Source organism: Urocitellus parryii, chromosome X, assembly GCF_045843805.1.
Source record: "Urocitellus parryii isolate mUroPar1 chromosome X, mUroPar1.hap1, whole genome shotgun sequence".
NCBI classification, from domain to species: Eukaryota; Metazoa; Chordata; class Mammalia; order Rodentia; family Sciuridae; genus Urocitellus; species Urocitellus parryii.
Genome location: NC_135547.1, coordinates 129,938,870 through 130,010,958, shown reverse-complemented (window position 1 = coordinate 130,010,958; position 72,089 = coordinate 129,938,870). Strand labels below are relative to the sequence as shown.

Sequence of the window (72,089 nt, the reverse complement as noted above, 5' to 3'; positions counted from 1 at the left end):
ATTCTGAAGGATCAATGTTGGAGGCTAGCCTCAGCACCTTTGGAAGACCCTAAAAATGCAGCAAGTCTCTGTCTCAAAATAAAAATTAACTGGAATGTAGCTAAGTGGTAGAGCACAACCAGAATAAATTCCCATTCTCTCTCTCTCTCTGTCTCTCTCTCACACACACACACACACATTTTCAGCAGTGTGAGTACATTCTTGTCTTTGAGAATGACATGAAATATTGATTTACCAGGTTTTACATTCAAAGGATTTTTCTCCAGTAACTTCCTACATGTATATGAGTGAAACAGTAATAACAGAAAAGTTTACCAATTGTTCTCATGAATATGATTTCTCTGCAGTATCTGTTCTTTCACGTGTGTGAAGCAGAGAGGATGTGGGAAAAGCTTTTCCACATTGTTGTTATTCATAGCGCTTTTCTCTGGTATGTATTCTTTCATGTTTGTGAAGCGTAGAGGATGCAGCAAAGGCTTTGCCACACTGCTTACATTCATAAGGCTTCTCTCCAGTGTGCATTCTTCCATGAATCTGAAGGTAACTGGATCTAGAAAAGGCTTTGCCACACTGCTTACATTCATAAGGCTTCTGTCCAGTATGAGTTTTTTCATGTGAGTGAAGGTGACTGGATGTAGCAAAGGCTTTGCCACAGTGCTTACATTCATATGGCTTCTCTCCAGAGTGTTTTCTTCCATGAATCTGAAGGTAACTGGACGTAGCAAAGGCTTTGCCACACTGCTTACAATCATAGGGCTTCGCTCCAGTATGAGTTTTCTCATGTAAGTGAAGGCTAGAGGACTGAGTGAAGGCTTTCCCACACTGCTTACATTCATAGGGCTTCTCTCCAGTATGAGTTCGTTCATGTATCTGAAGGCCAGAGGCAGTAGTGAAGACTTTTCCACATTGTTGACATTCAGAGCATTTCTCTCTAGTATGTCTTCTTCCATGAATTTGAAGGTTACTAGATGTAGAAAAGGCTTTTCCACACTGCTCACATTTATATGGCTTCTCCCCAGTATGAGTTTTTTCATGTGACTGAAGGTAACTGAATGTAGCAAAGGCTTTGCCACAGTGCTTACATTCATAGGGCTTTTCTCCAGTATGCATTCTTCCATGAATCTGAAGAGAACTGGACGTAGCAAAGGCTTTGCCACACTGCTTACATGCATAGGGCTTCTCTCCAGTATGAGTTTTTTCATGTGTGTGAAGGTTAGTGGACTGAGTGAAGGCTTTGCCACACTGCTTACATGCATAGGGCTTCTCTCCACTGTGCATTCTTCCATGAATCTGAAGGTAACTGGATCTAGAAAAGGCTTTGCCACACTGCTTACATTCATAAGGCTTCTGTCCAGTATGAGTTTTTTCATGTGAGTGAAGGTGACTGGATGTAGCAAAGGCTTTGCCACAGTGCTTACATTCATATGGCTTCTCTCCAGAGTGTTTTCTTCCATGAATCTGACGGTAACTGGACGTAGCAAAGGCTTTGCCACACTGCTTACAATCATAGGGCTTCGCTCCAGTATGAGTTTTCTCATGTAAGTGAAGGCTAGAGGACTGAGTGAAGGCTTTCCCACACTGCTTACATTCATAGGGCTTCTCTCCAGTATGAGTTCGTTCATGTATCTGAAGGCCAGAGGCAGTAGTGAAGACTTTTCCACATTGTTGACATTCAGAGCATTTCTCTCTAGTATGTCTTCTTCCATGAATTTGAAGGTTACTAGATGTAGAAAAGGCTTTTCCACACTGCTCACATTTATATGGCTTCTCCCCAGTATGAGTTTTTTCATGTGACTGAAGGTAACTGAATGTAGCAAAGGCTTTGCCACAGTGCTTACATTCATAGGGCTTCTCTCCAATATGTGTTCTTCCATGTCTGTGAAGGTATCTGGACGTAGCAAAGGCTTTGCCACACTGCTTACATGCATAGGGCTTCTCTCCAGTATGAGTTTTTTCATGTGTGTGAAGGTTAGTGGACTGAGTGAAGGCTTTGCCACACTGCTTACATGCATAGGGCTTCTCTCCAGTATGAATTTTTTCATGTGAGTGAAGGCCAGAGGACTGAGTGAAGGCTTTGCCACACTGCTTACATTTATAGGGCTTCTCTCCAGTGTGCATTCTCTGATGGATTCTAAGTAAACTGGGATAAGCAAAGTCTTTCCCACATACCTTACATTTGAAACCTTCATTCCCCATGTGTGTGATCCTGTGCCTTTGAAGACTTGTGTATGAAATACAGGTCTGACCACCTCGTTTACATTCATACACTTTCTCTCCAGCATGAGTTCTTTCATGTCTTCTTAATAAAGAGGAGAAACAAAAGGCTTTCCCACATACCTCACATTGAAAACGTTTACGTTCACTGTGTGTTCTCATGTGTCTTGGAACACCCATGGGAGAAGACGCGGCTTCACTGCATTGTTGATATTCATAGGGTTGCCACCCAGTATGAGTATCTTTATGCCTTTGAATGTCACTGGAATGATGGATGACTTTCCCACGTACTGTACATTTAAAAGGTCCATCTCCAATTTGTATTAACATTTGTGTGTGAACATTTTTGGGAGAAACCAGAGATGTCTTATATTGTTTAAATTCACATGGCTTCTCTTCACGTTCCTCATGCTTGCAGTATTTGTGTCCAGAGTATGATGTGATCTGCCTATGAAGGAATGAAGGTCATATGAAGTCTTTTGCACACATAATGAAGTCACATGGATTTACTCTATTAAAATTTTTCTTTGTTCAATTAAGAATTGGAATCGATTTGAAGGTTTTCCCACATTATTTTGTGCCTTTGAGTTTACCATATGACTTCTTTAAGGAAGAAGAAGTGACCAGCACATAATCAATGCTTGATTCATTCACAATTTTCTATGTATTGATAGATCTTTACATTACTACCAACATCAGGTAAAGGATAGGTTTTCTGACTTGTTCAACTTGCTTAAAAATAAGGAGATTGAAAGCAAACTATCCTTTTCAACACAGCTTCTCTATGGCTATTATCCAAATAGTGATATTCACATATGCGATTTCATATACTTTTTGCATGTCAAATACTTTGAAAAGACGGAATATCTGTTACAGCTAAGTATATACTTCAGGTGAAAAGCACTATAAGAATAAATACTTCTCAAATTATGCATACTTCTTTCGTTGGTTTCCTTTAAATATTACATGACAGTTCTCAGACCCCCTCATGGACTCTTCTTGTGAGGACAGTACCTTACATTGCTCCCAGAGTTTTCAATCTGAACTTCAGTGGTCTTGTCTTCCCATCTGTTTCCTAATATGAGAGAACAGAACAATCTTTATGAATATTTAGGAGCTAACAATGCTTTGCCAAATGATACATGCTCTTAATGCTGCAATAATTCAAAAACTGATTCCCTTTTCACCTTCTACATAAATGACCAAAATAAACATGAGTTCTCTATTTGATTAATTTTAAAAAAAGATCATTATTACCTATAGAAGCCAGGTTTCTGAGGACTTCCAGCATCACATCTCTGTAAAGGTTCTTCTGGGAAGGATCCAGCAAAGCCCACTCCTCCTGGGTGAAGTTCACAGCCACATCCTTAAAGGTCACTGAGATCTAAAATATGCCACCAAATGTATAGTGGAGGCCAGGAGAGATTGACAGCATGAGAAACCTGTACTCAACATGCATGGTGTTCACATGATTCCAGGAGGAACCCTAAGGTAAATGATGAACTTTGGCTTATCATAACATGTTGCTTCATCCATTCTCTTCATCAAAGGTTCAACACTGGTTTAGTAGCTAACAAACACTCTACACCAATGCAATATTTTCAGAACAGTGGAGACTATCGGCTGGAGAGAAGGGGTATTCCATACTATGAGTAATGACACATTTAATTGTCATCCTGATTGGATTAAAAGATACTGATAATTAATGAGATTTTGTGTGTGTCCATGAGGGTGTGTCTACAAATGATTGGCATGTGGGATAGTGAGCCAAACTGGCAAACCTTTTTAAGGTAGGCAGCACCATCCAATAGGACTGTGTCTTAGGTGGAACAAAAGTTCAAAGAAGAAGGAAGCAGCAGCAGAGCAAGCTCCTTTCTTCTCCAATAGGTTCTTGTTTGCTACTGCAATGGCCTGAGGGTATCAGACACTCCCTTGTTCACTCTCCCAATGTGAACTCTGCCAGTGATTCTCCAGGGAGTTTCCAGAACTTTTGGTCTGGACTAGGGCAGCATCATTGATCCCTCTTGTTCTGACACTTCAGCCTCTTGGACTCTGCAGCAACTACTCCAAAAACTTTCCAGCTGCAGATGGCCACTGTGGACATCCAGCTTTGGGTCAAGTAGGCCAATCTAATAAGTCCGCTTTTATAATCAAACTTCCTCTTGATGCTGTTCCTCTATAGAAAACTGACTAATAAACTATATAAGCCAAAAATTGCTCTGAAAAATAAAGTCTAACTAATAAAGAGTAAATAAACTACCAAGCCATGAAATTTTACACATATATACATAAGAAATAACAGTATATGCTAATGCCATTTTTATAATAATGCAAGAATAAAGGAAAGAGTCATACGTACAAATTTCAAAACTATGAACAAAGGCAGAGAAACTGATTTTCAATACTATTTCCATCTGGAAATAAATTGGATGATAAACCTTCAAAAGTCATTCCAGGGTCTGGGGATGTGGCTCAGTGGTAGAGCACTCTACTTGCACGTGCAAGACCTTGGGTTCAATCCTCAGCACCACATATAAATGAATAACTAAAATAAAGATATTGTGTCCAACTACAAATAATTTTTTTTTAAAAAAAAAAGACATTCCAACTGCTGGTGTGGTAGTGTGCACCTGTAACTTCAGCCACTAGGGAGGTTAAGGCAGAGAAATGGCAAGTTGGAGGCCAGTCTCAGCAACTTAGCAAGATACTCAGAAATTTAGTGAGACTGGTCTTCATCAAGAATAAAAAGGAGGGACTGGGACTGTAACTGAGTGGCAGAGCACGTGGTAGCATGTGTGAGGCACTGGGTATAATCCTCATCACCACAGAAAAATAAACAAAATAAAGGTATTCTGTCCATCCATAACTATACATATATATATATAAATACATAAGAAGAAGGGCTGAGTATGTGCTCAGTGGTGAATGGGGCTGGGGATGTGGCTCAAGTAGTAGCGAACTTGTCTCTCATGCACAGGGCGCTGGGTTCGAGCCTCAGGACCACATAAAAGAAAAATAAAGATGTTATAAAAACCGAAAACTAAAAAATCAATTTAAAAAAATTACATTGAAGATGGTTGTGATGGTGCACACCTGTATCTAGAGGTTCACGAGTCTGAGGCACTAGGCGATGTAGCAAGACTCTGTACCAAAACAAAGAATCTAAACGGGTTGGTTAAGCACCTCTGGGCTCCATTCCTGATACCAAAAAAACCATGAACCTGCCAAGGCCAGACAAGGACAGTGAAAAACTGTCACCCTTTGTCCAATTCATCACCTTGTGAAGCACAGATACTAGTTTTCATGAAACCACATTCATAAATTTATCCACTACTATTTTTGTAGAATTGGACTCAAAATCATGAGCAATAATGTAACACAGAGTTTCTCTGTATCTTATGTGGGATTTTGGAATCTAGGACTGCAGTTCAATTTGAAACCACTGAAAAGACAAGACTGAATCTTAGAAATGTTCTATATAAAGTCAGGGGTAGCAAATGGTAAATTAGGTAATTAGGTGTGTTCATTTTTTTTCTACCCCCCAAAATAAAACCCAGAGACATTTTACTACTGATCCACATCCCCAGTCATTTTTATATTTTACTTTGAGATGCAGTCTCAGCAGGTTGCAGAAGTCCCAGCTAAGTTGCTAAGGCTGTCCTCAAATTTGCAACACTCCTGTCTTAGTCCCTGGAGCAGGAAGGATCACAGTTGTGCCCCAGTGTACCTGGCTGTAAGTTGGGTATTTTGACAATGAAAATATAACTAGACTTTAAAATCCAATTCTTTCTTGCCTCTTAATAATAGTCCACCCCATATGGCTCTGAATAAATTAACCTGGGCCTCAGATAAGTGAGCACATCATTTCAAAGTGATACACAGAAAGCTTTGGTGCTGAGGGAGCACACATGTGTCAGGCTCAAGGGGCAGGGAAGGTCCCTGAAAGCAGGGACATGCTCCCTCCAGGTCTTGCTCACTGAAAGCCTCCAGGATAACTCTCCCATGAACCTGGACCATGATTCCAGTCTATGAGGCTTTTCAGGTTTGCCCAGCTCTGCACTGGGGTGGGTGGTCCTTATGCTCTGGGAGAGGTTTTGCTCCTTCACACTGTGAGAGACTGAAAAGGCAGGAGTCACTGTTGACCTGGCCCCTCAGCACCAGCATCCACAGGCTGACTGTCCAACTTTCTCCAAAGAATGGGAACATGGCTTGGGGAAAACAAGGTTCCAAAAAGTCAGTGGTCTAGATGAGGCTTGTTCCAGGACATTCCTTAGCCCCAAGACCTCAGCTGATCCCCCAAGAGGCTGTACCTCACAACTTAGGCTGTCCTCTAAGAGGAGCTGACCCAGGGCCTGAAATTCCTTTTACCATGCAGGGCACAGGACAGCTGTGGGCACATGGTGGCAGCCCCAGGAATGGATAGTGGCTGAGAACATAGGACTCTCTGAGGTGTCCAAAGAAAACCTGGCTGAGAAAATCAGATTTGGTGTCTACACCGTAGGAAGATATAAAACAACAACAACATGAAAAACAACAACAAAAAACAGAATTTAGGCAGGTGTGAACTGAAGTTCTCTATGAACTTGCTCGATATCAAAGAACCTTTAGAGCACCGGACTTTGGGGAACTAGACCACCATGAGGTATAAGACAGGGTTCTGCATCATTGGCAACAATTATCTTGGCCTCTCTAAAGCTCTTTCAAAGCCAATTACCTTAATTTCTGTATTAGTCAAAAAATTCTCCAAACAAATGAACTTCACAGAATATATTACTAACCTTACCGGACATATAACCACCATCTTCCAAACCTAACAATGTAATAACGGACCTACAGAAGAAATTTCCCCTTTTTTACTGTAGCCACCCATCTGATGATCCTACCACTGCACTTGGTTAATTTATTCATGCATAACTTCCTTTTCAAAAGTTCTTGTCAGGCATGAATAGTGGGGCACAACTATAATCCCAGCAGCTTGAGAGATTGGGTCAGGAGGACTGCTAAATTCAAAGCCAGCCTCAGCAACTTAGTGAAGCCCTAAAAAATGTAGTGAGATCATGACTCAAAATAAAATATAAAAAGGGTTGCTGATACGTTTCAGTGATTAAGTTCCTCTGGGTTCAATCCCTGTTATTAGAAAAGATGTAATTTCTTCCAGAATGGGACACATACATCAATCAGGATAAGGTGAATCCATGTTCCTGAGAATGGTCATTAATATTTGGGTTAAAATAAACTATTTTCCTCAGGTATGGTGGCCAGTGCCTTTAATTTCAACAGCTTGAGAAGCTGAGACAGGAGGATCAGAAGTTCCAGGCGAGCCTAGACAACATAGCCAGATCTTGTCTGAAAATAAATTTTAAAAGGGCTGGAGATGAATGACAAGAGAATAAATCAGACATTATTATCCTATTTGACTACATGACCCATGCGAATGGACATTAGGTACAACCAGAAAAAGGAGAAGTTACACTCTATTTATGTATGATGTGTCAAAATGCATTTTACTCTCATGTAGAAGTAATAAAAGTCAAGAAAAAAAATAACTTCTACCAAAAACAAACAAGCAAACATACAAAAAAGAGCTGAGGATGTAGCTAAAGTTTCAATATCCCTAGTATGAATAATCCACTGCCTTATTTCATTTAAAGCAGCTATTTTACCAGAACACAAGATGTGTCAAGTTACTATTCTTTCCCCTAAAGGATGATATTCAGAAACAGAACAAAAAAAGTCATGGGTTGGGGATGTGGCTCAAGAAGTAGCATGCTCACCTGGCATGCGTGAGGCCAGGACTCAATCCTCAGCACCACATACAAACAAAGATGTTGTGTCTGCCAAAATAAATAAATAAATATTAAAATTCCCTCTCTCTTTAAAAAAAAAAAAAAAAAAAAGGTTATGCTTGTCAGGGATAGTGGCACATTCCTGTAATCCCAGGGACTCAGGAGGCTGAGGCAGGATGATTATAAACTGGAGGACTGTGTCCAAAACAAGTGGTATATGATCTCTTTTTAAAAAGGGGGGGGGGTTCCTGAGGATTTAACTGATAGACCTTCTCTAGTTTTGATCCCCAATATAAAAAGAAAATATTCCTTGCAATTCTTCACTAAAGGAAAAGTGAAAGTGAATAGACTGTGTTCATTTGAAACACAGGAAGAAAATATATTTGAGAGTGATGGGAAGTGGAGAGGAAGATGGCATTTTAGAACGCAGCAGGCAACTGCAAATGAAGGACCTACAGCAGCCTTCAGAGACTCTGAACAGGGAAAAGGAAAGTGGATTTGCGATCCTGCTTCCTTACACATTTGGAAGAGTGGGTGCAGGCCAGCAGCAGGGAGGGGAGGGGAGGGGAGGGGAAGCTGGAGACCTGAGCAGCCCATTCAACAATGGAAACCACAGCATGGAGCCCAGGGCCACCTTCCAGGGAGAATTGGGCCACATGCTCTGAGCTGACCTCAGGGACCAGCCCACCTCTCAGGCCCAGGGAGCAGAAGCCCAGGGGCAAACACCATGGAGGAATAGGCCGCACCCTCTGCACCAATTTCAGGCACCCAACACCCAGCTCACCCTGTGGGATCAGGGGATAGAGGTTTTGGGTCAGTCGCCAGGGATGTGACTTCAAGTTTCTACCATCCAGCCCAACCCCCAGGACCAGGGTAGAGACCCAGGGCAACCTCCAGAGGTGACTCCGCCAGGCTCTGCAGCTCACTGGTTTGCGGGGCCCCAAGGCAGGTGCTGACCATGTACCTTCAGCCCTCTTCACATACTCACCATTTTTATCTTCCTTGGGGACCTGGTGTTCTCTTGAAGAACCCCTGAGCACCAGGGATCTCCGGGACACTGGCTGCTCAGAATCACCTAGGCCTTCAGGGCAGAGCACATGGGGCCAGGAAGGAAGAGCAGAGCTGGTGAGGAAGAAAAGCCCCCGAGATTTCCAAAGCCCGCCCTTCCCCTCTGTTCATGAATCTGATTGGACAGTTCCACCCCAGAAACACTAATGCGCCGCCTCCAAGAACACCTCTGCCTTATAACTGACAGCTAATGTTATCCAATCACTTCCTAAAATTCCCTAGAGTGACAGATCCTTGGTCCCAGTCCTTTCCAGGTGGAGTGTCTTTGCTGGGTTGGAAAAATAACCCAGTTAGAAGCCTTTGCTTGGAACTTGGTAAGGATGGGATTGAGCTATGGCTCTGGAAGACTGCTTTCCCAGCATGGGTGATGCCCTGGGTGTGAACTCCACCACAGAAAGAAAGAACAATTTAAAAAAAAGTTACTTAAGGAGGCTGAGGAAGGAGGAGCCCAAGGTTCAGGTCAGGATCTACACTGTTAACCGTGTTTACTGTGACGGGTCCTTGCTTCCCCAAATGCTGAAGTATAACACAGAGAAGCACGTGGAGAGTGGAAAGTGGAAGGCTTAATTAAGGGAGAGCAGAAAAGATTCGCCCCCACCCCCCAGGAAGAAGGGGACTGGAAAGGAGAAATCCTCTCTTTTATATCTAAGGTCGTCTTTTGTCCTCCCACATTCCTGTCCTTTATTTCTCTTTATTGTGCATGTGATGGGGGCTGCTGGTGGAAGGACCAAGGGTGGGAAACTGGTGGACTGATGGGGCAGAGAGCATAAACCTGGGCAGAACAGCCTAGGGTGGTTTGATTAGCATCTCCCTGTTTTACTGGGAGCTACTTCATTCACCCTTATTTAGCACCTGCCCAGGGTCATGGTGAAGTGCCACCCCCTTTGTCCACAGAAAAGCCCTCTTCCCCATGGTTGATTTTAGGACTGTCACCAAAAGAGTCCATTGTAGATGAACTTCCTATTTTCATGTCACCCTGTTTACTTGGCCACTGACCGAGAAGATACCAGCACTCCAGGTGCTGGACACCCCCTTACTAGTTATCACAAATGCATCTAGTATAGTACTTTGAAGAAATGTGCAAAGGAGGTCTCTGGCCTTGAGCTGGGCTTCACAGAGATGTCTACATTTCTAAGATAAGTTACACTTGGGCTCCATGGTAACAGCTGGCAGGGGAGGAAAGAAAGGGGAGAAGAAGCTCTCTTCTTCTAAGGTGTTGTCCTTGAAGAGTTAACTTGCCCAGAACAGTGAAAGAAAAAGCTGCTTTTATGTGAAATTCTGAGCCCCTCCCCTTACATGCTGGGTATAAAACTCTGAAACTAACTGAACTTGGGGTTCAGGGGATTGATTGATTACAGCAAGGGCTGCACCCTCTGAACCTGGCTGCAGGCAAGTAAAAGTGTTTCCTGCTATGTTTGGTGCCTTGCCTCATTTGTCCCTACAACAATGGGACATTAATATTTCAATTTCTCAGGTGTTGTTCTGGTATTCCCAGGCTCAGATTAGACTCCATTTTCTTTATGGTTCCTATTGGACCACATTAACCTAGCGACATAGACTCTTTTCTTTAAACCTGGCTTCACAAACAGGGAAATCCTATGTGAAAATAAAATAAAAGGGTTGGAGTTCAAGCTCAGAGGTCGAGCCCCACAGGGAATATACCACAGAACCTCAAAGAAAAAGATACCTATATACATATAGAGAATAACTTGGTGTGACCTCAGACAACTTAGCACGACAGTCACAAAATTTTTGAAACAATATTTAAAGATGTCACATATATCACACTTGTGTGATATCTACAAATAAAAAAGAAGTTTGACAATTATTTCTGTAATTCTCCTCACCTTCTGCCCCCTGATCTTTTTTTTTTTTTTTTTTTTTAGAGAGAGAATTTTAATATTTATTTATTTTAGCTTTCGGTGGACACAACATCTTTGTTTGTATGTGGTGCTGAGGATCGAACCCGGGTCACACGCATGCCAGGCGAGCATGCTACCACTTGAGCCACATCCCCAGGCCCAACCCCCCCAGCCCCCCCCTGATCTTTTGAGCAGATAGCCTGAGCTAAGAAAGCAAGCAATTGGTGTTGGTGATTTGGCCCAGTGTTCTGTCCCCAGCAGAACAGGAGAAAATAAGGAAGGGGAGTCAATCCTCTAAGACAGCAATGTGCACTGGAAATAAAATGGCTGCTTTGTGCTTCATGTCCAAGTTCTACATTCCACTGTTAGGGCAGTTCTAGGAAGTGACCTGACTCTGATTCCACACATCAGGTCATCTGTTTACCCCAAAACCAAACAGAAAATGTCATGATGAAAAGCAGGAAAGGAACTTTGATCAGTGAAGCTACACCAGGAAGACCAGGGCACCATGTCCTTAGCCCTCTCTTCAGGGCTGTCTAGGACTCTCAGGTTTTACAGAAAAGGTAATCAGTCATAGGCATGTGTGTAGAGAGCAAACTGTATGTAGGTTAGGTGTCATCTGTGGCTTCAGGCATCTGTGGGTCTCATAAAATGTCTGTGGGCTCATGGTCACATGCCCCCTTGACACACTTCACCCCATTGCATTTTATGCTCAAATTCAGAACCCCCAAAAAACCACAAGAGGCCAAGATCCATGTAAGCAGCAATGTAAGAGGGGTCCGGCGGAGCGTCGGAGGGAGAGACCACACACAAGAGACTTACTCCATGCAATTGGCAAAAGGGGATTTATTGGGGATCCATTCCAGCGCGCTGGGACTCTGTGCCCACTTAAGAAGGGAGCGCAGCTCAGAGCCCCGAGAAGAGGTTCAAACAGAGCTTAAGTACACTTTTTGGGGAGGGCGGGATGCTTTGCATACATCAGAACAAATCATCATGAGGCGCGGGGAAATTGAACAACAACTCTGAGATGTGATTGGCACAATCATTGGCGGGCGAGGGTGATTGGTCATTCGTAAGCGGGTTACACATTCGAACTGATTGGTTTGGGCCCTGTGAGGAACTGCACAGGGCCCTAGGCTAAATGGCCAGTAGGGCATTGTCTTAACTATCTCAGGAATCTGGGTGTAACAGAGGAACTTAACAATACCTAATCTTTTACATTCAAGCTTTCCAGCTTAGAAACTTTACCCTTTCAGCAAAGAGGTATTTATTGCAAGCTAGCTCAGTCTTCCTTGTGCACACAGCAACTGTTGAAGCTGAGAGGCCCCAAACCCAGGGTTTGCAGCAGTTTTATGCACTCTTTGGGGAAGGCAGGGCCTTCACATGCATTATAGCATCTCTTAGCAAATCATCACACACCACAGGGAAATTATAAAACAACTGGAAAACATGATTAGCACATTCACTGGTGGGAACAATTGGGTAGGGGTGATTGGCTGGAACAAGAGGGGGATTCCTTGAACTAATTGGTTTAAGCCAAGAAGGGTGTTCCTGCTGAGCTCTAGGGTTTCTCAACATGTTATCAACCTCCATAAACTACTGGAAGGGTCATCCAGCATCCCAGGTATTTTCCCTGTCTCATGCTAATAGGTGGCTGCTAGGAGGTTGCTATGGGTCCCCACCTAGCCTGACTAAGTCAGGGACAGGTAGCACAGCAGATCTCTCCTGTTGTTTGCCGATAAACAACTCAGCAGGGTGGGAGGGTCAGTATATGCCTAGGAGTGCTCTGTGGGTCTTTGTAAGGACAAGGGTCACACCACCCCCCTCCGTGTACAGAGGTAGAGGCTGACCTGAATTGATCTCTCAGGTAGGATTCCCTCCCTTGTGTTCTTTCCATGTCAGTGGTTCAGAGGCACCAACATTTTCAAGAAAAGCCACAAGCCCACCTGCTCCTGCCTGGTAAGCACCAAATCCCTAGCTGCTGACCCAGGGCTCTCAGCTTCCTGGGTTTCAACTGATAGTTAAACCAGAAAGAAACAATAACCCTGCTCAGCTGCGCCCATAAAGCCTGCACATGACACCCCACTTGGGGCCCATATGGCCTGTGGTGTTGATACCACTGGTTATGGGGGAGGAGTTCTGGTCTCTCACAAGTTGAAGTTTGAACATTAGAGAAGCAAGCCCAGGCAAGCACACAAAGCAGGGTTTATTCAAAAATAAGAAACATGGGGCTGGGGATGTGGCTCAAGAGGTAGCGCGCTCGCCTGGCATTCGTGCGACCCGGGTTCGATCCTCAGCACCACATACAAACAAAGATGTTGTGTCTGCCGAGAACTAAAAAAATAAATATTAAAAATCTCTCTCTCTCTCTCTCTCTCTCTCTCTCTCTCTCTCTCTCTCTCCTCTATCACTCTCTCTTAAAAAAAAAAAAAAAAACACAAAAATGAGGAACATGGACTTCTCCCCAGATGGAAGAAGGGAGGCATCCTGGTATTCCCAGAAGGGAGATGTTCAATCTTTATTTTGTGAGTCCTGGTCTTCCTTTGTTCTCCATTCCTTTCCCTCTCATCTTTCTCCTTCCTGCCTTGGTGACTAGGCCCAGACATGCTTGGTGAGATGGCACAAAGGTGACAAACAGGGGGGCTGAAGGGGGAAGGGCAGGATGGAGCAGCCAAGGACACATTAACAACCTTATAGCTCTCTGTAGGGAGGGGCAATTCCTGAGACAGGATATCTTAGCAAAAGAATGGAGCAAGGGCAAATTCTTGATGAGGGTGGAGCAAGGGCTCTGAAGGAATTAATATTTCTATCCCTCAGGGGACAGTCTGCAACTTGCCAGACTCACTCAAAATTGACTCCATTTTCCTGTCTATACTGACTGTCTGTGTCATTCTGGCTCCAGTATCTACCCCTTCCTGGAAAGTAAATACAATTTTATTCTTTACTCTTAACTTGGACTTGGTTAAGTCTTTCACATCCTGCACAGTAACCCAAAGTCATTCTGCCTACCAATATTACCCATGGACAATGGGGGGTGGCTAACATATGCACAGTCATATTCCCAAAAGTGTGGAATTCTGGCCACATACCAGTTGGGGGATGAGAACTCAACTGCAGGGGCTTTGTTCTCCACTCTGTTCTGGGCATTGAATCCATGGTAGGGCCACATTAGGCCTGAGCTATGTCCCCATACTCCTTTTTATTGTTGTACAAAGAAGGTGGGTGGGAGCATAAATGTAATGGATTTGAGTATGAATCTCTGATGAACCCAGCCTAATTCAATCTTAATATTATGAGCCATCTCATCATAAAATTATGAAAAGTTAATTTTTGTTTTAGTATAAATTACTGCAATTTCTAGCCTTGCTGGGAATCCCTGCCTGGGGCTTGTACTCATGTATGCCTGGCTTTCCCTGACCAGACAACAATCCTCTCTAAAACCTTTGTGGTGCCTCATAAATCCTGGCTCCCCCTGACCAAATAACAACCCTCTTGAAAACCTCAGTGGTGCCTCATAAATTTTGATGTAGGGATTTGAATTTATTCCCTACTTTTAAATGTTGAGCCATGTGGTTCATTAACCTACTATCTGCCTTTATATTACACTTGCCAAAATCTTTTTACTGTTATAAGTGTCCTGCGAATTCTTGGAGAAAGAGACCACAAGAGACCAACTTCATGCAATGAGCAGGAGGGAGTTTATTGAAGGATCCTAATTCAGCATGCTGAGGCTCAGGGTTCACTCAGGAAGGGATAGAGGCCCAGAGCCCAGAGCAGAGGTCAAGCAGAGCTTAAGTACACTTTTTGGGGAGGGCGGGTGGGGGGTCTTTGCATACATCAGAACAAATCATCATGAGGCATAGGGAAAATTGAACAACAACTCTGAGACATGATTAGCACATTCATTGGTGGGAACAGGTCGGGAGGAGGTGATTGGTCACTCCTAAGTGGGGTAAACTTTCAAACTGATTGGTTAGGGCCCTGTGACAAACTGCACAGGGCCCTAGGCTAAATGTCCTGTAGGGCATTGTTTTAACTATCTCAGGAATTTCAGGTTCTGGGTGTAGCAGAGGAACTTAACAATGCCTAGTCTTTTACATTTTAATTCAAGCTTTGCAGCTTAGAAACTTTACAATTCCTGGTCTTTTACTTTTTGATTTAGGCTTTGCAATTTAGAAGCTTTACAATGCCCAGTCTTTTACATTTTAATTCAGGCTTTTGCAGGTTAGAATCAGCTTGGAAATTTTACCTTTACACTGTAAGTTCTCAGGACACCCCACTTTGCAAATTTTGGCAATAAAACTGTTCCTAGAGAGCTGGGGTATCTCTAGTCAAGGTTTTTGGAGAGACCAGCTCCTGTGTACACAAATATAAGATTGCTTGAATTTGATTCAAAATTGGAGTCTGTGGTCTTTTCTTTGTCTGTGGTTTAACAATGCCAGGTCTCTAATAAGGTCAACTTTGAGTCTGGCCAAGTGAGAATATGAAAGCATCCTATCACCTCCTTAATATTCTAGGCCAAGATATTAAAAAGCTGAAAAAAATCATTGAATAAATTACTTTTTTGCAAAAAAAAAACAAAACAAAAATAGAGCAGTATCCTGAAATGGTGGTGCAAACCATGCCAGGAAGGTCAAAAATTCTGGGCCAGCCTTGGCAACTCAGCCTCATCCTCTCTCAAAATATGACTTAAAAGGGGCAGGGCATGTAGTTCAGTGTTACAGCACCCTGGGATAAATGGTCAGTTGAACAACAACAACAACAACATCTTGAAGAGGGATAGAGGAATAAAAAAAGACATAAGAAAATAGAAGAGTGTAAAAGGGCAGACATAAATTGACCTACATCAACAGTGAAATTATATGGCAATTGACTGGACAATCCTCCTAAGGTAGAGATCAGCAGACAGAATGAAAACAAGGTCCAATTCTGTGCTATGTGCAGTAGTCACTGCATCAATGCAAATGTATAAACAGTTTGAAAATAAAATGATGTGAGTCCTACACCATGAAAGCAGACACCATGAGTAAACTCTACTTTACTACCTCTCCTAACATCAGGAAAAATATTTCAAAACTAAATTTTTTTTTTTAAAGAGAGAGAGAGAGAGAATTTTAATATTTATTTTTTAGTTTTCAGCGGACACAACATCTTTGTTTGTATGTGGTGCTGAGGATCGAACCCGGGCTGCACACATGCCAGGCAAGCGTGCTACTGCTTGAGCCACAACCCAAGCCCTCAAAACTAAAATTTTATTGAGAGATAACAGCTGTGAGACATGGACACATGAGGTTAAGGTGTTACTGAATGCTCCATCTTCTTTCCCAATGCCAATCCCATAATAAGAACACAACTGTGACATTACAGAAAAAAAAAATGGTTTGCTAGCAAAGGAGCAGCACAGTGACTCCTACCCAAGTGGCTGTGATTCTCCTCAACAGGAGAAATGCTTGATGTTTTTGCAGAGACGGGGTTTCAGGGATTGAACTCAGGAGCACTGGACCACTGAGCCACATCCTCAGCCCCATTTTGTATTTTATTGAGAGCCAGCATCTCACTGAGTTGCTTAGCACCTCGCCTTTGCTGAATCGGGCTGTGCACATTTAATCCTCCTGTCTCAGCCTCCCTAGTGGCTGGGATTAAGGCATCACCACCAGACCTGGCACAAAGCAAAATATTTTATTATTGAGGTGAAAATTCTTTAGTTGAAAGTCAATTAGAGTTTAAAATTTTATTATTCTGTGACTGTATAGGTTTGCGATTGCAGAAACCTAAAACACAGTCCAGTAGACACAAAAGCAAGTAGAGTCCACACAATGTTAGATCATCCACCCTCATGGCCTCCCCGGGATATGAAAGCATCCTATCACCTCCTTTATGTCCTTACCAATATGAAGGATTCCAGGGTCAACTGAAAATGCAAGCTGACTTTGGCACCTGGAAGAGAATCTCATGTCAACAGAAGAGTGGGGTGCCATGAGGACAATGGGGGGGAAGCAATGACAGAATGACAGACGTGCCACATCTTCCTCCTATGTGAAGCCTGAGTATTGGAGGCAGGGACAACCAAGGGGAGGGACACACAAAGGTCTTGGACTGAAGATCAGGCCCCAGGTCACCTGAATTGCAGATGTGATCTGGAGCTCTGCACAAACCTCTGAAAGACCCATTTCCCAAACAGGGACAATCCCAGGCCTGCCTGAGCCCCTCATCCCCATATTTCATCAGGGCATGGGTCTCAGATCAAGAAGTGTGTTGAGAATTGGACCTTGTCATCCCCAGAAGTCCTTCCTGGCTGCTTGGGTGCATGCAGCTGGGCTCTGGCCTCTTGAAGAGCTGAGTAGGAAGGTGGGATCCAGAGAGGTGTCAGGTAGCCCTGCTGGATGACCAGCTTTCCCATGGTGAGTACAGCCACAGAGGGCTTGGGGGTGGATGTGGGCCTGTCCTCTGGCAGCAAGGGCAGACAACATCTGAAACACAAGGATTTCCCTGGAGGGGGATTCAAAATAAAAGGAGCAGACTGAGATTCTGCTGACCACCCCAAATGAATCCCATCCATACTAGACGCCTGGCCAGACCAGCACCCTGATGAATCCTGTCAGGCCCCCTCTCACTTTTTCAAGTTTTAAAGTGAAAGGGACAGGGACTGCAGGGAGGGCAGCCTTGGTCAGGGGAAGCTCAGAATACACATGGGCTTGAACACAGAGGGACAGGGAACCCGGCTTCATCCCTGGCCTCTCGGAATGGGTGTGTCTCCTTCAAGGGCATCTAGGCCGATTCCATACTTTAGGTATTGTGAATTCAGCTGCTATAAACATTGATGTGCCTGCATCACTGAACTATGCTGATTTTAATTCCTTTGCATATAAGCTGAGTGGTGGGATAACTGGTGAAATGGTGGTTCCATTCCAAGTTTTCTAGGGAATCTCCCTATTGCTTTGCACAGTGGTTGCACCAATTTTCAGTCTGACCAACAATTTATGAGTTTGCCGTTTCCTCCACATCCTTATTTATATTTACTTTTGTTCCTGATAATTGTCATCCTGACTGGAGTGAGATAGAATCTCAGTGTAGTTTTCCCTTGTATTTCTCTAATTCCTAGAGATGGCAAACTTTTATTCACATATTTGTTGATCATAGATGACTGTGTGTTTAATGTGTGACTGGTGCTGGGCTCCAGGTTCATCCTATTGCAGATGAACATTTATCTTTCCTAGAATCATTTTAGAAAACTCTTTCCTCATTGATGGTTTCAATCTGGTTGCTAAAGAGAATTACTCACAAATGTGTTCATTCTTCAAATCTTTCCATTTGTTTATAGGAATCTGTTCTCATGCTCCAGCTTCATGGCTTGATCACTGTAGTTTTTTAGTGAACATTAATCTCACTGTGTTAATGTTGAACCACGAACCAATGAAAAGATCACCAACTCCAATTTTAAATCAAACTAAAGCAAGCTTGTATTGTGTACACAAAAGCTGCCCACCAGCAGCTGTCTGTCCCAAATCCCAGGCTACAGATCAGCACCCCAGCTCTTCAGGTGAAAGGTTTTATAGCTCCAAAAGTTACAAAGGAGGAGGGAGGTGCCTTGGGAATTTACAACTAATATACTCCACCTATGTATGATGTGTCAAAATGCAAGTTCAAAGCAAGGCTCAGCAACTTGTAGAGACCATAAGCAACTCAGCAAGACCTTGTCTCTAAATAAAATATAAAAAATGCTCAGTGGCTAAGAACCCACACATTCATAACCTGGGTAACAAGATATGTTTTCTCTTCTTAGAAAACAAGAGGAGGAACACCTAATGACAACTGTGAATGTACCTCAAAATGATGACACTGAGGGTTTTATTGAGCCTGCACTGAGCAAGGAGGCCTTCCTATGCTTGGGCCCCACTAATAATGATAGTCCCCTGAAGTTTTTTCGGGGTACATCTAACACTAAAACACCTGATTCTGGTTAGCTGAATCACTCTGTAGTTATCCCTCATGCTCACTGCCTGGGATACATGTATCCATATTTAACCATATTATGTTAACTCACTGCTGAGGGTAATTCAAGTTTAAGACACAAAAAAGGGAAAACTGCTGCCACACCTCATCTGGATTCCTCTAAAATGATAGTGTCCCCAATTATTGTCTAGGACATGTATCATTACATAAATGTATGTTTTGTATAATATGTATAATATTCATGAACACATTAAAAGTTTTATATATATACAATATAGGAATAAAATTTTGTGGTGCAAAATGTAAAAAGCTTTTAAAAAATGAAATATTTTTAAGTATCTTGAAACTCAAAGCATACATACACACAAAAAGACTAACGAATACTTAATTAGTGGACATTCTGCATGTCACCCCACCCCAGGCTAAGGTCACACCCAGTGTGTCCCACATGCTGGGAAAGCACTCTACCATTCAGTCCCTTGTACTGATCTTGACATAGAACCTTGCTCACTTCTCCAGTCTGACCTTTGACTCATGATCCTCCTGCCTCAGCCTCTTGAGCACCTAGAATTAGAGTGTGTGCCCCAGTGCCACTAAGATTTGGTGTGCCTAATCAGAAGTATCATTGTCATTGAGAAAATGTTTGAAATTAGAAAATCTAAAAGAATTTCAATTTAAATGCATCAGGAAGTTTTTAAAGTCTTTTACAAACAAGTTCATAGCTTTCACAATTCATTGAATTGATGATTTCTTATCCCCAAACATCCATTATATACAATAAGATTTAAGAAAAAAGACTGAGCAGTGATGCTATTACCATTTTGCTGGAAACATATTGCTTCATCCTAACTCTCCCTAGTCTTGAGCACTGATAATTCAGTGAGATATAAACATTCTTCAAGCTGAGGCTTGAATGTGAGTCCACATGAAGTGAGGCCTCCAAGAAGTGGAAAGGAAGGGGCACCCTCAGTTCATGTCTGGCTACAATCTGATGTGGATTCAGTCCTTTGTCAACAAAAGTAAAAATAATAATGCTTACCTTGAAACAGGTAGCAAGGCTGAGAGAGGATGCAACTCAGTGGTAATGAACCCAATGCCCAGTACTGCAACAAATAAACAGATGCATGAAAAAGGCACTTGTTGTGGCTCACATCTATAATGCTAGAAACTCAGGAGCCTGAGTCAGGAAGATCTTTGATTTGAGGTCATCCCCAGCAATTTAGTGAAACCCTGTCTTCAAAAAAGAAAAAGCACCAGGTGCAGTGGAATGCATCTGTAATTCCACTGGCCCAAGAGGCTTAGACAGGAGGATTATAGGTTCAAATACAGTCTCAGAAATTTAGCGATGGCCTAAGCAACTCAGCAAGACCATGTTTCTAAATGAAATATAATAGTGCATCTGGGGATGTGGCTTAGTGATTAAGAACCCCTTGTCTGGGCTGCAAATGTGTCTCAAGCAGCAGAATGCTCACCTGGCATGCGCAGGATGCTGCGTTCGATCCTCAGCACCACATAAAAAAAATTAAAAAGTAGAGATGTTGTGTCCACTAAAAACTAAAAAATAAATATTAAAAATCCTCTCTCTATATATATTTCTTTTTTAAAAAGAACCCCTTGTACTAAAAAGAGAGGGATAGAGAGAAAATAGAAAGACAAATCAGAAGGCAGGTTGTTTCCACACAATTCCAACAAGTTTCTTATGGACTCCACACTCATTACCAAGTTCTTAGGGTCTGTGTGATATTGGTACTTCTGTGAAAATTTGAAAAAAATATGTTTTCTTATGATCTAGAGATATAAAAAGGGACTTGAAAATTTCTACTAGGCCTGGTAGAATGGGTTTGGAAACAGTAGTCACAACTTATAGAATTCCAAAGTGTCATTACTTTAACTTAATCACTTCAACTGAGTTCCCTGGAAATGTGACTGCCATTGGGGTAAAGGTTCAGAGACCCCATTGCTCCGGTTGTAGATGAGTGTGAGGTCAGCTTGGGCCACAGAGGCCAACACTGTCTCAAGGAAAAAAAAGGGGGGGTGTAACTTTGCTGAGGGTGTAGCTCAGTGGTAAAGCAGTCTTGGGATCAATCCCCTGTGGAGACCAGTGACAGAGATTGGGAGACAAGTGTCTGAGATTGGGGTCTCTGATGACTTCATGGCAGTCCCATGCTCAGTGACTGGAAAGGTTTCTATGCAAAAGTATAGGAAGCCTGGTTGCTATGGCAATGCTTTCCTGGGGGAGACTCTGTTGTAAGAGTCTTCTCAGCTTTGACCTTATTCTCAGGCACATAGCTTCTGGGAAAAAAAGGAACTTCCTGGCTAAGACAACCACAATTCTTCACCAGTTCTGCTGCTCCTGGATCTGCCCAGAAATTAGTAACCTTAAACGATGGACTTTCTTTTTTTCTAATATTTATTTACTTATTTAGTTAGTTAGATTTAGCGGAAACAACATCTTTATTTGTATTGGTGCTGAGGATCGAACCCAGGCTGCACACATGCCAGGCGAGCAGGCTATCACTTGAGCCACATCCCCAGCCCCTCGATGGACTTTCTTGAGAGCTGCACAGTGCTCATAACATTGTGCATGCAACTGTAGAATGTAACTGAGGAAATAGCTGCATACTGTTGCTAACTGTGTAACTTTCATGAATACAAAGAATAATGCTTGCATAGACTTTAATCTGATTAATGAGACATATATAATCAAGATTGCTGGTGTAATTCTTTAGACCTGCTGCTCCATCAGAGAGCAGCGCTCCACCCGATCCCAGCTGTTGTATCTTCAAGTTCTGCATGTGTTACTCTTTATTTTTTCCAATCTCCTATCAGCCTTGCCAGAATGTGCTACTTTGTCCACACTGGTCGCAGCAATACCCAGTAGCAAAAATAAACAAACAAACAAATAAATAAATAAATAAACACCATCAATCTCCAATTAAATTACTTCATATGTTTTTTGATACGTTAAAACAAGGTGTATGGAAACTAAAATTTCCAATGAAATGTGATGTGCTTCTCAGAATGTTTAATATTTTCCAATTTGTTAAATATGGAAAAATCAGAATTATATCTAGGCATCCTGAAATCTTTAAACACAGTCACTGATAATCACAGAGAAGCAATGAAATTTTAACTACAGAAACACAGATATTCTCTATCTCAACTTTTGCCTTGGGTAGAATACTGCTAATTTGATGATGTGGCTCCATCTATAAGTATCCATACCCAATACCAAACATAATGAAATTTACTAATCCTATCTAATTAATAACTGGGATATATTTTGGCCTCAGATATGGCTAATATTTTCCTTCTCTATTTCAATAGCGTTCTAATGCAAATTGTCCTTATCACTAACAGGACCAAATGAATTTCCAGACTACTCATCAGCTTTGCACAAATGACCTGAGCACAGACTCACAGCATCACGTTTTTTGCAGGAGCACATCCTAAATTCCTGACATCCACCTCCAAGGGTCCATGACACACTCCTTAAAGACAAGAAAATCTGACACCTTTTAGGCTGTCCTGGACCATGTGGAACATGTTCTTCACTTATCAGTTTCACTTGAGCTCCCCAATGACATCATCTATAAATCAGAGACCTCCTTATGGAATTCCTCCACCAAAAGGCTCTGAAAAGACAGGCACTTTTAGCACGTTCAGAAACTCCTGCACAACAGAAGCTTTCAAAAACTCTTTATGATAAGGACAGTATGGCCACTTGTGATGACTACCATTTACTGAGGGTTCCCAGAGAAAGAAGCTGCTCCTCATGGACCTTGCTATATTATTATTTTTCTAAAGTAAATACACTTGCTTTTTATTGAATTGGTAAATTTTACAGAGTTCCTGAATTAGTAAACCATGCCTGAGAATCCAGAGAAGAAAACAGTATAATGGACAAGCCCATCCACTCATCATACAGTTTATTAAAACTTGGTTCCTAATGCGTTTTTCTTGGGGGTACTGGGAATTGAACTCAGGGACACAACCACTGAGCAACCTCGCAGCCTTCTTTTTAATTTATTATTTGAGTTAGTTTTTTTTTAAATATTTATTTATTTATTTACTTAGTTAGTTTTCAGCGGACACACATCTTTGTTTGTATGTGGTGCTGAGCATCGAACCCGGGCCGCACACATGCCAGGTGAGCGCGCTACCGCTTGAGCCACATCCCCAGCCCTTGAGTTAGTTTTTTAGAGACAGTGTCGCACTGAGTTGTTTACTTTCTGTCATCCAGGTAAACCACCTTACAAATCAAAACCCTTGGGCTAAGGTTGTGGTTCAGTAGTTGACAACATGCCTAGCATGGATGAGGCAATGGGTTTGATTCTTAGGACCACATATAACTAAATAAAAATAAATAAATAAATGTCCACTGACAACTAAAAAATAGTTTTTAAAAAAAAATGATAAGATGGGCTAGGGATGTGGCTCAAAGGGTAGCGCACTCACCTGGTATGCGCAGAGTGCTGGGTTCGATCCTCAGCACCATATAAAAATAAAATAAAGATGTTGTGTCCATCAAATACTAAGAAATAAATAATAAAAAATTCTCTCTCTTTAAAAAAAATGAAAAGAAATAATAATCCTCCTAAGAATCTTGAGCAACTGGGATTTCAGGTGTATACCAAAGCACCTGGGGATTCACAAGAATTTTGAGAATTTCACAGTCTTTCATAAAATTCTAACAAGAGTGGAATTTAAGTCTGTTGCAAGTCTTTAAAACTTCTAATACATCATTAAAAAAACTTCTCCATATTCATCTCAGTTTGTTTCACATAAGCATCACATTACAAAACTTTGTGACAAAATGCATATATGAAAGGAAAATATGTGATTCAAGGTCCAAGAGGTGACTTGTTATCGTGTTTGGCCCCCAAATCATGTCTTCAGTATGACACAGAATATTTTAATTCTCATTTAATCATTATATATTCTCACTATTTGCTCTCCTAAAAACCCAAATCCATCAGAAGGTGGCCATCTTCCTGCCAGCCCACTATTGACCAAAAGGGGTAGGCACATCCTGTCAGGAGATTCTGTAACCCTCCTAGGAGTCTGATTCCTGCACTGATGTACTCACCAAAACTGAATTCCTACAAAGAATGCCGCCACCCCAGGACAGTTGCATTCACTCCAGTTCCCCACACTGCCCAGGAGCAAGCCTGCAACTATTGCCTTTGGCAAATGAATTTCTTACCAAAAAGTCCAGAATGCATCAAGTACTCATACACCAGTATGCAATATTTCTACTAAATCAAAGATGTAAAACTAGGAAATTGCCACACTGTCTCATTAGGTGGAAAGAAAGTTTACAGCAATCCTGGATGGCTTAAGGTGTATTTATTTAAAACAGAAGTGCCACAGCACACTCTTTTGGCCTTCCTTTCCAAATGAACACTGAGACACACTAAAAGGCTGGCAAGAGAGATAGCAGTGACAATCACCCCATCTTTGGTATGTTGGCTACCTTAAAAATTTGAACGCAAGCAAGTAAGGAACTCACCAATAATTACACAAGATCCAAGATTCCTGAATAGGTTGTGGGTGAGGTTTTGCTCAGGATGACTTGAATCCTTAGCACAGGTCATTGAATTCTTTAGCCTGAGCAGAAACAGCCCTCTCCACATCACGCACTGCACAACATCACCTGGTTGCAGGCTGTAGCTCCATCAGTGATATAGGGCACATGAGGCTAGACACCCAAAAAAATGTTCCAGGAGCACCACCAAAAACTTTTTAGATCACTGCTTGCAATTTTATTGATCTTTATTTACACCCAGTGTAACAGGGTTGGAGGTTTATATTTTTTGTAGGGGTATACATAAAGGTGTTTTTTTGTTTTGTTTTGTTCAGGTCACAGAAAGTGCTTTGTGCACAAATTGTAAGATTGGTCAGAGGTCTTCTAAGCTTTAACACAAAAACAGAAGTCTGTGTAATAACCCATATTGAGATCTTTGCAAAATTTTTTACTGACATTCTGTTGAAAGAAGATTATGGTAAAGTTCTCTCAAGAAGCTTATTTAAGGGGCTGAGGATGTGGCTCAAGCGGTAGCGCGCTCGCCTAGCATGAGTGCGGCCCGGGTTCGATCCTCAGCAGCACCACATACCAACAAAGATGTTGTGTCCGCCGAGAACTAAGAAAAAATAAAAAAAAATAAAATGTTAAAATTCTCTCTCTCTCTCTCTCTCTCTCTCTCTCTCTCTGTCACCCTCTCTCTCTAAAAAAAAAAAAAAAAAAGAAGCTTATTTAAGATTCTTTGGTGGAGAAGGAAGGGCCACTATATTAGGATATCAGACTGCGATGCTCCTTACCAAGCCTTTGGTCATGTGGTGTGTATTAAGAAAACATCACACTATTTCCCCAGGGCTCCTGAGGAACTCTAACACAGAGAGAAAAAAAGCTTGGGTTTTCTGGAATATTTCACCTAAGTATTATTCATGGGGAGAAAAGCTAAGTTGGATGTAGTTTTTTTTTTTAATTCACTGGAACAAAAGAATTTTCAGAAGGAAGAGACCATCTGCAATTGTGGAGGAAACACCTGCAGAGCTGCATCTGCTGATGTGGACAGTAGTGGGTCCACACACACAGCAGCAGCAAACTCACCACCTGAGCTACGGGAGTGCTCGGTGCTAGAATGCCTGTGTAGCATGCACAAGGCAGGATTGGGTCCTCAGAACTGGGGAAAGAAAAGAGACAGCAACTCAATCATAGGGCAAAATATATTTTGAGAAAGTTCCTCTCCAAATAATATACACAAATGACATGATATTATAATGCGTTTTAATGTGCCTATATACAACACAACACATGAGACTTAGAACAACCACAAATGACATGAGTGGGGTCCCAGAGTCATCAACAGATCAATAAGCAATCAGGGAAAAGAAAGAGGCCAGCTGCAGGGTACACAGACACATCCCTATGGTCCCAGCGGCCAGCCTCACCCCATCTCAAAAAATAACAATTAAAAAGACTGTGGAGAAACTTGATGGTAGAGCACTCCTGGGTGAAATCTGAACAAAAAAAGAGAGGAAGGAAGTTCAGAAGACACATTTCACCAATTTTTACCAAAGGCTGGAGTGGAGAGGCCTAAACTAACAGACACAATATGTAATGAAACATTAGACACAAAAGACTTAAAATACAGGAAAATGGAATCTAACAATAAGAGAGATTTAACCCAGAAAAACATGTTGCTTTCAAATCTTCATGCTGATACAATGCTCCTCTCCAACCCAGGGTGCATTTTTGTTACCTCTGAATAGATAAAAAAAGAAATGAAGGCACACACCTTTTCACACACCTACAGTGGTTTTCTCAAAAGAAATAAATAAAATGAAATAAAATAAAAATTTCCTCAAGTCTGAACAAGTTCAAATGGATCTGAAAAAAGTAAGGTCCTACCACATTTCTATATACAGGGCTTTTCTCTAGTGTGATTTCTTTTTTTTAAATTTTTATTTTATTAATATTTTTTATTGGTTATTCAAAACATTACAAAGCTCTTGACATATCATATTTCATGTATTCGATTCAAGTGGGTTTTGAACTCCCATTTTTACCCCAAATACAGATTGTGGAATCACATCCATTACACATCCACATTTTTACATAATGCCATATTAGTAATTGTTGTATTCTGCTACCTTTCCTGTCCTCTACTATCCCCCTCCCCTCCCCTCCCATCTTCTCTCTCTACCTCATCTGTTGTAATTTAATTCTTTCCCTTGTTTTTTTCCCTTCCCCCTCACAACCTCTTATATGTAATTTTGTATAATAATGAGGGTCTCCTTTCATTTCCACGCAATTTCCCTTTTCTCTCCCTTTCCCTTCTACCTCATGTCTCTGTTTAATGTTGATCTTTTCCTCCTGCTCTTCCTCCCTGCTCTGTTCTTAGTTGATCTCATTATATCAAAGAAGACATTTGGCTTTTGTTTTTTAGGGATTGGCTAGCTTCACTTAGCATAATCTGCTCTAATGCCATCCATTTCCCTGCAAATTCCATGATTTTGTCATTTTTTTAGTGTTGCATAACACTCCATGGTGTATAAATGCCACATTTTTTTAATCCATTCATCTATTGAAGGGCATCTGGGTTGGTTCCACAGTCTAGCTATTGTGAATTGTGCTGCTATGAACATCGATGAGGCAGTATCCCTGTAGTATGCTCTTTTAAGGTCTTCAGGGAATAGTCCGAGAAGGGCAATTGCTGGGTCAAATGGTGATTCCATTCCAAGCTTTCACAGGAATCTCCATACTGCTTTCCAAATTGGCCGCACCAATTTGCAGTCCCACCAGCAATGTACAAGTGTACCCTTTCCCCCACATCCTCGCCAGCACTTGTTGTTGTTTGACTTCATAATGGCTGCCAATCTTACTGGAGTGAGATGGTATCTTAGGGAGGTTTTTATTTGCATTTCTGGGGAGAAGATGGCTGTGAATAGAGTGCATCACCCCCATATACTGCGTCACTGCGCAGGTGAATAACGAGTTAGGACGACCAAAAGCTATCTTGTTAGGAATTTCCATCAAAATTGGGGTGCACCGAAACCTAGAGGAAGGATTTCCATCACCGAAGACTGGTTACTGGGTCACAACCGCAAGAGAACTGTGCGACCGGAGATCTAGTGTGATTTCTTAAATGCTGTTCAAAGGGACCTGGAAAGTTGAAAGTCTTACTACAACTTTTAAAGAGAGTAAAAGGATCTTCCCAGATATGAATTTGCTACATCTTTGAGAACAACTCTGAAAGCTGAATACTGCCCCACATGGCTTATCCTCAGTATTTTCTACAGTATGTGTCCTTTCATACAACTGAACAAAACTAGAACATATGAACCCTTTATATTTCTTACTTGCATAGGATTTATACTTTTTATTCCAAAAGAATCTTCCCAGTCCCTAGTAAAATACTGAGAAAACTAGATTTCACACGTTTCTCACACTCACAGGGCTTCTCTCCGTGAGGGTTTTCATATATGAAAATGAAAACAGGGCTGGATGGGACGCTGACAGGATGTAGAAAATCCCCCACAGAGTGGTTTTTTTTTTCCAATGTGAATAAAATGGCTTTGTAGACAACAGGGAAAATGGAATGATTTGTGATATTTTTTACAATTAAAGAGTTATTCAGTTGGATGTGGTGGTGTTTGCCTTTAATAACTGAGACATGAGAGGTGGATTCTGAAGGATCAATGTTGGAGGCTAGCCTCAGAACCTAAGGAAGACCCTAAGAAACTCAGCAAGTTCCTGTCTCAAAATAAAAAGTAACGGGAATGTATCTCAGTGTAGAGCACAACCAGACATAATCCCCAGTCTTTCTCTTTCTCTCTCTCTCTCTCTCTCTCTCTCTCTCTCTCTCTCTCTCACACACACACACACACACACACACACACACACACACTTTCAGCAGTGTGACCCCTTTCTTGTCTTTGAGGATGATATGAAATATTGATTTACCTGATTTTTACATTCAAAGGATTTTTCTCCAGTAACTTCCAACATGTATATGAGTGAAACTGTAATAACAGAAAAGTTTACCAATTGTTTTCATGCATACGATTCCTCTGCAGTATCTGTTCTTTAACATGTGTGAAGCATACAGGATGTGGTAAAACCTTTACCAAATTGTTGACATTCATAGAGCTTTTCTCTGGTATGTATTCTTCCATGTTTGTGAAGCTGAGGGGATGTAGCAAAGGCTTTGCCACACTGCTTACACTCATAGGGCTTCTCTCCCGTATGTGTTCTTCCATGTCTTTGAAGGTGACTGGATCTAGCAAAGGCTTTGCCACATTGTTGACATTCATAAGGCTTCTCTCCAGTATGTGTTCTTCCATGTCTGTGAAGGTGACTGGATCTAGCAAAGGCTTTGCCACACTGCTTACACTCATAGGGCTTCTCTCCAGTATGCATTCTTCCATGAATCTGAAGGGAACTGGATGTAGCAAAGGCTTTCCCACACTGCTTACATTCATAGGGCTTCTCTCCAATATGTGTTCTTCCATGGCTGCGAAGGTGACCAGATGTAGTAAAGGTTTTGCCACACTGCTTACATTCATAGGGCTTCTCTCCAGTATGCACTCTTCCATGTACTTGAAGGGCACTGGATCTAGCAAAGGCTTTGCCACACTGCTTACATTCATAGGGCTTCTCTCCAGTATGCACTCTTCCATGTACTTGAAGGGCACTGGATCTAGCAAAGGCTTTGCCACACTGCTTACATTCATAGGGCTTCTCTCCAGTATGAGTTTTTTCATGTGAGTGAAGGTGACTGGGACTAGAAAAGGCTTTGCCACACTGCTTACATTCATAGGGCTTCTCCTCAGTATGCATTCTCTGATGTATTCGAAGTAAACTGGGATAATCAAAGTCTTTCCCACATATCTTACATTTGAAATATGCATCCCCTGTGTGTGTGATCCTGTGCCTTTGAAGACTTGTGTGTGAAATACAGGTCCAAACACCTTTTTGACATTCATAGAGTTTCTTTCCAGAATGAGTTCTTTCATGTCTTCTAAATAAAGAGGAGAAATGATAGGCTTTCCCACATGTGTCCCATTGAAAAAGTTTACCGCCACTGTGTGTTATCATGTGTCTTTGAACACCAGTGGTATAAGAAGAGGCTTCATCACATTGTTGCCATTCATTGGATTGCTCCCCAGTATGAGTTTCTTCATGTCTCTCAATGTCATTGGAACAATTGATGACTTTCCCACATATTGTACTTTCATAAGATCCATCTACCATTTGTACTAACATTTGTGTGTGAACGCTTTTTAGAGAAACCAGAGATTTCCTATATTGTTTCAATTCACATAGCTTCTCTTCACATTCCTCATGCTTGTAGTGTTTGTGTCCAGAGATGTGATCTGCCTGAAGGAATGAAGGACATATGAAGTCTTTTGCACACATACTGAAGTCACATGGATTTACTCTATTAAAATTTTTCTTTGTTCAATTAAGAATTGGAATTGATTTGAAGGTTTCCCCCACACTATTCTGTGCCTTTGAAGTTTACCATGACTTCTTTGATGAAGTGACCAACACATAATCGATGCTTAATTCACAATTTTGTATGTATTTATAGGTCCTTACTTTACTACCAACATCAGGTAAAGGCTAGGTTTTCTGACTTGTTCAACTTGCCTGAAAATAAAGAGATTGAAAGGAAACAATCCTTTGCAACACAGATTCTGTAGGCTATTATTCAAATCATCCCATCATTAGCATGTTGGTTACCTTAAAAATTTGAACACAAGTATGTAAGGAACTCTTAGCAATGATCATACAAGATCCATGATTCCTGAAAAGGTTGTGGGTGAGGTTTTGCTCAGGATGCTTTGAATCCTTAGGACAGGTCATTGAATTCTTTAGCCTGAGCAGAAACAGCCCTCTCCACATCATGTAGTGCACAATATCACCTGGTTGGAGGCTGTAGCTCCATTAGTGATGTACATGAGTACATCAATAATGGAGTCTAGACACCCAAGGAATGTTCCAGGAGCAGAATATTAGATGCAGGGTTCTGAGGGGTATCACCTAAAATTTTTTAGATCACTGCTTGGAATTTCATTGATCTTTATTTATACCCAGTGTAACAGGGATAGAGGTTTATATTTTTTTGTAGGGGTATACATAAAGGTGTTTTTTGTTTTGTTCTGTTTAGTTCACAGAAAGTGCTTTGTGTACAAATTGTAGGATTGATCAGAGGTCTTCTAAGCTTTAACACAAAAAAAGGAACTCTGTGTTATAACCCACATTGAGATCTTTGCGAAATTTTTTCCTGACATTCTGTTGAAAGAAGATTATGGTGAAGGTCTCTCGAGAAGCTTATTTAAGATTCATTGGTGGAGAGGGTAGTGCCACTATATTAGGACTTCAGACTGGGATCCTCCTTACCAAGCCTTTGGTCATGTAGTGTGTATTAAGAAAACCATCACACTATTTTCCTAGGGCTCCTGAGGAACTCTAACACAGAGAGAAAAAAAGCCTGGGTTTTCTGGAATATTACACCTAAGTATTATTCATGGGGAGAAAAGCTAAGTTGGATGTAGTTTTTTTTTTTTAAAATTCACTGGTAAAAAAGTCCTTTCAGAAGAAAGAGACCATCTTCAATTGTGGAGGAAACACCTGCAGAGCTGTATCTCTTGATGTGGTCATCAGTGTGGTCCACACACACAGCAGCAGCAAACTCACTACCTGAGCTATGGGAGTGCTCGATGCTAGAATGCCTAGCATGCACAAGGCAGGATTGGGTCCCCAGAACTGGGAAAATAAAAGAGAAAACAACTCAAATATAGGGCAAATATATTTTGAGAAAGTGCCTCTCCAAATAATATACACAAATGACATTATTTTTCAATGCTCTTTAATGTGCCTACATACACTGCAACACATGAGACTTAGAACAAGCATAAGTGACAAGAGTGGGGTCCCAGAGTCATCAACAGATGAATAAGAAATCAAGGACAAGAAAGAGGCCAGCTGCAGGGTACACAGACACATCTCTATGGTTCCAGCTCTCAGCCTCACCCCATCTCACAAAATAACAATTAAAAAGACTGTGGAAAAACTCAGCGGTAGAGCACTCCTGGGTGAAATGTGAATAAAGAAACAGAGGAAAAAAGTTCAGAAGAGACATTTCACCAGTCTGTACCAAAGGCTGCAGTAGAGAGGCTTAAACTAACATTCACAATATGTAATGAAATATTAGACAAGAAAAGACTGAAAACACATGAAAATGGAATCTAACAATCAAAGAGATTTAACCCAGAAAAACATGTTGCTTTCAAATCTTCATGCTGATGCAATGCTCCTCTCCAACCCAGGGTGCATTTTTGTTACCTCTGAATAGATAAAAAAAGAAATGAAGGCACAGAGTTTTTCTCACACCCACAGTGGTTGTCTCAAAATAAATAAATAAAATGAAAATTTACTCAAGTCTGAACAAGTTCAAATGGATCTAAAGCAAGCAAAGGTCCCACCACATTTCTACATACAGGGCTTTTCTCTACTGTGATATCTTAAATGCTGTTCAAAGGGACCTGGAAAGTTGAAAGTCTTACTACAATTTTTAAAGAGAGAAAAACGATCTTCCCAGATGTGAATTGTTTACACCTTTGAAGAAAACTCTGAAAGTTGAATACTGCCCCACATGGCTTATCCTCAGCATTTTCTACAGTATGAGTCCTTTCATACAACTGAACAAAACTAGAACAGCTGAAACCTTTATATTTCTTATTTGCATAGTATTTATTCTTTTTATTCCAAAAGAATCATCCCACTCCTTAGTAAATTACTTAGAAAACTAGATTTCCCACATTTCTCACACTCACAGGGCTTCTCTCTGTGAGTGTTTTCATACATGAGAAGGAAAACAGGGCTGAATGGGAAGCTTGCAGGATGTAGCAAATCCCCCACATTCATAAGGTTTGTTTTTCAATGTGAGTGAAATGGTTTTGAAGACAACAGGGAAAATTGAATGATTCGTGATATTTTTCACATTTAAAGAGTTATTGAGTCCAATGTGGTGGTGTATGCCTTTAATCCCTGAGACTTGAGAGGCTGATTCTGAAGGATCAATGTTGGAGGCTAGCCTCAGCACCTTAGGAAGACCCTAAGAAATGCAGCAAGTCCCTGTCTCAAAATCAAATGTAATAAAGAAATGGAATGTAGCTCAGTGGTAGACCACCACCAGAAAATCCCCAGTCCGTCTCTCTCTCTCTCTCTCTCTCTATCTCTCTCTCTCTCTCTCTCTCTCTCTCACACACACACACACACACACACACACAAATATACACACACAAACACACATTTCCAGAAGTGTGAGCCATTTCTTGTGTTTGAGGATAACATGAAATATTGATTTACCAAAATATCTGTGATATCACCAAAAAAAAAGAAATATTGATTTACCATATTTCATATTCAAAGGATTTTTTCTCCAGTAAACTTTTTACATGTATATGAGTGAAACAGTAATAACAGAAGAGTTTACCAATTGTTTCCATGCATATGATTTCTCTGCAGTATGTGTTCTTTCACATGTGTGAAATAGACAGGATGTGGCAAAGTCTTTTCCCCATTGTTGACATTCATAGGGTATGTATTCTTCCATGTTTGTGAAGCTGATGGGACGAAGCAAAGGCTTTGCCACACTGCTTACATTCATAGGGCTTCTCTCCAGTATGAGTTTTTTCATGTGAGTGTAGCTGACCAGACTGAGCAAATGCTTTGCCACACTGCTTACATGCATAGGGCTTCTCTCCAGTATGAGTTCTTTTATGTATGTGAAGGTCACTGGATCTAGCAAAGGCTTTGCCACAATGTTTACACTCATAGGGCTTCTCTCCAGTATGTGTTCTTCCATGTATTTGAAGGTCACTGGATCTAGCAAAGCCTTTGCCACACTGTTTACATGCATAGGGCTTCTGTCCAGTATGAATTTGTTCATGGGAGTGAAGGTGAGAGGACTGAGTGAAGGCTTTGCCACACTGCTTACACTCATAGTGCTTCTCTCCAGTATGAGTTCGTTCATGTCTGTGAAGGTCACCAGATTTAGCAAAGGCTTTGCCACACTGCTTACATTTATAGGGCTTCTCTCCAGTATGTACTCTTCCATGAATCTGAAGGTTACTGGACATACTAAAGGCTTTGCTACACTGCTTACATTCATAGGGCTTCTCTCCAATATGAGTTTTTTCATGTGAGTGAAGGTGAGATGACTGAGTGAAGGCTTTCCCACACTGCTTACATTCATAGGGCTTCTCTCCAGTATGAGTTTGTTCATGTAAGCGAAGGTGAGAGGACTGAGTGAAGGCTTTCCCACACTGCTTACATTCATAGGGCTTCTCTCCAGTATGAGTTCGTTCATGTATCTTAAGGCAAGAGGCAGTAGTAAAAGATTTTCCACATTGTTGACATTCATAGGGCTTTTCTCTGGTATGTATACTTCCATGGTTATAAAGCTGATGGGATGTAGCAAAGGCTTTGCCACACTGCTTGCATTCATAGGGCTTCTCTCCAGTATGTGTTCTTCCATGTATTTGAAGGTAACTGGATGTAGAAAAGGACTTTCCACACTGCTTACATCCATAGGGCTTCTCTCCAGTATGTGTTCTCTGATGTATTCTAAATAAACTGGGATAAGCACAGTCTTTCCCACATACCTTACATTTGAAATGTGCATTCCCCGTGTGTGTGATCTTGTGCCTTTGAAGACTTGTGTGTGAAATAAAGGTTTGACCACCTTGTTTACATTCACAGAGTTTCTCTCCAGAATAAGTTCTTTTATGCCTTCTAAATAAAGAGGAGAAATGAAAGGCTTTCCCACATACCTCACATTGAAAAGGTTTACATTCACTGTGTGTTCTCGTGTGACTTTGAACACCTAGGAGAAAAGAAGGGGCTTCACCATATTGTTGACATTCATCAGGTTGCCACCCAGTATGAGTTTCTTCATGTCTTTGAATGTCACTGGAACAACTGATGACTTTCCCATGTATTATACTTTCATATAGTCCATCTCCAGTTTGTGTTAATGTTTGTGTGTGAACACTTATAGGAGAAACCAGAGAATTCCAAATTTTTTTAAATTCACATGGCTTCTCTTCAAATTCCTCGTGCTTGTAGTATTTGTGTCCAGAGTGGGATGTGATGTGCCTATTAAGGAATGAAGGACATATGAACTCTTTGGCACATATAATGAAGTCACATGGATTTATTCTATTAAATTTTTTTTTGTTCAATTAAGAATTGGAATTGGAAAAAAAAAGAATTGGAATTGATTTGAAGGTTTCCCCACACTATTTTGTGCCTTTGAAGTTTACCATATAACTTTTTTGAAGAAGAAGTGACCAGCACATAATCAATGCTTGATTCATTCACAATTTGCTATTTATTTATAGATCCTTACATTACTACCAACATCAGGTAAAGGCTAGGTTTACTGACTTGTTCAACTTGCCTGAAAATAAAGAGATTGAAAAGAAACAGTCCTTTGCAATACAGATTCTCTATGGCTATTATTCAAATTGTGATATTCACATATGCAATTTCATAGTACATTTTGGATGTCAAATACTTTGAAAAGACGGAATATCTGTTACAGCTAAGTATATATTTCTGGTAAGAATATTATAAGAATAAATACATTTCGGGGCTGTGGATGTGGCTCAAGCGGTAGCGCACTCGCCTGGCATGCGTGCAGCCTGGGTTTGATCCTCAGCACAACATACCAACAAAGATGTTGTGTCCGCCGAGAACTAAAAAATAAATATTAAAAAAAATTCTCTCTCTCTCTCTCTGTCTCCTCTCTCACTCTCTTTTTTAAAAAAAAGGAATAAATACATTTCATATTATGCATACTTTTTCAGTTAGTTTGCTTTAAAAATTATATGAGAGTTCTCAGATTCCCTCAAGAATTCCTCTTGTGAGTAGAGTTACCTTATATTGCTCCTAGAGTTTTCAATCCGATGTTTAGTGATCTTGTCTTCCCACTTGTTTCCTTAAATGGAAGAACAGAACAATCTTTATGAATATTTAGGAGCTAGAAATGCTTTGCCAAATCGTAGGTGCCATTTTTGCTGCAATAATTCACCAACTGATTCTCTTTTAACCTTCTACATAAGTGAACAAAATAACATGAGTTCTCTGTTTGACTAATTTTAGAAACATCATTATTACCTATAGAAGCCAGGTTTCTGAGGACTTCCAACATCACATCTCTGTAAAGGTTCTTCTGGGAAGAATCCAGCAAAGCCCATTCCTCCTGGGTGAAGTTCACAGCCACATCCTCAAAGGTAACTGAGATCTAAAATATCCCACCAAATATATAGTGGAGGCCAGGAGAGATTGACAGCATGAGAAATCTATACTCAACATGCATGATTTTCACATGATTCCCTGGCCTCTCGATTAATTCCACGATTTGGTCCATCAAATCTTTTCTGCACTCAACTTCTTCCAACCATTCCAACATTAGAATTTCACTACTCAAAAGGCAAACATCATAGTGATTTATACCCTTTCTTTGGTGAGTTCACAGGACGTAAGACAGGCTCCCAGATCACTCCTAACTTCTTTATTGGCTGCACCTCTATTACATGTCCTAGAAATGTCCTGTGTGGTACAGAGCTAATATAAGGACTTCTGATAGTACTTATCTTAAGAAAAGAAAGGTGATGAGAAGGAAATTGCAGGAATCATAAAACTAGGCATTTGGGAGAGATTCTGCCAACTACATTGGCTCCCTGTACCTACAAAGTTAATATAGACAACATGGCAATACTGATGTCTTGTTTCCTCTGAAAGTCTATTGTTCCATATTTAAAGAAATGCCTAGAACACCCCCTAACCCACACCCTCTGGGCATGGGGTCACTAAGGAGATTCCTTCCTAGACAACATTTAGACAACCTTTCACACAGGTTGTCACAATGCATTAGCTGGAGATAGAGCTCATCCTGTGTGATTACACTGAGAACAACTAGAAGTTTGCAGGTGCTTTACTCCAGAACAAATTTAGTCAACTAGCTTACTATTAAATCACCAAAATAAACATGAGTTCTCTATTTGATTAATTTAATTTATTAATAAACAGAATAATTTTATAATTTCCTGTGGTTACTGTCAAACCAGAATGGGGTAAGGGAAAGATGGCACATGTCTTAGAAATAACTCAATGACCCAAAAATGTCACCTTCTCCAAACAACAGCCTTACAATAACTCTCAAAATAATCTTCTTAATAAACAGCAGGCACTACTTTTGTAAGTCTCATGGGAACAATGAATGTCTAAAGACTGTCAAACTCTTCTTAACAGCAGCCAGTTCACTACCACAATGTACAGTCATGAGAGACATACCAATGTTCTGCTCAAGGACATTTTGATCAATATTGGGCCACATGTGTAATGGTTGTCTGTTGTGAAAGAGATTCATCGTGCCTGCAGCAATGGTGGTGCAAACAAACCTAAGGCAGAAAGTCTTCCAGAGTGTGCTAAAGCAACAAGTTTGTAGCCCAGATTCCTGAACTATCCCTCACAATCTGGGTGTGAAACAGGCCACCATTCACATCTATAAGCATGCTAAGATGTCTGCACAGTGATGGAACAGGCAAAAAGAAAATGTCCCTGCCACTGACACAGAACCATACTCAAGGACTGAAAACATACAGAACCACCCAAAACAATGAAGAATCCACAATTACACTTAGAGACATCAGCTCAACTCTGTCAGGACAATGATGCAGGCAGGAGGGCTTCATGAGCCTTTAACAGAAGGGGAAGCACACTGAGGTCTCAGGGTCACAGCAACACTGCACAGGACATAAACCACACCCCTACAAGTGCGCCACCAGTGAAATCACATGTATGCTCAAAGAACATGAGAGCTAAAGCAGAAATCAGATCAGAAGTAGCTGAAAAGCCTCCAGGGAAGGGGACATGAAACACAAGACTCTAAACAGACACAGGACAAAGAGGTGACTCAAGAGAAGAGGTGACCATTTTGAAGGAAAAAAAAATGTAAAAGTCCATCATAGGAAATTTATAGAGAATACCAGAGGTGGTGCTGTATTGGTATCTAAGTCATCCAATGCACATTTCAGAAAAGGAGCTAAAAGCAATCATTGACACTGCTGTTTCAAGAAAACAGAAAGAAAAGCAAGGTAAACCTAAATTAACCACAGGAAGGTAACAGAAAAGGTGTTGATGAAACCACAATCAGGACATTCACAGTTTGCAAAATCAAGTTTTTCATGAACATCACCATCTAACACATTTTAAAATGTCATCATCAATAATGCATTGGGACTTCAAGATTATCATAAACGTGCTTGATACAAATTAGAAACTTGCAGAAACTGGACCACTTCTTTGAGAGAGATTACACAAAACAGATGAGCCCATGGCAGCTCAAAAAAAACAGACTGAATAACTAATTACTATCCAAAAAGGCAAGGCAAGGCTCTGACATCTCAAACAGGCTTCCATGAGACACTTAAGAACTGCCACCAATTTTCTACATTTTTTTCTAGAACATAGAAGCTGAGTTAACACCTCCTAATTCCTTCTGAGGCATACGTTACTATATTATCCAAATTAAGTAGATAAAGAAAATTATTAAATACAAAAGAAAACTATGAATGATGCTCATAATCATAAATGCAAAATTTAATCATAAATGCAAAAAACTGTACAATCAAGCCATCACACTTCAGGTGTCTATGCAAATGATGTGAAAATTATGGGCACAGGAACCCTCACTGCAGTGACTACAGCAGCCATATCCAAAACTGCCCAAAGCTAGATGCAAGGAAGATGCACCTTTCAATACTGAATGGACAAGCTGCAGTTTATCCACATCAAAGAACATCACCCAGAAAATGAGCTCTGCAGCCTGGAAAGATACAGCACCCTTACAGGCAGACCTGTAAGTGAGAGAAGCCAGACTGAAATGGCCATGTGCAGTAAGATTCCAACTCAAGAACATTCCTTAAGAGACAACATTATAGATGCAGTAGCAGAACTGACGGGTACCAGGGACTTAGGGAGCAGAGAGGGAAGGAGGAATGAGGAGGAGTGATGAAGAGGGGGAACACAGGATTCCCAGAGCAGTGAAACTCTTCTGTATGACATTATCTTGTAAAGTACGTGACACACAAAATCACATCACACAGACGAGGAAGCCTAAGGTAAATGATGAACTTTGGCTTATCATAACGTGTTGCTTCATCCATTTTCCTTATCAAATGTTCAACACTGGTTTAGTAATTAACAAACACCCTACAACAATGCAATATGTTGAAAACAGTGGAGACTATGGGCTGGAGAGAAGGGGTATTTGATACTATGAGTAATGGCACATTTAATTGTCACCTTGATTGGATTAAAGATACTGATGATTAATGAGCTTCTGGGTGTGTCCATGAGGGTGTGTCTACAAATGATTGGCATGTGGAACAGTGAACCAAACTGGAGAACCTCCTTAAGCTAGGCAGCACCATCCAATAGGACTGTGTCTTGGGTGGAACAAAAGTTGGAAGAAGAAGGAAGCAGGAGCAGAGCATGCTCCTTTCTTCTCAATGGTTTCTTAAATGCTACTGCAATGGCCTGAGAATATCAGAGTCTGCCTTCTTCACTCTCCCAAAGTGGACTCTGCCAGTGATTCTCCAGGGAGTTTCCAGAATCTCTGGTCTAGAGTAGGGCAGCACAATTGATCCCTCTTGTTCTGAGGCCTCAGCCTCTTGGATTCTGTAGCTACTACTTCTAAAGCTCTCCAGCTGCAGACGGCCACTATAGACATCCAGCTTCAGGTCAAGTAGGCCAATCTAATGAATCCCCTTTGATAATCATACTTCCTCTTAATACTGTTCCTCTAGAGAACACTAATAAAGTATGTAAGCCTAAAATTGCTCATAAAAACAAAGTTTGTCTAATAAAGAAGTAAATAATCTACCAAGCCATGAAGTTTTACAAATATATACGTAAAATAATAATATATGCTAAATATCATTTTCATAATAATGCAAAAATAAAGCAAAGAGGAAACGTCATAGGTACAAATTTCAGAACTATGGAAGAAAACTGATTTTTTTTAGAGAGAGAGAGAGAGAGAGAAACAGAGAGAGAGAGAATTTTTTATTTAATATTTATATTTTAGTTTTCGGCAGACACAACATCTGTTTGTATGTGGTGCTGAGGATCGAACCCGGGCCGCACGCATACCAGGCGAGCGTGCTACCGCTTGAGCCACATCCCCAGCCCCTGAATGATAAGTTTTAAAAGTCATTCCAGGGGCTGGGGTTGTGGCTCAGCACTAGAGCACTCAACTTGCACTTTCAAGATCCTGGGTTCAATCCTCAGCACCACATAAAATGAATAACTAAAATAAAGGTATTGTGTCCAACTACAAATGAAAAATAAATATTTTTTAAAAAAGTCATTCCAACTGCTGGTGGGATGGTGTGCACCTGTAATTTCAGCCACTAGGGAGGTCAAGGCAGGGAAATGGCAAGTTGGAGGCCAGTCTCAGCAATGTAGCAAGATACTCAGAAATTTAGTGAGACTGGTCTTCATCAAAAATTAAAAGGGGGTCTGGGATTGTAGTTGAGTGGCAGAGCACTTGCTAGCATGTTTGAGGTACTGGATATGATCCTCAGCACCACAGAAAAATAAACAAACAAAATAAATATATTCTGTCTATCTCCATCTATACAAAATATTAAAAAAGAAAAGAAAAAGAAATAATAAATAAATAAGAAGAAGGGCTGAGAATTTGCTCAGTGGTCAAGTGCCTGTAGGTTTACTCCCCAGTAAAACACTTGCCCAACGCCAGAATGCTGCTCACTAATAGAAATTCATTTCTGGAGGATAACTAAGCATGAACAAGTCCATGGCATCAATCTCCAGCACTCAATAAGTAAGCAAATAAATAAAAAACAGTCTACAATACTAATTCTCTTGGACTGGAGTGTAGCTCGGTAGTAGAAAACTTGCCAAGCATGTATGTGGCCCTCCCTCGGATCAATCTCCAGTAGTCCACACACACACACACACACACACACAAAAAAAAAAAAATACATGTAATGAGAAATAAAAATTATTATAATACAAAAGGTACACAATTAGAGGCATAAAATACAACAAAATCAATGGAAAGACAACACACTTTCTCACAAAGGGGATTGAATATTCCCATGATCGACATTCTCTGAAAAAGCACTGAGAATTTCAGAAAATTCTGTGAAATTTAGGGCATAGTTTACTGTATTTTGGGGGTAAACTTAGAAAAACTACATCAAAAAATGGAAATATTAGGGTTGGGATTCTGGCTCAGCAGTAGAGTGCTTGCCTAGCACATGAGAGGCCCTAGGTTTGATCCTCAGCACCACATAAAAATAAATAAATAGGTATTGTGTTTAACTACAGCAACAACAAAAAATACTTTTCAAAATATTGGAAATAGTAGACTGTATCTAAGATCAGCCAAAATGTTGTACAGGACAGAGTAGAGAGAGCATGTTGCACCCAAATTTCATAAGCTAAAAGGCCAGCTCCCAAAGGGGTGGCCCTAGCAGGAGGCAACTAGGAGGCAACAGGAATCAGGTGATATAGTGGGAGTGCTCTTGAAGGGATCAGCACCCTTATTTAGACAGACATATCGCTCCTTTCCAGAAAATAAGTGTCATTTACTATTTCACTGAAATTCAGTGATTAAATGATCATAATTGGGTATTTCAGATATTGCCAAAATTTTCCTTTAAATTTACAATGAAGATGGGAGTGATGGTGCACACCAGTAACCCAGTGGTTCAGGAGTCTGAGGCCCCCGGCTATGTATTAAGACTCTGTCTCAAAACAAAGAATCTAAAAGGGACTGGTGGTTAAGCACCCTTGGGCTCTATTCCTGATACCAAAAAAAGTCACACAGTTAACATGAACCAGCCAAGTCCAGACAACAACAGTGAAAAACTGTCATCCTTTGTCAAATTCATCACATTGTCAAGGATAGATACTAGTTTTCATGAAATCACGTTCATAAATTTATCCACCACTAGTTTTATAGAATTCTACTCAAATTCTGCAGCAAGAATTGAAGACAGAGTTTCTCTGTATCTTACGTGGCATTTTGGAATCTAGGGTTGGAGTTCAATTTGAAATCACTGAAAAGACAAGATTGAATCTTACAGAATTTCTATACATACTCAGGGGTAGCAAAAGGTAAATTAGTTAATTAGGACTTTCTTTCTTTTTTGGGGGGGTGGTACCCCAAGATTAAACCCAAAGACATTTTACTACTAAGCCACATCCCAAGTCATCCAGTCATTTCTATATTTTATTTTGAGATGCAGTCTCACCAGATTCCATAAGGCCTGGATAAGTTGCTAAGGCTGTCCTCATATTTGCAACACTCCTGTCTCAGCCCCTGGAGCAGGAAGAATCACAGGTGAGCACCACTGTACCTGGCTGCAAGTTGGGATTTGTAACAATGGAAATGTAACTAGACTTTTTATTTTTTTTATTTTTTTTATTTTTTATTTTTTTTTTTTAAAGAGAGAGTGAGAGAGGAGAGAGAGAGAAAGAATTTTTTTTTAAGAGAGAGTGAGAAAGGAGAGAGAGAGAGAATTTTTAATATTTATTTTTTAGTTCTCGGCGGACACAACATCTTTGTTGGTATGTGGTGCTGAGGATCGAACCCGGGCCGCACGCATGCCAGGCGAGCGCGCTACCGCTGAGCCATATCTCCAGCCCGTAACTAGACTTTTTAAAATCCACCTCTTTCTTGCCTATTTAATAACACTCCATCCCATGTGGCTCTGAATAAATAAACCTGGGCCTCAGATAAGTGAGCAGATCATTTCAAAGTGATACACAGAAAGCTTTGGTGCTGAGGGAGCACACATGTGTCAGGCACAAGGGGCAGAAAAGGTCCCTGACAGCAGGGACATTCTCACTCCTGGTCTTGCTCCCTGAAAGCCTCCAGGATCACTGTCCCAGGGACCTGGACAATGACTCCAGTCTATGAGGCTTTTCAGTTTGCACAGCTCTGCACTGGGGTGGGTAGTCCTTATACTCTGGGAGAGGTTTTGCTCCTTCACACTGTGAGAGACTAAAACAGCCGGAGTTACTGCTGACCTGGCCCCTCAGCACCAGCATCCACAGGCTGACTGTCCACCTGTCTCCAAGGAATGAGAACAGAGCTTGGGAAAAACAAGGTCCCAGGGAAGTAGTTGTCTAGATGAGGCCTGTTCCAGGAGATTCCTCAGCTCAGAGCCCCCAGCAGCTTCCCTGAGAGACTCCACCCTACATCTCAGGCTGTCCTCTAGGAGGAGCTGACCCAGGGCCTGGAGTTCTGTTCACCCTGCAGGGCACAGGGCAGCTGTGGGCACTTTGTGGCAGCTCCAGTAGAGGATAGTGGCTGAGGACTTGGCACCCTGTGAAGTGTCCATAGGGAACCTCTGCCCAAGAAATCTGATATGATGTCTACACCTAAGGAAGATAAAAGAAGAAGCACAAGATTTTTCAGCTGTGAACTCAAGTTCTCTATACATTGCATCTACATCAAAGAACCTTCAGAGTACTTGACTTTAGCTAACTAGATCGCCATGAGGGTAGAAAGGCAGGGTTCTGTATGGAGAACAAAAATAATTTTGGACTATCTTAAGCCCTTCAATAGCCAATCATCTTAATTTCTGTAACAGACCACAATATCAAAATTTCTCAGAATATATCACTAACCTTACCAGATGGCTCCAAAATCTACCAAAGCTCAGAATGCAATAACAGAAATACAGAAGAAATTTTCTTTATTTTTGTCTGTACCCCAACAATCTGATGTTCCTATGAATGCAGTTGGTTAATGCAGTGATACACAATTTATTTTATAAAAGTTCATGTAGGCCAGACACAGTGGCACACAACTGTAATCCCAGCAGCTTGAGAGGCTAAGGTAGGAGGATTGCTAAATTCAAAGCCAGCCTCAGCAACTTAGTGAGACCATAACAAACTTAGTGAGATCATATGTGAAAATACAATATAAAAAGGGCTGGGGATGTAGCTCAGTGTTTAAGTGTCCCTGCATTCAATCCCTGATATATTAAAAAAGAAAGAAAGAAAGAACAAAAGGAAGAAGAAAATAAAAAAGAAAGAAAGAATGCATGAAAGAAAGAAAGAAAGAAAGAAAGAAAGAAAGAAAGAAAGAAAGAAAGAAAGAAATTATGTAATCATGTAATCTCTTCCAGGGAGGGACACACACATCATTCAGGGTATCTTGAATCCATGTTCCTTAGTATAGTCATTAATATTTGGGTTAAAATGAACTATTTTCTGTAGCTGGGGTTGTCAATGCCTTTAATCCAAACAGCTTTGGAAGCTGAGGCAGGAGGATCACAACTTTCAGGCCAGGCTGGGAAAAATACCCAGATTTTTTCTGAAAATCATATTGAAAAGAGCTGGGGATGAAAGACAGTAAATGAATCAGACATTATTGTAGTGGCATCCTCTTTATTCACAGAAGATTTTAACTGGGTTTCTCCAGAAATCTTCACCATGGCTAATTTTAGGACTGTCAACAAAAGAGTGTCCACAAAAAAGTTCAGTGTAGACAAACTTCCTATTTTTATGTTGCCCTTTTTTACTGGGCCACTAGTCTGAGAGAAATTAGCAATCCAAGTGCTGGACTCAAACTCCCCTTACTAGTTTTTTACACACTTGTATCCAGTATAGTAGTTTGTAGAAATGTGCAAACAAGGCCTCTGGCCTTGAGCTGGGCTTCACAGAGAACTTACCAACTAGGCTCCATAGTACCAGCTGGTAGAGGAGGAAAAAAAAGGGAGAAGAAGCTCTCCCCTTCTCAGGTGCTATCCTGAAGTGTTCACTTGGTCAGAACAGAAAAAGAAAAAGCTGCTTTTATGTGTGTGATGTGACAACTTGACTATGGTGACTCCATTTTGTGAACTTAGCCATGACACACAAAAAGGTCATGACTGGGGCAGTTTGTATTCTTTTATTCATGAAAATCCCCCAAGAATACAGAATGATCTATGGTGCCAACTGCAGACTGACTGACTTCAGCTTTCAGCCTTGCTGGCATTGCCTGAACCTCCAAATGTCCCTTTTGTGGTTTTTGTGCTTAAATATGGAGCCAACTGAAGGCAGGGGCCCCACTCTGACAACCTCATTCTTTCGAGAGCAGAGTGTCTGCCAAGAGCCAGCAATAAAGGCTTAACTGGAATGAGACTGTGTGGTCTGAGAGTTATTTGAGGGTCTCAGTATTACAATGTGAACTTCTAAGCCCCTCCTCTTACATAATGAGTATAAAATCCTAAAACCACCTGAACTCAGGGTTCAGGGGATTGATTGATTGATTACAGCAAAACCTGTGCCCTCTGAGACTGGCTGCAGCCAGATAAAACTCTTTCTGGCTATCTTCAGTGCCTTGCCTTCTTTCCCCTACATCATCATTTCCCTGTGCACTTAGGTGACTACACGACTGGGGGGACTCTACATCATGGACTATCAGAAAAGGGAGCAGTTATCCTCTATTGATGGAGCCCAGGATTCCATATCCCTGGGATCTATACACAACCTCCTTATTCCCTTTAAGGCAGTTATTTTGAGCAAACACAAGGAAATGTTAAGTGATTATTCTTTCCCCTCAAGTATAATATTCACAAAGAGAAAACAAATGCTTTCAAAAGTGTCCTTCTTGCCAGGGACAGTGGCACAGGCCTGTCATTCCAGATACGTGGGAGGCTGAAGCAGGAGGATCACAAGTTATGGTTGGGGAGGGAGGGAGCAAAGGAGGGAAGGAGAGAGGGAGGAAAAAAGGGAGGGAGGGAGGGAGGAAGACTTTTTCCAATATTTCACTAGAAAAGTGACAATTAGCGGAGGGTGTCCATTTGGACCAAGTGGGAAGAACCAACGTCTGGCCGAGCTGTGAGGTGGAGGGAAGGTGGGTTTAGAAGGCAGGAGGCGCCTGCAATTTGGGGGACCTACAGCAGCCTCCGGAGGAGCTCCCCTGGGAGGAGGAAGGTGCATTTGTGGCCCTGCTTCCTCCACGTTGGGAAGACTGGGTCGGGCCACCAGTAGGGAGCAAAGGGGACACCAGGGAACTGAGCCGCCCTTCCAAACCCAGGGAACCAGGGGACAGGGCCCAGGGCCACCCGCCAGAGGGGACTCTACCTCGATCAGCAGCTCACCTGCGCGCAAGCCCCAAGGAAGGTGCTGACTGCGCACCTTCAGCCCTGGTCTCAAACTCACCATTTTTGGCTTCCTTGGTGACCCAGGGTCCTCTGAGGAACCTCCAGTCACCCGAGATTGCGGGGTTCACAGGGAGCGAGAGTCACCTGCGGTCCCTGAGGAGAGAACTCAGGCGCCAGAGAAGGAGTAGCCCAGTTGGTGAGGAAGAAAAGCCCGCGAGATTGCGAAGCCCGCCCTTCCCCTCCCTCTGCGCACTGATTGGACAGTTCCTCCCAGCGTCCTAAATGGATGACCTCCAGGCCCGCCTCCGCATCGTGACTGACAGCTAACGTCATCCAATCACTGGCTGAAATTGGGTTAGTGTCAGATTCCTGGCTCCAGCCCTTTTCAGGCGGAGCTTCCCGGCTGTGCTGGGAACTAATCCAGGTGGGAAGCCTTGGCTTAGCCTCTGGTACAGAGGTGACACCTGGCGCTGAGCTAGGCTTCAGCCATAGAGTGCTTTCTGAGCATGGCGAGGCCCTGGGTTTACCCTCAACACAAAAACAAACCATAGCTTCTCAGGGAGGCTGAGGCTGGAGGAGCCCAAGGTCAGTGAGACCTTCTCTTAAAATAAAATGAGAAGGGTGGGGTGGTAGCTCAGAGGTCCAGGTCAAGCCCCATTGGGTTTATTCCCCAGTACCTCAAAGAAAAAGAAAGAACTATATAACATATATATTTTTTTCTTTTTTCAGACGATGCGACCTCAAGCAACTTAGAAAGACACAGTCTCCACATTTTTGAAACACTATTTAAAGATATCATATGTATGACCCATACATAATATCTAAAAATGAGAACAATTTGAAAACTATTTTAGTAATTCTCATCACCTTCCGGCCTCTGTGGCTTTGAGGAGGCAGCCTGAGCTATGAAAGGAAGCAATTGGGGTTGGCTCTGATGCTCAGGGTTCCATCCCCAGCACAGAGGGTGGGGGAGGAAGGAAGGCAATCCTCTAGGGCAGCAATGTGCAGTGGAAATAAAATGGGTGCCTTGTGCTTAGTGTAGATGTTCTACTTCGACTGTTAGGAAGTCTTGTGCAGAGACCTGACTCTGGGGATCCCACAGGTCTGGTCAGGTGTTTGCCCCAACATCAAACAGAAAAGGTCATGATGCAAAGCAAGAAAGGAACTTTGACCAGTGCAGCTACACCAGGAAGACAAGGAAACCCTGCCCTTATGCTGTCTTCAGGTGCTGACAAGGACTTTGAGGTTTTATAGAAGGACAATCATAGGCATGTAAAGAAAGGGAAAAGTGTATGTAGGATTCAGTATTATCTGTAGGACTTAGGCTTCAGGCATCTGTGGGTCTCATGTCTGTGAGCTCACACTCACTTGCCCCCTTGACACATGTCCCTCTACTGCACAGACTGACCTCATTTTGTCTCTCAGGAGGAAGTCCCCCTCTAGTGTATTGTTTCCATGTCAAGGTTTCAGATGCACCAACATTTTCAAGCAAAGACACAAGCCATAGAAAGAACATACCCCCAGAAGCTGACCCAGGGTCTCAGCTTGGGAAGGCGAGTATTGGAGGCCCTGGGGTGGGGCGTGTCACCCCGCTCAACCATGGAGCAGCACCCCTGCAAGCGTTGCAGGCGCAGTTTCCCCAGCTCGACCCAGTTCCCCTTCTTCTCCGGTAGAGCCCCCTACCTCCGTCTGCACCCCACCCCAGCGCTGCTCTCCAGGCCACCCAGAGAAGGCGCCCAGGGCTGGGTTTAGGTCATTCTGGGTCTCAGGACACCATAGCTTTATCCCCAGGGGCCGTCGCTAAACCCCTCCCCGGGCCTGAGTGGGGCCCGAGTTGCCGAGCGCCCCTCTGCTCTGGGGATCCCAAGGCTGCGATTGGAGCTGCTGCAGGATCTTGTCCCCGGACCAGGGTCCACAATCCACCCCAACCTCTGCTGGCATCTCCACCCAGATCCCGCCTGCCCTGGTGGCTAATTCCAATTAACCTGCAAACTCTGGCCTGGGCGGTGCCCTTGGGGACAGGTTCTCCTATCTGGCTGCCCAGTGAGTTTGCGGCTTCTGGAGATTTTTAACAAGGTGGGGCCTGAGTATAGTGGGGGGGGTCCATTTTTTATTCCCACTATTATACCAGATTCCTGGGACCCCATAGACCTCCAGGAGCCGAATCTGATGCAATCACACAGGAGTCTTTACTACAAGCTAGAGCCTGGACTCACAACCGTTTTCAAGACAGCAGTCACGGGAAGTGAGTCCTGATTTTTTTGTTGAGATTATATAGGTTTTGGGGGAGATACTCTACATGTCACAACATCACACACAAAGACTTTCACACCATGGGAAAATCAAACAACAACCCTTAACATTGATTAGCAGATTCCCTGGAGGGAACAAGTTGGGTAGGGGGGATTGGTGAGTTCAAGAGGTAGGGCCAAGGGCGGGGGATGTGGCTCAAGCGGTAGCGCGCTCGCCTGGCATGCGTGCGGCCCGAGTTCGATCCTCAGCACCACATACCAACAAAGATTGTCCGCCGAGAACTAAAATAAAATAAATATTAAAAATTCTCTCTCTCTCTCTCTCTCCTCTCTCACTCTCTCTTTAAAAAAAAAAAAAGAGGTGGGGCCAAGATGAGTTGCAAGAGTGTGCTGTGCCAAACTACATGGTTTCCTTACATGTTATGGATCACTGAGACTACTGGGGGAGGGGGGTCACCTGGCATTCCAGTTATTTCCCCCTGTCTTTTGCTGATTGGTAGTTGCTAGTCGGTTGCTATGGGTTTCAGGGTCAAGGTGTAGGCCACTTTCCAGGAAGTAGCATTGCTGAGTCAGGGACACCTGGCACTGCAGATCTCTCCTGTTATTTATAGACAAACAACTCAGCACATAGCTCGCTCCGTGCCTAGAAATGCTCTGTGGATTTTCCAAGATCAAGAGTCACCCCTCCCTTGGACAGGTCCTGCTCTGAGGTAGAGGCTGTTTTTTTTAAAAAATCAAGTCACATCAGTTTCTCACCACCAAGAATCTTGGGATAGCATAACCCACCTCAGAGAATCAGTGAGTGTTCAGCTCCACCGGGCTCTGCCTTTGGAATCTGTAGGGTGCTCGACTCCAGGCTCCATGGATGCACTCAGGGCTTGGGGTATCTGCATACTAAGCCAAGGGGACCGCAGGCCAAGTATCTTCTTATGGGAGACCTGTGTGATGGTGCTCTCGGCAGGACCCTGGTTCTTCTGCTGTGACAGATAATCTGTTTTCACTATTCCAAATCAGTTCTGTATTTTTACTAAAGAAAACTAGAGCTTCCTGTATTGCCAGGCTTGCCTAAATCCTTGAGGAGTGAGTATTGATTGAAAATGCATGCAGGAGGCTCACCCCCCTCAACTCAGAGTTGGAATCACAAGAGGGTGCTGGAGGTGGAGTAAAGGTCTTTGTTTTAATTTGGAAATTTGAATATTCACGTTTCCATAGGGGCCGGACTTACAGATGGGGTCACATCCAGAAACCCCAAATACAGTACATTCAAAATGCATTTCACAAATCTCACCTGCGAACATCCTAGATTACCAGCCCAGTACATTGTATGGGTTGTTTCCACTTCATTTTTCATTTTTATTTAATATAATTTATTTCTTTGTGGGTTTTGGTACTAGAGATTCAATTCAGTGCGCTAAACCACTGAGTCACATGCCCATCCTTTTTTTTTTTATTGTTGGTCATTCAAAACATTACATAGTTCTTAATACATCATATTTCACAGTTTGATTCAAGTGGGTTATGAACTCCCGCTTTTACCCCGTATACAGATTGCTGTATCACATCAGTTACCCTTCCATTGATTGACAAATTGCCTTTCTAGTGTCTGATGTATTCTGCTGTCTGTCCTATTCTCTACTATCCCCCCTCCCCTCCCCTCCCCTCCCCTTTTCTCTCTCTACCCCTTCTACTGTAAATCATTTCTTCCATTTGTATTATCTTGTCTTACCCCTCCTTTCCTCTTATATGTCATTTTGTATAACCCTGAGGATCGCCTTCCATTACCATGCGATTTCCCTTCTCACTTCCTTTCCCTCCCACCTCTCAACCCTGTTAATGTAAATCTTCGTCTCAAGCTCTTCGTCCCTACCCTGTCCTTGTTTCCTCCCCTTATATCAAAGGAGTCATTTGGTATTTGTTTTTTAAAGATTGACTAGCTTCACTTAGCATAATCTGCTCTAATGCCATCCATTTCCCTCCAAATTCTATGATTTTGTCATTTTTTAATGCAGAGTAATACTCCATTGTGTATAAATGCCACATTTTTTTTTATCCATTCATCTATTGAAGGGCATCCAGGCTGATTCCACAATCTTGCTATCGTGAATTGTGCTGCTATGAACATTGATGTAGCAGTGTCCCTGTAGCATGCTCTTATTAGGTCTTTGGGGAATAGACCGAGAAGGGGAATAGCTGGGTCAAATGGTGGTTCCATTCCCAGCTTTCCAAGAAATCTCCATACTGCTTTCCAAATTGGCTGCACCAATTTGCAGACCCACCAGCAATGAACAAGAGTGCCCTTTTCCCTGCATCCTCTCCAGCACTTATTGTTGTTTGACTTCCTAATGGCTGCCAATCTTACTGGAGTGAGATGGTATCTTAGGGTGGTTTTGATTTGCATTTCTCTGACTGCTAGTGATGGTGAGCATTTTTTTCATGTACTTATTGATTGATTGTATGTCCTCCTCTGAGAAGTGTCTGTTCAGGTCCTTTGCCCATTTATTGATTGGGTTATTTGTTATCTTATTGTCTAATTTTTTGAGTTCTTTATATATTCTGGTTATTAGGGCTCTATCTGAAGTGTGTGGAGTAAAGATTTGTTCCCAGGATGTAGGCTCCCTGTTTATCTCTCTTATTGTTTCTTTTGCTGAGAAAAACACTTTTTAGTTTGAGTAAGTCCCATTTGTTGATTCTAGTTGTTAACTCTTGCGCTATGGGTGTCCTATTGAGGAATTTGGAGCCTGATCCCACAGTATGTAGATCATAGCCAACTTTTTCTTCTATCAGATGCCGTGTCTCTGATTTAATATCAAGCTCCTTGATCCATTTTGAGTTAACTTTTGTGCATGGCGAGAGATAGGGATTCAGATTCATTTTGGTGCAAATGGATTTCCAGTTTTCCCAGCACCATTTGTTGAAGATGCTATCCTTCCTCCATTGCATGCTTTTAGCCCCTTTATCAAATATAAGATAGTTGTAGTTTTGTGGATTGGTTACTGTGTCCTCTATTCTGTACCATTGGTCCACCTGCCTGTTTTGGTACCAGTACCATGCTGTTTTTGTTACTATTGCTCTGTAGTATAGTTTGAAGTCTGGTATCGCTATACACCTGATTCACACTTCCTGCTTAGTATTGTTTTTGCTATTCTGGGTCTTTTATTATTCCATATGAATTTCATGATTCTTTTATCTATTTCTACAAGAAATGCTGTTGGGATTTTGATTGGCATTGCATTGAACTTATAGAGAACTTTTGGTAATATCGCCATTTTGATGATGTTAGTTCTGCCTATCCATGAGCAAGGTATATTTTTCCATCTTCTAAGGTCTTCTTCTATATCTTTCTTTAGGGTTCTGTAATTTTCATTGTATAAATCTTTCACCTCTTTTGTTAGGTTGATTCCCAAGTATTTTATTTTTGGGGGGGATATTGTGAATGGAGTAGTTGTCCTCATTTCCGTTTCAGAGGGTTTGTCGCTGATATACAGGAATGCCTTTGATTTATGCGTGTTGATCTTATATCCTGCCACTTTGCTGAATTCATTTATTAGCTCTAATAGCTTCTTTGTAGACCCTTTTGGGTCTGCTAGGTATAGAATCATATCATCTGCAAATAGTGATAATTTAAGTTCTTCTTTTCCTATTTTTATGCCTTTAATTTCTTTCGTCTGTCTAATTGCTCTGGCCAGTGTTTCGAGGACTATGTTGAACAGAAGTGGTGAGAGAGGGCATCCCTGTCTTGTACCAGATCTTAGAGGGAATGCCTTCAATTTTTCTCCATTCAGAATGATGCTGGCCTGTGGCTTATCATAGATTGCTTTTACAATGTTGAGGTATGATCCAGTTATCCCTAATTTTTCTAGAGTTTTGAACATAAAGGGATGCTGTACTTTGTCGAATGCTTTTTCTGCATCTATCTAGATGATCATATGGTTCTTATTTTTAAGTCTATTGATGTGGTGAATAACATTTATTGATTTCCGTCTATTGAACCAGCCTTGCATCCCATGGATGAGACTGGCTTCCAAATTGCAATCTGACTGCCACAGACTCCCAAGCAGCTGGGATTACAGGTATACACCACCACGGCAGACGAGACTATGTTTATTAAGGAGACCTTGGGTCCTGGGAGCAGAGATGTCATAGAATCTCAGAAAGTAAGTATGTTGTGTGCTGCTAGGTAGACTATCAAATGTACTGAGCATGATCCTGGGTTACAAATGCTCTGGGGTCACAGGGAGCTGCTTCCCTGTGGAGAGGTATTTGAGGGAGGTTGCTTGAATAGGGGAAGGTGAGAAAGTTCAAGACATCACATAACAGAGAATACTGTTATCTAATAACAGTTAAATCCTAATGCAATAAAACATAAGCTCTACATTATGATTTCCAGCCTTAACCATCGTGAATTTGTTTCAGTAATGGAAAGATTTTTTTTTCTTATGTAAAAATACATCAAATTGAGATCAATGGTCCAATTTCATTTTTATCCATTGAATCAGCTGAAAGTACCTTTCCAGAAGCCCATGTCACAATGTTTTCTATTGCTTTGCTTTTCTTATATTCCCTCCAAATCATGCAGTCTCCATTTCAGCAGCACTTACAATATCAAGAAATATGCTCTCCGAGAAAAAAAAAAAATTCTGTTCCAACCCGTTGTTCCATTTGGTCAACTCACTTTTGGCTGAATGAAATTTGTGTTTACCTCAGACTACAAGTAAAAACAAATTATAAATCACAGCCAGTCACAGATGACACAAACACAGTTCTAAATGGGGGCATGTTCCAGGGAGCATAATACATCCAGGGTGCCCTGCAGTCTTCCCCTGGGTGGGCACAGGACAGGTCATGGAGGTCCTTAAATCACACTATCACAACAGATCAGAACCCAAGTTCTCTGCTGGAGGCCCTCTCCCCACCTGGCAGGGTACCCAGGGTGTGGGCAGAGTATACCAGGGTTCCACAGGACAGCGGGAATTGTCCACCCTGTGGCACACACCAGGTTGACCCTGGGGCCCAGTGTACCAAGACTCCACAGCAGGGGGACATGCCAAACCTGTGGCATACACCATGTCGACCTGTGCAGAGTGGGGTCTGGCAGGAGCCCATGAGCTAACAGAGGGTATGTTTCCTGGTGCCCACCAAGGCCATCAGGAAAGAGGAATGTGAGTGTGGAGAACTGAGGGGACTCTGAGCTCAGGCAGTGCAGGGAAGAAGGAGGCAGTGAAGAGTAGATCCAGGCACGACTGGGTGGTCATGGCCCAGGAAGTTCATCAGACCCAGGAGTAAATGGGCATCCATGCAAGTGCCTCCTGCTCCACAGTCATTAATAGACCCCAGCAGAGCACAGCAAGAACACCCAGAAGTATATATAAACATGAAAACCCCTTGCAGTACAGGGCAAGCACTGGAAAGCAGGATCCTGGAAATTTAATGGCTGTAAGGTCAAGAGGGGTGTTGCCTTCATGAATGCTGACCACCTCTAGGGTGCTACACCCACTGTGGACTTCAAGTGGGTTATGAATGCTGGTAAGGAAGCTCTAAAGTGTCTGGGAGCCTTGAAACTAGTACTCCTGAATCCCATCAGAGACCCTGCTGTTACTGTTAAAAGAAAAATTCCAGGCTACCCTGTGAAATCTTTTGCCAGTTGAGGCTCTATTAGTGATGTGGGGCAGATGATGCTGGATACTCAGGAAACTTCCAGGAGCAGACTTATTCACAGCAGGGCTTAGAAGGGTATCAACTAAAATTTTGTGGACCTTGATGTTGTAATTTCATTATCTTTACACCTAGTGGGAGGGGGTGGAGGTTTATTTATTTATTTATAGGACTCTACAAAAAATTTTGGTTGTTCAAAGAAAGTGAACTTTTAATCATTTTTGAGATTATTCAGTTTTCTTCCAAGCTTTATAGAAAAGAAGAATTAACATCATTAAATCTTCATTCAACACATATTGAGTTCTTTGCAAAACCTTTTCCTGATATTTTTTTTTAAAAAACATTATGGTAAGGGTCTCTGGAGAAGCTTATTTAAGATTCTTAGGTGCAGAAGGGGGCACCAATACATTAGGATATTCGACTGGGGCCCTCCTTACCTAGTTTTGATTACATGCTGTGTATGAAAAAAAATCATCACAGTAGGTTCCCAGGGCTACTGAGGTACCCTGAACACAGAGAGAAGTCCAGCCTGAGTTTTCCAGCATATTCCACCTAAGTATTAATCATGGTGAGAAAAGCTAAATTGGATGTCAGTGGTTAAAATTCCCTGCTATCTTGGGCTGGGGAATTGGCTCAAGCGGTAGCATGCTCGCCTGGAATGCCTGTGGCCCGGGTTCCATCCTCAGCACCACATACAAACAAAGATGTTGTGTCCACCAAAAACTAAAAAAAAAATATATTGAAATTCTCTCTCTCTTAAAAAAGAAATGTCAAAGGAGGTTAAACTCTATTGATGGTTGTTAATCATTCAATTGATAAAATTAAAAAATAAATAAATACAATTCCCTGCTGTTAAATGTTTTAGAAGTGACCAGGTGAAAACGTGGAGGAAAACCTGCAGAGCTGCATCTACCGAGGTGGTCATCAGTGGGGTCCACGCACACAGCAGCAGCGAACTCACTACCTGAGCTAGGGGTGTGCTCAGTGCTAAAGCACCTGTCTAGCACGCACAAGGCAAGATTGGGTCCCTGGCACCAGGGAAAGAGAAGAAATAGAAAGCCACTCAATTAAGTACAGGGCAAAGTATATTTTGAGGAGATGCCTTTCCTAACAATACATACAAATTACAACTTTTATAGTGCCCCTTAATGTGCCTACATACAACACAACACATGAGACTTAGAAGAAACACGAGTGACACAGTGGTGGTCCCAGAGTCATCAACAGGCAATAAGGCACCAAGGAAAATCAAGAGGCCAGCTGCAGGACACAAAATGGCACATCTCTATGGTCCCAGATGCTAGGAGGCTGAGGCCGGGTGACCACAAGTTTGAGGCCAGCGTCACCCCATTTCAAAACATAATAATAAAAAGGCTAGGGGGAATCTCAGTGTGGAGCAATCCTGAGTGACATCTGAAGGAAAGATGGGAGCAAAGGAGGAAAAAAGAGCCATTTAGCCAATCTGCACAGAATGCTGGAGTGCACAGGCCTCAACTCACATACGCAATGTGTAAGCAAACTTTAGAAAGACACAAAAGAATAAATTGAGAAGTCATGAAGTAATAATTTTTGAGAAAAAATAGTGGGCAGCAATGTTGTGAGAAAAGTCAAAGAAATCAATAGTTGCATTACACAGTGAGGATGAAAGAACTGCACTATGGAGGGTATGTAGACAAAAGGGTGACTTGATCCTGTACATGCGTGTGCACGTGGGTATGAGTGTGCATGTGTGGGTGGCACAACTCTCAGGTGTTTGCTTTTGTAGTTTCACTTGGTGCTTTAGATAACACTCACATGAGCACCAGGGCACGTTCCATAGTTTCTGTGATTCTGCGAGGTTGATTATCTGGTGTCTGGTGCACAGAGGGAAATATAAAATCATTTGTTAAAAAAAAATTCCGTAATAGTCTTAGTGATTACTTGCATTTCATTTTATCATAAGATCTTAAAAGAAATGAAAAGGTTTCTTCCCTTAAATACTAAAGCAGTTCTCCCACCCTGTTTTCAACAGAAATTATCTAAAATAAACTTTTTCCAAGTGGACTTCAGTTTAGTCCAACTGGAAATATAAAAATTTGGAGTATAAGGTGTGAATTAATGTCATTGTGATGGTCAGAATCATTCTAGAGTCTTAGAGCCTGAATGGCACTAGTATACATAAACACATTAAAAAGTAATTCTTGCCTCTATATCAACTAAGACTTGGAAACTCTACAGAAAGAAGGCACACAATGATTTCCATCAAAGTTTCAAGAAACATCCAGGATCCAGGCATGATAGCACATCGGTAATCCCAGTGGCTATAGAATGAGAATCACAAGTTCAAATCCAGCCTCACCAACATACTGAGGCCCTTTAGAAGAATTTTTAAAAAAACACTTCAATCAAAATTTTAAAAATAAATAAATAAAAATGGGCCCAGATGGGATCAGGGCTTATGTACTTTAGATATGATGATGATGGTGGAGATAGTGGTGGTGATGATGACGATGATGATGATGGTGATGATAATTAAAATATTAATGTTTATTTTCTCTTGCCCTCAATTCTATGACCCTGGTAATTATATTGAAAACTTCGCACAATTTTTATCTTGTCAAAACATATATAAAAGTCATAAAAATGGACAATAAAAGAGAAAATGAACATAAGGGAAGAAGAGAGATGAAAACTCTAAAAAAAATTTAAAAGGCTGCAAATACAGGTTACTACATTTTAACTACAAAGCTTGTGTACTATTCTATATCATACTTCTTTGTACAAAATCACACTACACACTAGATTTTGCCAACTCATACACAGTAAATATAGGATTATGTCATCATATGGGAGAGTTGACAACAGATGCAAAAAATATATAGAAAAAAATAAATCTAACAGGAAGAGTATTTAACCAGGAGAAACATGTTGCTTTCACATCTTCATGCTGACAAAATTCCTACATCCACTCCAGGGTGCATTCTCATTACCTCTGAATAGACAAAAAATAAATGAAGTCACACACCCTTTCTACTAGCCTACAGTGGTTTTCTCAAAAAAAGAAGTTTCTTGCTAAAGGGGTTGCATAACTGTAATTTCACTGGAAAAGCAGGCTGAGGCGGGGGATTATAAGTTCAACATCAAACTCAGCAACATAGTGAGGACCTAAGCAATTCAGTGAGACCATGGCTAAATATTTAAAAAAAATAAAAAGAGGGGCTGGAGATGTTGCTCAGCGGTAGCGCGCTCGCCTGGCATGCGTGCGGCCCGGGTTCGATCCTCAGCACCACATACCAACAAAGATGTTGTGTCCGCTGAGAACTAAAAAATAAATATTAAAAATTCTCTCTCTCTCTCTCCTCTCTCACTCTCTCTTTAAAAAATAAATAAATAAATAAAAAGAACTAGGATGTGGCTCAGTGATCAATTGTTTCTGGGTTGAATCCCTGGGAACCAAAAAAAAAAAAAAAAAAGGAAAAAGAAATTAAAATAACAAATTCTCTCAAGTCTAAATAAATCTAAATGGATCTGAAACAACTGAAAGTCTCACCACATTTTTATATACTAGGCTTTTCTCCAGAGTGAGTTCTTCAATGATGTTCAAAAAGAACATGGAAAAGTGAAAGTATCATCACACTGTTGAAAGAACAGAAGGGTTTTCCCTGATGCGAATCCCTTTATGTCTTTGAAGGAAACCATGAAAGCTGAATACTGCCCCACATGGCTTTTCCACAGGATTTTCCACAGTATGAGTCCTTTCATACAAGTGAACAAAACGGAAACACTTGAACACTTACTTGAACATGATTTATTCATTTTGGCATGAATCTTTCCAGAAGAGTCTTCCCAGACCTTATAAAAAACTGGGAAAATTAGAAGACTTCCCACATTAATCACATTCTCAGGGCTTCTCTCTGTATTTTCATATACGAGAAGGAAAGCAGGACTGGGATGGGAAGCTGACAGAATGTACCCAATCTTCCTCATTCTGAGGGTATGTTTTCCAGTGTGAGTGAAATGACTTTGAAGGCAACAGGAAAAATGGAATTTTCCAAATTCTTCACATTTAAAGCTTTATTCAGTTGGATCTAGTAGTGTTTGCCATTAATCCCAGAGATTCGGGGTCTGAGGCAGAAGGATCACAAATGTGAAGCCAAACTCAGCACCTAAGCAAGGCCCTAAAGAACTCTGCAAGTCCCTCTCTCAAAATAAAAAGGAAAAAAGTTGTGGCTCAGTGATAGATGACCACCAGACTAAATCCCCAGTACTATAGATAGATAGATAGATAGATAGATAGATAGATTGATTGATTGATTTGGACATGTGAGCACTTTTTTCACTTTGACAAGAAATATTGATTTCCCACATTTCACATTCAAAGAATTTTTCTACAGAAAAATTACTACATGTTAAAGAGTGAAACATTATTAAAGGAAGACTTTGCCAATTGTTTTCATGAGTATGATTTCTCTGCACTATGGGTTCCTTCATGTAAGTGAAGCTGAGCAGATGTAACAAAGGCTTTTACACATTGTTTACAACCATAGAGCTTCTTTCCAATGTGTTCTCCCATGTCTTTGAAGGTCACTGGAGCTAGCAAAGGCTTTGAAACACCGCTTACACTCATAGGGCTTCTCCCCAGTATGCATTCTTCTATGAATCTGAAGGTAACTGGATGTAGAAAAGGCTTTGCCACACTGCTCACACTCATTGGGCTTTTCTCCAGTATGAGTTTTTTCATGTTTGGCAAGGTCACTGGAACTAGCAAAGGCTTTTCCACACTGCTTACATTCATAGGGCTTCTCCCCAGTATGTTTTCTTCTGTGTCTGTAAAGGCTACTGTATGCAGCAAAGGCTTTGCCACACTGCTTACATGCATAAGGCTTCTCTCCAGTATGAATTCTCTTATGTAAGTGAAGCTCAGAGGAACGAGCAAAGGCTTTGCCACACTGCTTACATGCGTAAGGCTTCTCTGCAGTATGAATTGTTTTATGTGAGTAAAGGCCAGAGAATTGAATGAAGGCTTTTCCACACTGCTTACATTCATAGGGCTTCTCCCCAGTATGTGTTCTTCTATGTATCTGAAGGCTAATGGACCTGGAAAAGGCTTTGTCACACTGCTTACATTGATAAGGCTTCTCTCCACTATGAACTGTTTTATGTGAGTGAAGGCCAGAGGAATTAGTGAAGGCTTTTCCACACTGCTTACACTCATAGGGCTTCTCTCCAGTATGCGTTCTTCCATGAATCTGAAGGGAAGTTGATGTAGCAAAGGCTTTGCCACACTGCCTACATTCATAGGGCTTCTCTCCAGTATGCGTTCTTCCATGAATCTGAAGGTAACTGGATGTAGCAAAGGCTTTGCCACACTGCTTACATTCATAGGGCTTTTCTCCATTGTGAGTTTTTTCATGTGAGTAAAGGTTACTGGATGTAGCAAAGGCTTTGCCACACTGCTTACACTCATAGGGTTTCTCTCCAGTATGTGTTCTCTCATGTCTCTGAAGTTCAGTGGAACTTGAAAAAACTTTTCCACACTGCTTACATTTAAATGACTTCTCTCCAGGATGTGTTCTTCTATGTCTTTGAAGGTCAGTAGAACTAGCAAAGGCTTTTCTACACTGCTTACATTCATAGGGCTTCTCTCCAGTATGTGTTCTTCCATGTATTTGAAGGTAACTGGATGTAGAAAAGGCTTTTCCACACTGCTTACATTCATGGGGCTTCTCTCCAGTATGCATTCTCTGATGTATTCTAAATAAACTGGGGTAAGCAAAGTCTTTCCCACATACCTTACATTTGAAACGTGCATTCCCCGTGTGTGTGATCCTCTGCCTTTGAAGACTTGTGTGTGAAATAAAGGTTTCACGATCTTGTTTAAATTCATAGAATTTCTCTCCATAATGAGTTCCTTCATGTCTTCTAAATAAAGAAGGGAAATGAAAGGGTTTCCCACATATGTCACATTGAAAAGATTTACGTCCACTGTGTGTTCTCGTGTGACTTTGAACACATGTGGAAGAAGATGAGGCTTCACCACATTGTTGATATTCATAGGGTTGCCACCCAGTATGAGTATCTCCATTTCTTTGAATGTCACTAGAACGACTGAAGACTTTCTCACGTACTCTACTTTCGTAAGGTCCCTCTCCAGTTTGTATTAACATTTGTGTGTGAACATTTTTTAGGAAAGCCAGGGATTGCCTATATTGTTTAAATTCACGTGGCTTCTCTTCACATTCCTCGTGGTTGTTGCATTTGTGTCCAGAGTGAGATGTGATGTGCCTATGAAGGAATGAAGGGCATATGAAGTCTTTGACACACATATAATAACCAAATGGATTTACTCTATTAAAATTTTTCTTTGTCCAGGTAAGAACTGGAATCTCATTGAAATTTTCCCCACACTATCTTCTTGGCTGTTGAAGTTTACCGAATGGCTTCTTTGAAGAATGACCAGCACATTATCAATGCTTGATTCATTCATGATTTTATACTTATTTATAGGATCTAGGCTTACATTACTATCAACATCAGGTAAAGGTGAGGTTTCCTGATGTGTTCAAATTGCCTCAAAATCAAGAGATTGAAAGGAAACAATCCTTTGCAATGCAGCTTCCCTATGGTGATTATCCAAATAGTGATATTCACATGAATTTCATATACTTTTGGCATGCCAAGTACTTTGAAAAGACTGAATATCTGTTACAGCTAAGTATATATTTCTGGGAAAAATATTATAAGAATAAATACATTTCAAATTGTGCATACTTCTTGGGTTGGTCTGTTTTAAAAATTATATGACATTCTCAGATTCCCTCAAGTATTTCTCTTGTGAGCACAATTACCTTAGAATGCTCTCAAAATTTTTGATCTCATCTTCAGTGTTCTTTTCATTCCATTTGTTTCCTAAAATGAGAAACCAGAACAATCTTTATGAATTTTTAGGAGACAGAATGGTTTGTCAAATCGTAGGTGCCTTTTATGCTGCAATAATTCAATAACTGATAACCTTTTTATATTCTAAATAAATGACCAAAATAAACATGAGTTCTCTAGTAGATTAATTAAAAAAAAAAAACATCATTATTACCTATAAAAGCCAGGTTTCTGAGGACTTCCAGCATCACATCTGTGTAAAGGTTCTTCTGGGAAGGATCCAGCAATGCCCACTCCTCCTGGGTGAAGTTCACAGCCACATCCTCAAAGCTCATTGAGATCTAAAATATCCCATAAATGTATAGTGGAGGTCAGGAGAGATTGACAGCAGAAGAAATATGTACTCAACATGCTTGATGTCCACAGGATTCTATGAATTTCTGATTAATTCCATGATTTGTTCCATCAAATCCTTCCTGCACTCAATTCCTCACAAAAATTTCAACACTAGAATTTGGCCACTCAGAAGGCAAGCAACTAAGTGTTTTACTCCCTTCCATTGTGAGTTCACAGGAAGTAAGGCAGTATCATGAGTCACTTTGTTGGTTACACCTCTATTACATGTCCTAACAGCCTTCTCTGCTGTGGAGAGCTAATATTAGCATCCCCAATAGTACTTACCCTTAGGAAAGAAAGCTGACAGAGTATGAAATTGTTGCAATCATAGAACTCAGCAATTGAGAGAGATTCTGCCAACCACAGTGGGTCACTGTGCCTGCACTCTTAATATAGACAACACTGCACTCGCTGATCTCTTGATTCTTTCTGAAAGTCTATTGTTCTTTCTTTAAGGAAATGCCTAGAACAGTCCCCACCCATGACTTCTGAGCATGGATCACAAAGAAGATTCCCGTACAGACAGCATATAGACAAATTGACACTCGGGTTGCCACAATTTGTGAACTGGGGATTGCGTTCATCTTGTGGGATTACACGAAGAGAACAACTAGATATTTGCAGGTGCATTTCTCCATAACAAAATTAATAAAATAGAAAACATGCACAATGATTAAAAAACACAAAAACTTAATGATTTCTCAAGGTTACTGTCAAAGCAGAATGAGGTAAGTGGAAAGATGGAACATGTCTTAGTTATAACTCAATGACCCAAAGATGTCACCTTGCCCAAACAACAACATTGCAAGGTTTTATAAGTCTCAAAACATTTTTCTTAATGAACAGTAGACACAAATTTCTAAATCTCACAGCAACAGTGAATGTGCAAGGATTGTCAATAACCTACTGAAAAGCAGTCACTTCACTACCATAAGGTCATGTTCCACATAGCCATGTTCCACTCAAGGACACTTTGGTCAAGAGTGGGCCACATGTGCACTGGTGTCTATTGTGAAAGAATTTCCTCCTGCCTGTAATGATGGTGGTGCAAACAAACCTAAGACAGAAGCATTTACAGGGTGTGTAAAGAAGCAGAGTTTCAACCCAGAATCCTCATCTACCTAACACAGTTTGGTTGTGAAACACGCCACTCCATGTATAATTATAACAATACTATGATGTCTGCTGCATGATGGAACAGCCAAAAATATCACCTACCAGAAGGTGCCCCTGCCACTGACATAGAACCATTCTCAAGGACTTAAAACATGTGATCTCCTGAGCAGCACAGTATCAGCACAGGTGAGCAAGAGACCATGAGGAAGGCTTCAGTGGGCTGGCCTTCACAGCATGGAAAGATGAGTGAGAGCAGGTGTCTTGGATACAGATCACAATGATGGTCCAGGCAAACTGGAATCTGGGTGGCCAAAGGCACTATATCCTCAATTCTGTAGACAAAGATCCATTTACTATACATTCAAATGTAAAACACTAAAACACATTTAATGAGCTTACAAGAAATTTTATTTTATTTATTTATAGGGCACTTAATGACTGAGCCACATCCCCAGCACACATGCCATTTTGACACAGTACTCAAAAACTTCCTCAGAGCCTTGTGAGAGGCTGAGGGTAGCATTTAAACTTATAATTCTTCTGCCTCATCCTCCAAGGCTGCTAGGAATACAATCATGCACCATTGCACTTGTGGAAATTTAGTTTTGTAGAAGAACAAGTTATACAATTCCCTAATGATTAGAAGAAAGAAAAAAAATTCAACATTCAGAGCAAAATGACACAGCAGGGAGCCTGGAATCATCTCAGTACAGCCATGAAATAGAACAGAAGTGGAAACCAAGCCAAACCATCAGAACAACAATGTCATCATGCCCCAAAGCCCTGAAAGTTTCCCAACAGCTCCGTGAAGCAGTCATATGGAAGAGTGCAGTGCTGCAACCATGGTTTGACCTTCATGATCCCTTCAGCCCGACCCTCTAACACTCCAGACTACACACAGCATATCTTCTTCCACTTTGGGCAATTCATACTAAAATCACCATGGAAATATATATATTTTAAATATTTTGTTTTTTAATTGTAATTGAACTCAATACCTTTATTTATTCATTTATTTTTTAAAATGTGGTACTGAGGATTGAACGCATGGCCTCACATGTACTAGGTGAGTGTTCTACCACTGAGCCACAACCCCAGCTCAGCCATGGAAATATATTAACACCTAAAACCAACTCTCAATCTTCTTCATCAGAAGTAATCACTATAAAATATAGGCAGAAATTCCTTAAAAGGATTTAAGTAAACAAACAGCCTGCAAATAGCAAGAAAGCAAACTATTGTCTACCCACTCAACCATCACCTAAAATTTGACCAAGAAAGCTTCAGAGAGTTTCTTTTAAAAATCAGGTTTTAAAAACCTCCAGGTCTAGGAAGCTGAGGCAAGAGGTTCTCAAGTTCAATGCCAGCCTTAGCATCTTAGTTAGGCCCTAAGCAGGTTGGTAAAATCCTGAATAAAAGTTAACAAAAATAAAAGTTAAGGGGGAAGGTGCTGAGGATTTGATTCAGTGGTTAAGAACCCGAGGATTTACTCCACAGTATGCCCCCCAAATAAAACCACCGAGATATACTGATGAAAGAAGGAAGTTCACACAGACTAGGAGGAAACGTTAAAAAGAGGACCATGACCCACATGCTCAGCACTGGATGCTCTCCAGGTAGGAATCTGCAGAGCAAAGGCATAGCAGAGCTTTAAATAGCACCACTGTGTATTAAAGCACAGGCACCAGCACAACTACTCACAAAAACCAGACAAGTGAGGTTTTGCTGTTTCTACTGTTATTCTCTAGTTTCTGGTGTACGGAGAAATGAGGCCAGGGGACACTGAGATCTGGCATCAACAGTTTATTAGTGGCACTACAGCCCAGAAAAATAATTCCCAAAGCGTGAGTCCAGAGAACATCATGGCTTTTACTTTTATACATAAACAAGCTTTGAGGACATCAAGAAAGAAAATTGGGGCAATATATTGGAGAGTGAATTTTTTATTTCTTATATGGGAACAAGCTTGCCAATGGCCTAAAGACTCATACACATTTGGGACTTTTACTATGCTCAACCTGAAGAGGGATTGTTCTTTCTCTGCTACTTTGTTGGCTGCATCTGCTACTGCATTATAGGTACCTGCAGCTGTTGCCAGCCCTCATGGTGACATGTCAGAGAGCACAGCTGGTGGGTGTCAGTCTGCAAAACCACAGCCTGTCAGCCCTGAAACTGCTACAGTTTTCATTCTGTTGGATGATCTAGCATTCAGGGAAATTGTTCAAAGGAGCTGAATACAAAATAATTTGCTAAACATAGCTCAGACACCTAGTCTCTAGGCAAAGGCATGAAGCCTTCAACAAACAGAAACCACAGAATAGGAAAAAAGGAAGAAACACATTTTCTTTTTTTATTTTTTAGTTGTTGATGGAACTTTTTTCAGTTGTATATGGTGTTGAGAATCAAACCCAGTGCCTCATGCAGCTAGGCAAGTGCTCTACCACTGAGCCACAACCCCAGCCCCAAGAAACATATTTCATTCACTTAAAAAAATATACAAAGAATACTGAGGAACAGCAAAACATAACTCATGAGTGGAAAATAACAGACGTGAGATTGACCATGCCTGAGTAAGACAAGACTCCAGAATCCCTGGGATAAATTATGTTTCTATTCATTTATTCATTTGTTTGTTTATATTTTTGTACCAAGGATTGAACCAAAGGGTGCATAACAAGCCACATTCACTGCCCTATTTTATTTTTAATTATTTCTATTTTGAGAGAGAATTTCTCTAAGTCGTTCAGTGCCTAACTTGATGAACCTTCCTTTGAAGTTGTGATCCTCCTGCCTAAGAGTCCTGAACTGCTAGGATTAAAAGGATGTGGGGGCCCTAGGCTAAATTTTCAAGTAACTCTCTTGAATTGTTATTATGCATGCACCTGAAAAAAAGTCAAAATACATCAGGCAGAGACATACAAAGTCCCCAGGACAGGGAAGAATAAACTGCTACATTGGGAGACCTCACCACAACACTGCTGGGTCTGTGATCATGTAGCAGAGCAAAAGACAGGAAGGCTTCCCTGGCCATTAGTCAACGTGAAACACACAGCCTTCTCAGGATCACAGTACCACCACCCAGAACAGGCCACATTCTGAGCCATAAGCCTCACCTCAACAAGTATGCAATGCCAGTGAAATCCCAAGTAGGCTCAAAGAACATGGGAGTTAAAGCAGAAATCAGATCAGAAGCAGCTGGAAAACCTCTAAGCAATGGGAGATGCAACACAGGGTTCTAAACAGACACAGGAGGAAGAGGTGATTTAAGGGCAAATGTGACCATGTTGAGAAAAATGAAATATAAAAGTCCAAAATGGGAAACAGCACAGATGGTGCACTACAGCATCCAAAGCACATTCCAGAAAAGAAGAGATGAAAGCAATCATTGACCCTTGTACTTAAGGAAAGGAGAGAAAAAAGAGCAAGGTAAGTATTCATTAAGCACAGGCGGGTAAGAGGGGGTGTTGGTGAAACCACAATCAAGAAATCAGCAGGGGCGAAGCTGTATCTCACTCTCCTTGCATGTGTGAGGTACTGGGTTTCATTCTCAGCACCACATATAGCACCAGTGAGACATTGGGTTGAATCCATACCAGAACATCAAAGTAAATAAATAGAAGAAAGGTATGAGAAATACAATAACATTAAACAAATAAGAAACCTGAAGACACAGACACTACCCATTAGAGTTAAAATAGCCACCATTACCATCCATGGGCTCTTCAATAATATCATAAACATGCACTTGACACAAATCTGATAACTTAGAGGAAGTAGCCCAATAATTTCAGAGAGACTATCTCTTACAACGTACACAGAAGGACAAATACACAAAACACATGAGCCTCTGCCTACTAAAGAAACTGACTCAATAACTCATTACCATCAGAAAAGTGAAATGTAGGACTTTTAGACATCCTACAGGCTGCCACCAGACACTCCAGAACTGCCACCAATTTTCTACATTTGTTTTGAGAATGAAGAAGCACAGGAAACACCTTCTAATTCCTTTGGAGGCATATGTTACATTATTATCAAAATTATCTTGATAAAATGAGGAAGCCATGAATTACTCTCATGATCATAAATGCAAAATACCTCCACAAACATTACTTAAGTGAATCTAGAAATTAATAAAAAGAATTGCATACCAAGTACAAGATGTTGAAAACACTGGAGACTATAAGCTAGAGAGAAGAGGTGTATGATACTATGGGTGATGGTTCACTGGAATGTTCACTTTGATGGAATTAAGAGACACTAATGATTAATAGGCTTCTGGGTGTGTCCATGAGGCTGTGTCTAGGAGTGATTGGCATGTGGGATAGCAAACTGGAAAACCTCCCTTAGTGTGGGTAATGTCATCCACATAGGATGGTGTCTTGCATGGAATAAAAGTTGCAAGAACATGGTAGCAGCTGCAGATGCAAGCTGGATTCTACACAGATGGGTTTTCCACTGCTGCTGTGATTGCCTGAGGATATCAACTTTTCCTTCTTTACTCTTCCAGAGCTGATTCTGCCAGTGATTCTCCAGGGAGTTTCCAGAAGCATTGGATCTCACACTAGGGTAGCACCATTGATCCCTCTTGTTCAGAGGCTTCAGCATCTTGGGCGGCACAGCTACTAGTTCTCCAGCTCCCCAGCCAGCAGACTGCCACACAGGACTCTCCAGCTTCTGGTCACCTAGGACAATCTAACAAATCCCCTTTTTGTATTCATTCTTCCTGTTGATTCTGTTCCAATGGAGAACCCTAACTAATGTACTATATAAGACTACAATTGCTCTGAAAAATAAATTCAATAAAAAATGAATCAACTACCACACCATGGAAGATTCACAAATATATATAGAAGAAACAATATTACATCCTGAATACCTTTTCCATAATAATGAATGAGTAAAGGAAAGAGGAAGAGTTATATATGCAAATTTCAAAACTATGAAGAAAAGCAAGGAAACTGATTTTCAATACTGTTTCCATTTTGAGAGAAATGGGGTGACTTATCTCATTATAACTCCTGGTTTGGTGGAGTCCCCTTAAAATTTTTGCAACTAGGAAAGTCAGGGCAGAAAGATGACAAGACTGAAGCCAGTCTCAGCAATGGAGCAAAACCATCAGAAACACAGTCAGACGTGGTCTTAATCAAAAATTACAATCAGGAAAAGAGGCTGTCACTGAGTGACAGAGCACATTCCCAGCATGTTTGAGGCACTTGGTTTGAAACTTAGATTTCAAAAAAAAAAAAAAAATCAACACAATTAAGGTATTCTGTCCATCTCCAACTATAACAAAATTAAAAATAAATTTAAAAATAAAAAATGCTGGAGATGTGCTCAGTGGTCAAGTTCCTCTGGGTTTAATCCCTAGGAAAACACACACCCATCATCAAAAAATTCTTTCACCAACTTGAAAGTATTTGTTGAATGACAACAAGCAGGAGCAAGTTCCTGGCTTAAATCCCACCACTTAATACATAAGTAAATAAATCAATAATTGTCCACTTTCTTGGGCTGGGATATAGTTCAACAGTAGAGCATTTGCCAAGCATGCATGAGGCCCTGGGTTCAATATGAAGCAGGGCACAAACACACAAACACACACACACACACACACACACACACACATAAAAAACCCCACACAATATAACTCTACTAAACTACATCACATGAATGACAAAAAATGTTTATAATCGGAAAAATACAAAATGAGAGGCATAAAATACAATGAAATTAATAGAAAGACAATATACTTTCTTACCAAGATTAAGGAGACTGAACTTTCCCATGATCTACACTCTCTGAAAACCCCTGAGCAATTTAGAAAATTCTGTGAAATCCAGGGCCAGGTGTGCTGTGCTTCTTGGTGAAATTAAAAAAACAAAACAACAACAAAAAAAACTACTTCTAATAATGAAAATAGGAGACCATATTTAAGATCAGTCAAAATCTTATAGTGATCACAGTGAGTGTAGACAGAGTATTCAAGTAACTCCCAAATTTTATAATCTAACAGCCCAGCTCCCAAAGTGGTGGATTAAAGATAAGGCACATTTTTTTTTCTTTTTGATTCTTTCGATTGAACCCAGAGGCAGTTGACCACTGTGCTGCATCCCAAGTCTTTGAAGTCTCACCAAGATTTAAGGGTCTCGTTAAATTGTTAAAGCTGTCCTCAAACTTTCAATCCTCCTGCCTCAGCCTCTTTAGAAGTAAGGAGTACCACTGTGCACCACTGCACCTTGCCATAAATTAGAATGTTAACTAAATGGAAATGTAAGTAGGCTTTTTTATTCCACTTCTTTTTTCACTCTTTCATCATATTTCATCATATTTGGTTCTGAATAAATAAACTTGGGCCTCAGATAAGTGAGCAGATCATTTCACAGTGATAACCACAGATGGCTGTTGCTGAGGGAGCAAACATATCAGGCTCAAGAGGCAGGGAAGGTCCCCCTGCCAGCTGGGACATCCTCACACCTGGGCATGCTCACTGAAATACTCCATGATCACTCTCCGGGGAGATCTAGGCCATGACTCCAGGCTATGAGGCTTTTCAGATTTGCAGAGCACTGCACGGGGGTGGCTGGTCCTTATGCTCTGGGAGAGTTTTTGCTCTTCCACACTGTGAGAGAATGCAAGGGTCAGGAATCACTGGTGACATGGCCTCTCACCACCAGCATTCACAGGCTGACTGTCCACCTGTCTCCAAGGAAAGGGAACAAGGCTTGGGGAAAACAAGATCCCAAGAAGTTAGCTGTCTAGATGAGGCCTGTTCCGGGACATTCCTTAGACCCAAGACCTCAGCTGAGCCCCCAAGACGCTGTACCTCACAACTTAGGCTGTCCTCTAAGAGGAGCTGACCCAGGGCCTAAAGTTCCTTGTACCATGCAGGGCACAGGACAGCTGTGGGCATATGGTGGCAACCCAGGAATGGATAGTGGCTGAGAACATAGGACTCTCTGAGGTACCAAAAGAAAACCAGCCTGAGAAATCTGATATGCTGTCTATACCTAAGAAAGATAAAGAGAGAAGCACAGGATTTTCCCAGGTATGAACTGAAGTTCTCCATGAACTTGCTCTATATCAATGAACCTTCAGACCACGTGACTTTGGGAAACTACACCGCCATGAGGATAGTAAAATGGGGTCCTGGATGGATGGCAAAAATTCTCATCTGATATCTTAAGCCCTTTCATAGCCAATTACCTTAATTTCTATATTAGTCCCAAATTCTCAAAACAAATGCACTTCTCAGAATATATTACCAACCTTACCTGACATATCACCACCATCTTCCAAAGTTAACAATGTATTTAACAGAAACTCCCCCCGCTTTTTTTTCTTTAGCCACTCATCTGATGATCCTACCAATGCAATTGGTTAATGTATTCATACAAAACTTTCCTTTACAAATGACCTTGTCAGCCAAGCACAGTGGGGCACAACTGTAACCCCAGCAGCTTGACTAGGTCAGGAGAACAGCTAAATTCAAAGCCAGCCTCAGCAACTTAGTGAGGCCCTAAGAAACTTAGTGACATCATGTCTGAAAATAAAATATAAAAAGAGCTGCAGATCTGGCTCAGTGCTTAAGTACCCCTGGGGTCAATCCCTGGTATTTAAAAAAAATGTAATCTCTTCCTGGTTAAAACACATACATTATTCAGGATAAGTTGAATACACATTCCTGAGTATGGTCATTAGTATTTGGGTCAAAATAAACTATTTTCCTCAGGTATGGTGGCCAGTGCCTTTAATTCCATCACCTAGAGAAGCTGAAGCAGGAGGATCACAGGTTCCAGGCGAGGCTGGACAACATGGCCAGATCCACTTTGAAAACAAAATTTAAAAGGGCTGGAGATGAAGGGCAAGAGAATAAATCAGACATTTTATCCTATTTGCATATGAGACTACATGACCAGTGTGAATGGACACGAGGTACAACCAGAAAAAGGAGAAGTTACACTCTATTTACACATAATGTGTCAAAATGCATTTTACTGTCATGTATAAGTAATGGAAACAAAGTAAAATAAATAAATAACTCTGCCAAAAACAAACAACCAACAAACAAAAAAGGGCTGTGGATGTAAACAAAGATTCACTATCCCTAGTACCAATAACCCACTGCCTTATTTCATTTAAAGTAGCTATGTTATCGGAACACAGCATGTGTCAAGTGACTATTCTTTTCCCTCAAGTATCATATTCAGAAAAAGAAAACAAAAGTGTTATTCTTGCCAGGGACAGTGGCACAGGCCTGTAATTCCAGGGACTCAGGAGGCTGAGGCAAGAGGATCACAAGTTGGAGGGCTTTGCTGGGGATGTGGCTCAAGTGGTAGTGCACTCTCCTGGCATGCATGCGGCCTGGGTTGGATCCTCAGCACCACATACAAATAAAGATGTGTCTGCCCAAAACTAAAAAAAATAATAAATATTAAAATTTCTCTCTCATAAAAAAAAAGAAGTTGGAGGGCAATGTCCCAAGCAACTGGGATAACATCTCATATTTTTTTTTTTTTAATTTGGGAGGGGGTATGCCTGAGGATTTCAGATAAAGCTTCTTTAGTTTTGAACTTCAATACAAAAACAAAATATTCTTTGCAGTATATCAGTAGAGAAAAAGTGAAAATTAGTAGGCTGTGTCCATTTGAAACAAAGGAGGAAGACCAGATATTTATGACGGGAAGTGGAAAAGATGGTGGCATTTTAGGATGCAGCAGGTAACTGCAATTTGAAAGACCTCCAGCAGCTTTTGGAGGAACTAAACTGGGGGAAGGAAAGTGGATTTGGGATCCTGCTTCCTACACATTTGGAAGAGTGGGGCGGGCCACCAGCAGCAGGGAGGGGAGGGGAAGCTGGGCACCTGAGAAGCCCATCCAACAATGGAAGCCAAGGGACAGGGCCCAGGGCCACCTCCAGAGGTGACTCTGCCAGGCTCTGCAGCTCACCCGTTTGAGGGGGCCCAAGGCAGGTACCTTCAGCCCTGGACACAAACTCACCATTTTTGTCTTTCTAGGGGACCTGGAGTTCTCTCGAGGACCTCAAGGCAGCCGAGATCAAGGGGAACACAGCCTGCTCAGAACCACTCAGGCCTTTTGGGCAGAGCACGTGGGAAGGAGCAGAGTTGGTGAGAAAGAAAACCCCGCGAGATTGCGGAAGCCCGCCTTTCCCCTCTGTCCAGGAACCTGATTGGACAGTTCCACCCCAGCATCCTTAATGGGCCTCCTCTAGTCTGGCCTCTGCATTGTGACTGACAGCTAAGGTTATCCAATCACTAACCAAAATTGCCTAGAGTTGCCCCAGCCCTTTTCAGGTGGATCTTCTTTCCTGGGCTGGGAACTAATCCAGGTGGCAAGCCTTTGCTTGAACTTGGTACAAATGGTAACATCTGGGGTTGAGCTCTGGCTGAGGGAGAGTGCTTTCCCAGCACGGGTGATGCCCTGCGTTTTAACCTCACCACAGAAAGAAAAAAAAAAAAAAAACAATTAAAAAATCAACAAAAAACAGTTACTTAAGGAGTCTAAGGCACGAGGAGCCCAAGTTCAGGTGAGCATTGACAAATGTTAATGCTGTTTACCGTGAGGAGTCCTTGTTCCCCCCGAATCCTGCAGTATAACACCAGAGAAGCAGGTGGAGAGTGGAAAGTGGAAGGCTTTCATCAGAGAAAGCACAAAAGACTCCCCCCACCCCAGGAAGAAGGGGACCCAAAAGGCAGAATCCCTGGAAGGGGGAGGTCTTCTCCCTCTTAAACCTAAGGTCTTCTTTGTCCTCCCACATTCCTGTCCTTTGTTTCCCTTTATTGTGCACATGGTAGGGGATATGGGTGGGAAGGACAGAGGGTGGGGAACTCGTGGACTAGTGGGGCGTGGAGCAGAAACCTGGGCAGGAACAGCCTAGGGGGGTTTGATTAGCATCTCCCTGTTTTACTGGGAGCTACTTCTTTAACCTTATTTGGGACCTGCCCAAGGCTATGGGGACATGAAAACTTACTCCTCAGGTGTTTTTTTTTTTTTTTTTTTTTTTTTTGGTTTCCCAGGCTCAGGTAAGATTCCATTTTTTTTTTATTGAACCTTATATTAGACTCCATTTATCTAGCTACACAGATCTTTCAATCTGGCTTCAAAAACAGGGAGATCCTAGCTTAAAATAAAATAAAGAGAGTTGGGGATCTAGCTCAGAGGTTGAGCCCCACAGGGATTATCCCACAGAACCTCAAA

At 41.4% G+C, this 72,089-nt stretch overlaps 4 protein-coding genes across 4 annotated transcripts; all 4 read right to left on the bottom strand.

Annotated features, from left to right (window-relative positions):
- Positions 1-408: 408 nt before the first annotated feature.
- LOC144250735 (uncharacterized) lies at positions 409-7,015 on the bottom strand. Its single transcript, XM_077793685.1, has 5 exons — positions 6,998-7,015; positions 3,472-3,598; positions 3,229-3,289; positions 951-1,876; positions 409-866 (listed from the first exon to the last, which is right to left on the bottom strand). The coding sequence occupies exons 1-5, from the start codon at positions 7,013-7,015 to the stop codon at positions 409-411; spliced, it is 1,590 nt and encodes a 529-aa protein (XP_077649811.1).
- Positions 7,016-28,475: 21,460 nt separating this feature from the next.
- On the bottom strand, positions 28,476-29,642 carry LOC144250734 (uncharacterized). The gene is made up of 2 exons (XM_077793684.1): positions 29,462-29,642; positions 28,476-29,293 (listed from the first exon to the last, which is right to left on the bottom strand). Exons 1-2 carry the CDS (start codon positions 29,640-29,642, stop codon positions 28,476-28,478), a joined length of 999 nt encoding a protein of 332 aa, XP_077649810.1.
- Positions 29,643-32,989: 3,347 nt separating this feature from the next.
- LOC144250733 (uncharacterized) lies at positions 32,990-55,319 on the bottom strand. The gene is made up of 3 exons (XM_077793683.1): positions 55,297-55,319; positions 33,937-34,193; positions 32,990-33,768 (listed from the first exon to the last, which is right to left on the bottom strand). Exons 1-3 carry the CDS (start codon positions 55,317-55,319, stop codon positions 32,990-32,992), a joined length of 1,059 nt encoding a protein of 352 aa, XP_077649809.1.
- Positions 55,320-57,934: 2,615 nt separating this feature from the next.
- On the bottom strand, positions 57,935-60,695 carry LOC113177977 (uncharacterized). The gene is given in 5 exon segments (XM_077793682.1): positions 57,935-58,046; positions 58,048-59,377; positions 59,705-59,766; positions 60,330-60,390; positions 60,575-60,695. Coding segments are annotated over 5 exon segments (1,686 nt in total).
- Positions 60,696-72,089: the final 11,394 nt, after the last annotated feature.

Coding starts and splice junctions, on each gene's coding strand:
- LOC144250735 (XM_077793685.1), bottom strand. Junction 3,290..3,471: donor CAGAAACCTGGCTTCTATAG/GTAATAATGATC, acceptor CTCTCATATTAG/GAAACAGATGGGAAGACAAG. Junction 1,877..3,228: donor AACTCTGGGAGCAATGTAAG/GTACTGTCCTCA, acceptor ATACCTTCACAG/ACATGGAAGAACACATATTG.
- LOC144250734 (XM_077793684.1), bottom strand. CDS start 29,642: ATGGTAGATGGATCTTATGAAAGTACAATATGTGGGAAAGTCATCAAT. Junction 29,294..29,461: donor AACACACAGTGGCGGTAAAC/TTTTTCAATGGG, acceptor CAGGGGATGCAT/ATTTCAAATGTAAGATATGT.
- LOC144250733 (XM_077793683.1), bottom strand. CDS start 55,319: ATGGAACGTGCCCTGGTGCTCAT. Junction 34,194..55,296: donor GAACGTGCCCTGGTGCTCAT/GTGAGTGTTATC, acceptor CTCTTTATTTAG/AAGGCATAAAAGAACTTATT. Junction 33,769..33,936: donor ATCCAGTTACCTTCAAATAC/ATGGAAGAACAC, acceptor GCCTTAAGATAC/ATGAACGAACTCATACTGGA.